The sequence below is a fragment of the Penicillium canescens genome (genome assembly GCF_028828765.1).
Source record: "Penicillium canescens strain IBT 15451 chromosome Unknown utg000010l_segment0_segment0, whole genome shotgun sequence".
In the NCBI taxonomy this organism is placed as follows: domain Eukaryota; kingdom Fungi; phylum Ascomycota; class Eurotiomycetes; order Eurotiales; family Aspergillaceae; genus Penicillium; species Penicillium canescens.
In genome coordinates this window covers 2,899,404-2,971,492 of record NW_026703972.1, presented here as the reverse complement: position 1 = coordinate 2,971,492, position 72,089 = coordinate 2,899,404, and the positions used below count along the sequence as shown (strand labels likewise).

Here is a 72,089-nt window from a genome sequence, read left to right as displayed (position 1 = left end):
ATACCAGTGTTGTACAAGCCCTTCTAGAGAATGGGGCTTTGCCAGACGTGGCCGATGCCCGATCTAGAAGACCCTTGGTTTTGGCGACAAACGGTCGTAGCGACGTGGTGATCACCAAGTTGCTCCTAGAGTACGGCGCCATAGCCAATTCCGTTGCGTTTGACAAAAATGCTCCATTACGGGAGGCTGTCCGTTCAAACCAGGAGTCCAAAGTGGCATTGCTTTTGAAGCATGGGGCTGATACACATAACTTGGACCGCCGAACTGGGATGAGCCTCGTGCACCTCGCGGCTTCCAAGAACGCTACCCCCGGAATTATCAACATCCTCATAGGCTCCGGTGTCCAATTGGAGTCTCAAGACAACATGGGCAGAACACCACTTCAAGTAGCAGTTGACCATTCATGCACCCGCGCTGGGCGCCTGCTATTAAACCTTGGCGCCAATCCAAACTTCAAAAACAATAATCAGTATTGGAAAGGGTGGAGCGCACTTTTCTACGCTGCAAGAAATCCAAGCATTCCAGGGAATGGCAGAAAAAGCACCATTCGAGCGTTATTTCTACATGGGGCTGAGCTCGATGCTAGAAATCACGCTCAGAAGACGCCTCTACTCCATGCAATCTCTAAGAGCGCCATAAAACAGGCGCAAGCTCTTGTCGAATGTGGTGCCAGTATTATGGCTACAGACGCCAGTGGAGAAACGGTCCTCCATGTGGCTGCTTCCTCATCGAGCTGGTGTCCCAGTATGGTGGGCTGGCTTGTTGAAAACGGCGCTGATATAAATTGGGTCGGGGGTACACATAGTGAAACCCCAATTTTCTACGCTATCCGGAACGCTTTTAACCGACAAGGCATGGAATGTGTTCGGACGCTTCTGTTGCTTGGAGCTGATGTTCAATTTCAAAACAACAATGGGCTGACGCCTCTTTCCCTTGCTGTGCGCATGGGATCTATTGAGTCAACAAAGATTCTGCTCGAACATGGAAGCTGTGCTAATGCGAGAGACAAATGTGGCAAATCCCCTCTGCATTATGCTGCCGAAGCACGGAATGTTCACAAGATTGCCAAACTTCTCATTCAATACGGGGCTCATGTGAACTCTCGGGATATGCTTAGATTCACGCCATTGCATCGAATTGTCGCCAAAGAAGAGACGTGGGAAGCAGCGGGGGAGTTGTTGAAGGCCAGGGCTGATCGATACGCCATAGCAGATGATGGAAAGTTTCCTCATGACATGGTTCCTGATGGCCCCTGGGCAGAAACGAAACGTTCTTTGATTCGTTTTTACATGTCGTGACTGGCGTCACCGCGCTCAGTCACCTCCGATATAATTCTTAAGTACTATTCATGTACCCCTTGCAGGAGGGCTGTTGAAATTGAGAATACTTAAAAGACTACAACTGTAATAGAAATACGCTATCGCTAGTCATGGCAAAGATGCGCTTGTTGCCTGAAAAATAAATTTCGGGGACCGCACATGCACGGGAATTACATGATTTGTTGGAGCCCAGATGCTGAAAGATGAATCCAACAAAGTAATCACAGCCTACCTTTAGTTTAAGGCCAGGTGCGAAAGTTGCCCTCCACATCCAAGTGACCTTCAAGGTAGAGCGCAATTCTACAGTTCGAAGCTGCTTCAATGGCCCTTTTCACATCACTAGCACATTTTGCACGAGTGTCCCTGTAGAGACGCTTGACAACCTGCTCGTGTCCATTCCGAGCTGCTTTGCATAACGCCGTGTCCCCGAATTTGTCAGTAGCGGTAACATCCAGCCCATTTTCCTCCAGCAAAAGATTTATAATAGCCAAATTACCATCGTAAGCGGCCAAGGAAAGTGCAGTGTCTCCCATATAAGTTTTGAGATTGATGTCGGGGGGTGTGTTGTGTTCAAGGAGTAACCTTACAACTTCCGGGTGGCCCATCTCGGAGGCAACACAGAGAGGTGTGCTGTTCCAAAATTGCTGATTGATGTCGATGGTATCAAATTGAAGTAATCGGCGTACAACTTCCACATGACCCTTTTTGGCGGCATGGAACAGTGGAGGGGCCTGTTGCACGTTCACTTGTATGTCTCCCCTTGCGAGGAAGAGTTCCACCATGCGTAAATTACCATTAAAAGCAGCGTAGGTCAGGGGGGCCGTCCCTGGTCGTCGCGAACGTTGGGATCTAGATCCTCCTTGGCGGGAAGGACACATGCGATCGGTACGTTTCCTGTGCTCGCCGCATTGTGAAGAGCTGTCCTGCCAGTTTTACCGGCCACGTTGACGTCTACATGGTCTTCTGCGAGGATCTGTAGGGCTATAGCTGTGTGCTTTGCATCTGCAGCTAAGCAGAGTGCTGTTGCCCCATTAACATCTCGGGCGTTGATATCCACAGCACCATAGGCTAAAAGAAGCCCTGTGATCGACTTATTGCCATACTCTGCTGCGATGTGGAATGCGGTGCGACTGTAACTGTCTCTTGCGTTGGAATCTATACCGCATTTGGCTAGCAAACACTTGGCTACCGACGTGCATCCATACTCTGCTGCGACGTGGAGAGCAGTGCAGGACTGTCTGTCCGTTGCATTGATGGAAACCTCTTCATAGGCGAGCAATTGTCGGACTACCTCCCTGTCACCCTTTTTCGTGGCTTGATGCAACAATCTCTGACCATCTCTATTTCTAGAATTGGGATCTGCGCCATGGGCAACGAGTAGGGCGATGACATCATGAAGGCTTGCCTGTACAGCCTGACGGAGCAGACGGTTTCTGATAGTGACATCCTCCAGTAGGGTCTTTCTTGAATTGGAATCTGAATGAAGGAGTAACAGCCGGGCAATTCTCGGGTTCTTCCGGGCAATGGCAAGGCTGAATGGTGAAAATTGTTTGTAATCTGGCGTTCGTATATCGCTGCCCCGTTCCAGAAGGACTTGCACCAGATTCTCATCGCAGGACGCGACAGCGTACCAAATAGCAGACCGGTCCTTGACGTCCGTTATATTCAGACATGGATTAAAATCCAGTAAAAGTGATGCAGTAGACAGAAGATTCCTTTCAATGGCATATACCAGTGGGCTCTGCCTGCGCTGATCTTGCCAATTGATATCCACTCTCTTGTCGACAAGAAGCGTGCGAATAATGGTCTCGTTCTTAGTGCGCATTGCATGAAAAATTGGTGTGCGAGATTTATCGTCCGTAGTGTTGGCGTCCGCTCCGTAGTCGTCCAACATCATTTTTACAAATTTCGATTTGCCTCGGCGAACTCCCCAAAATAAGGCAGAGCTGCGTTGGTGTCGGACGTTGAACGTGTACAGATAGTTGAGGAAAAGGTCATTCGCTGCATGATTGAGACAAGCCAGCGCAAACAAATCTCTGGCTTGATCCAGGCTCTCCGCTATGCAAAGAAGCATTTCAACGGGAAGATCGAGGAGAAACATCTATCCGTTACGTTAGTATTAACTCATACACCAAGTCGTGTAGTAAATAGTGGAGGCGGGCATACTCACATTGAAATGTTGGGTTGAGAGGAGCTGATTACGGCTTGGTTCGTGTGGAATTAGCCTGGTGGGTGACTTGGATAGAAAGCTGAGAGATGGAAGAGAATGCTTGACTGTTTTGTATGTGTCATAAGATATATCTTGTGGCAATCTGTCTGAGCTCGGAATGCAGGATGACTTGTTGTACGCTTTAGGAAATTGATAGGTGGGAATCAGGAACGATTTAAGCTCCCGGGAGGCAGGATCTACCATATAAGTATTCTTCTCACAATCAAATGTGGTGGATCTCGGGTGGAAAGAAAGATTCTTAGTTGTCAATAGATGGCAATGCTCTAGACTTCCCGCCGTACGGCCTGGTCATTAATGCGAGGAGTTGCTACCTCCTGGAGCAGCCGATCGGGCTCCCAGGAGGAATGGTCTTGTATGTGATGGTCTCACGGATACAGAGGTTGATAGGGTCGCGGATCAGCAATCAACATCAAGGACAACTATATCTGACGCTAGACAAGTCGTGGCTCAAGGAAGCAATAGAGAGAAGCTTCCTCGCGTTTAGGGAGACACATATGTGGAACAAAACTGGGGGCGCACCGAGTCATAGCCACGGTTAGCAGCAATGTGAGGAGGACTATTCAGGTGTCCCACCAACATCGTATGCACCCATGTGGGTCCCGCGCAGACCACATCTCCGTCCGTATGCTTCGTAGGGCAAGGGGCTCCTTGAGAGCTGCTTCTTGGCTCCCACAAAACGTTTCAGAGGCTCCCAGGAGCAAGAGAACTCCCAGGGCCCAGATATTAGTTCCTAGTACGGATGGAACCGTCTGCAGAGCGTGAACAGTTCCTTAATAGTGATGATGATGTGCATCTTTGTATCTGGATACTGCGATGAGTATCTATTTGCTATTCATACGGACAGCGACAGAAAATACGCATAAAACTGATATCACCAATCAGGCGTAACAAGTATGGTTTCCCGCTTACGTCTGGAGGCAGTAATGGGACTGCCTCTGTCTGGGCACGATTTGGAGGCGAGCGACCGAGATAAAAAGCACTTGCTGGGCCTATCCATAGCGAACGACCGAGCACGTGAAAGCAAAAAAGTCTTGACACGGAATGCTTTTTTAATGGAAGAAATGGTATCTCCTACTAATTCATGTCAGCATAATAGTGAATCAATACAGCATTTGTGGGCTACAGGAAGCGTTATCGGGGCCGCGTCTCGTTCCCCGAAAATCGGCAAGTCGTGTTTGATTTCGGGTAATAGTTTTGCCGGGGCGGGATCAGCTGACATCAGCGAAGTGGAGACAGCCCATCGATTACCTCAGTTACCTCAGCCGCCCCCAAAAAGGCGGTGAATTTGGCCATCCACCGCCTGCTGTTTCCAGCGATGCTGACACACCTTTTTTGGGGAACGTCTGAGCTGGGAATTTGGTGGTACCATACAAGTTTCCGGGGTTTTTGCCCGTGTTTATATGGCGAAGTTTCCAGGCGCGTCTTTCAATATTTCCAAGTTTCTCGCGCACCCACGCGAATATTAAGAATCGGGCGACGATGTCTTCTGCATCTTTCTGAGCTGAACCCATTGACACCAAAATTGTATGTATAACTGGAAAGGTGGGTGAGAAATATGTCCTTAAAATACCCGAAGGAACCCTTTCTTAAGCTGTCAAAGCCATTATATGCCCCAAGTATTCCGCCAAAACCTCCATGAAGCATATATTGACATATTTTAATGTATAGTGGCTACATCTGATCCACAATATTAACTCTATCGCGTGAGAATTGACTCCAAACCCGCCTCACGATGCCAGATCGACGCCCATCACGACGGAAGCCTCCTCGGAAATATAACGCGAAACTGAACGACCCCGGAAATGGACAGACACAGTTGGATAACTGGTTGGCCTCTGAGAATAATCGACCTTCTTCAAAGGCTGGAGAGCCTATTGAATTGGGAGTGGAGTACGAGAATGAGGGCGCAACTGTCTTGCTGGAGAAACAACAAGTTGAGAAGAATTCAGTTCTTCAAGCGCAGAAACTGATTCGCGATGCGTCTGAGAAGCGTAAGGATGAACAGGACCAAGCCATCAGACAAGCAATTCGAGAGCTGTATCCCTATTATCCACGTGCGGGTCAGTTGCAAGCATTGAGACAATTGATCTACCTGAGAAAGGACCTTATCCTGATTGCGAAGACGTCATTTGGGAAGAGTATGATATTGCAAGCAGTGTCACTCTTGCTTGATAAGTCTATCACCCTTGTTGTGCTTCCATTGAATCAAATTGGCGTTGAGCAGACCAATTACATCGAGAACATTGGAGGGCGACCTTGTTTCCTAAACAGGGAAACATTCTCATCCGAACTTCTTGACAGGGTACAAGCGGGCAAGTTCACACATGTCCTCGTGAGTCCAGAGCTTGCAATCAGTGACAAGTTCCGTTCAACTGCTATGCATCCAGGTTTCCGAGACCGGCTGGCTCTGGTTGTTGTAGACGAAGCTCATCTTGTGGCTCAATGGGGCAAAGATTTTCGAACGGACTATGCGCGATTGCATCAATTGCGAAGTCTATTCGGCAGTGGCGTCCCCTGGTTTGCATGCTCTGCTACGCTTGATATGAATACATTGCGCGTTGTTATTGAGGGACTTGGGTTTCCAAAGGATGTTGAAATCTTGCGGACATCCGTCAATCGTCCAGAGTTGCTCATTCAAACAGCTTGGATCCCACAAGGCGCGCATAAGAAGGCAACGGCCTTGCGTTTCCTGTTTGACAATGGTCCTTGTCAGCCCATTTTACGACCGTCACGAATCCCAAAGACATTGGTATTCTTTGACTCGAAGAATGATGCATATACTGCCATGGAAAATTGTCGGTATTGGCTGCAGCATAACAAGCAACCAGATGGGGCAAGTGTTCAACATTGCAACTATACCCTCAAAGAGGCAATGGATACGGTGAAGGTCTACCATAGCGACACCGCAAAGGGAGACAAGGAAGCAATGATCAAAGAGCTTCAGAAACCCGGACCGCAATCCAAGCTTCGTGTCCTCATGACCACCGAGGCACTAGCGCTCGGAGTGGACCTCCAGGATATTGATCAAGTTGTCATGTATCGGTTCCCCAAAAACCTACAACCAGCAACGCTCTGGCAACGCGGTGGTCGGGCATCTCGCCTTGGACAGGATGGAAAGATCGTTATTCTCGTTGATCAGTGGATACAGGGGCGTATCAAGAAACGTGCCGTGAAACGCAAGATTCATACAGAAAATGATGATCTAGCGGAAGACAACCCACTGGCCGATTCAGATGATGAAGTCAAAGAAGCAAACCCTGAGAGACCACAGAAAGGTGGACGCTTAAGTCATGAAGAGCGACGTGCTGTGTTGCCTGAATTTTGGTATCTCCTTGCCAATGAGCCTACAGAATGCCTCCGGAAACGGTTCCTGGACTACTTCAATGAACCTGAAGAGTTCAGATGTAATCCTCGGCGTGACCGGTGCTGCAGCAACTGCAATCCTGAGTATCAGCTCAATGATCCAACTCGTTATCTGTATACTGAGCACGGTCCGAGGTCAGGACAGATGGACGAGATAATCATCAACCAGTTAAAATATTGGTCCAAGGAGGTCCTTTCAAGCGCTTTGAACGGAGTGAAGTTCATACCTGATTGCTCAAGCATACTGGCAGAAGAACAATATGTCCATCTTGCGATATATATTGAAAATGCCACCTATTCGGAGCGGGAATATTTCCAGGCAAAGGATCTTCAGACAATATTGGGAATATGGGCTTTGTCGAATCAGCTTGCTGAGGGTCTTGTGGATGTCTTGAAGAATGCATATCAAGCAGCCTTTATGGCCACTATTCAAACCCCTGCAAAGAGGAAGCGTGTGTCGAATGACTCTAGTCAAATGAGTGAATGCAGCAACCTCACATGGTCTTCTGCAGTCACGCCAGAAAGCACCAGTCAACCAACTCCATCTCGGAATATCTCTCCGTGGGTTGATATTAACACGCCATCCCAAGCTTTTATGGACATGCCTCCTCCTTCGGCAACTCCAGTTCCCAAACGCAAGGCCCTCGGTGTGGTATCAGGAAATGGGCGTCGCGTGATGAAGGGTGGAGAAGACCTAGGTTCTAAGGTCTGGTAGAGAATGATGAACAATCCATCTGATGCATTCCATCAATGTGTGTCAGTCACCTTATAATATAGCGTGGGAGTATTATCAATGGAATGAAGAGAAGTATAGCTAAAGCTGTCCCGGCAGCAACCTGCTATTCAGTGTCATGTGTCATTCTCTTCAATCTCATCTAGAACAGCAATAGGAGTCGATGTCATCTTGCTAAAATCAACTTCTTGTGCCCACTGTCCGTTGACGACGAGGCTATTGAAGTTCTGTACGGCTTTGAAGAGCTTTTCGCCAATTGTTTCTGTGAGTATATCACATGGTTGAAAGCCTCTTGTCCGACCATTTGGTTGCTTTTGGATGCACTTCGAGATCTGATAAGCTAGATGACGAACATCCTGGCTAGCATCCTTATTTTGGTGTCGCCCATTGCTATATTCTCCAAAGGTAGCCTCCAGAAGCTCCTTTAGATCAGTACAGTAGCTGGCTGTGAGAGCAGTTCGACGGAACATGGTAGTGATGTCCAGATTTGAGGTCCGTCGAGTCGACATGAGTGTCTTCATATGAAGATTGAAGAACTCATTCAGTCGATCAATTTCGAACCAACCGTCCTCCGCACCCCGTAGATTCACAAGTCCGTTGGCAAGAATGGCAGTCTGCAGCTCGGGATCAGCTGCTTTGGTTTGAGTGAGCCATGTCATATACAAGGAGAGGAAAGAATATCGGGTTTTCTTTGTGCCAGGGAAGAGGAGACAACATTGTGCAAAGATCCGCTGGATAATTCCAATGTCACCAAGTTTGATGGCAAGCTTCAAGGACTTGTAAGTCTCCATCTGCTGAAGGAATTTCGCATGTGCTGAGAACTCATAGTCGACTGGTTCTCCTTCTCGTTCACGAACCTTAGACTGCTGCTCTTTAAAATGGAACAGAGACTGGCGTATCTGATCCACAACGTCCAGGAATTGACCCCTTCCGAGGCTTTGAATCCAATCATCCACATCTTTAGCATCCGCGAAATTGACTGTTAATGGGACAAACTGATAGAACATGGCCGTGACGCGAGCGTCAAATGAGCGAGTAGCCACCTCTTCTTTATGGTGGAATGGACTTTTGTGTCCCTGTACGCAACCGAGACAGACCTTATTATGATGGATCGTCGATTCAACGGTAGGGTGGTCTGTCCCAGCATAGAGCTCAAAGATCATATCCAAGTAGTTCATACGCCAGTGGAACAGTCCGGGGATTGGCAATATCCAGCTGAAACGATCGAAAAGACGAGAAGCCTCCGCACGTTCTTTTTTGACGGCACGAAGGAGTGACACTGTTTTCTGATCTCCATAAACCAGTTGTAAAAGCCCATCAAGGTCTGTATCATCATCATCCCCCAGTTGCTCCAGAAAGACATTCTGAATGACCTTGTATGTCCCCTCTGTCGTGCCTTCGTTGTATAACATTGGCCCAAGGCTGTAGTGAATTGTCTTCTGCGCTTGCAGTCGTTTAACTGCTGGGAATTCAGGCCAGTCAATAAGATGGGCTCGCGGTTTCATCTGGCCTGGTTTGACGCACGCTTCCGCAGTAAATAGTTTCTCTACTGCCTCCCGATGAGTATAGCGAATGGCCTCTGCAATCCAATGGCGCTGACATTGATGGAAGATCTCATCATCCTGATTGCCTGGTGCCATGTAGATATCATGAGGACTCAGTGTAACCTCTGGATGGAACATAGATCGGAGAAGCCCTCCTGCAGGGATGGACTGACCGATACAAAGCTTGCCAGTGGTGGCGGAGATATGCTCTGATGGATCACGAATAGTTTGATGTCGAACAGTCTGGCTGTAGTCAAAGTTATCCCATGCCACAATGAGATTCCTGCGAGAAGCCTGGGCATTCTGTTTCAATTGTTTCTGTACACATCTTGGGGTAAGAAGTCAGCCAGAACATGTTATTCTCCGGTAAATGCGGTTATAGTACCTGTCCTAGTTCTGCAAGTTCCTTCCGTCTGTCCATGATAGTCTGGTATGCTGAGTTTATCCCCAGGCCAGCCAGAAAGCTAATCACACGTCGCTTGACACCCATTGCATGTAAATACAAGCCGATCAACATCGGGAAGTTGTTGCTTTTCCGTGGTGCAAAAGCGCAAGCCAGAATTGAACAGACCATCACAATGCTGCCCTGGTGGATCTTGGGTGTATCGCGATGGTTTCCTGGAGGTGTCATGATGCTAACGAGCAGTCCACAGAGCTCTGGAGCTTTCCTCTGCATCTGCGTAGCCAAGCTAGAGATGTCCATATCTTTAGGGTCCACATTGGACTGGAACTCGCCGAGTATATCTCCGTTAATCAGCCCTCGAATCTCGGTCTGTATCCGAGACACGAGATCGGATGCACCAGTGGCATATATGTCTTTTGAGACACTACCTAGCCGCTCAATAATTTCAGGTTGCCCATATATAGCGTCAGACAATTTCTGTGCTCGATACGATGTCGAATATCCATTTTTTTTGACTGGTTGTGCATGCACCATGTGGTAAAGAAGATCCTTGATTGTCCACCGGTGCTTATCATTAAGCTCAGCCAGTACCATATCGACACGTTCGCGTGGCTGCAATCCTGAGATATAACGAGATCGCTGAGTAGACGCAGGTGGTTCTTGTAATGGTGAACTGGAAGAAGGCCACTCGAGGGAGGATTGTCGAGCACGCTTTCGCGATCTAGAGATCATATTGGGCAAATCCGGTGATGCCATTCTTTCTAACAATGTCAGAAATACTCTCAGAGAGCTTGAGAAAACACACCTTGACCAAATGGTGGGGTTGCTGGCGAGAACCGGAAACTTGTATGTACGGAAGGGGTTCCCGGCTCAGACCACGGGCTGATGAAGCAACCCAATCGGGTTAGCGTGGCAGAATCGGCAGAATTCTGTCTCATCATTGGCTGTGGTCTGAGGGAACTGAGGTAACCCATCGACGCCTGTCGCATGATATCACTCTCTTCTTTACTACACATCAATGGCTGACCCCAGCTTCCCAGATTACAGAACTCTTTATCTGCAGGCGGAAGAGAGACGGTGTCAGGAAGTAGAAAGAAGGCGGCAGGCGGAAGAGCGCGAGAGGCAAGAAGCAGAAGGGAGGCGACAGGAAGCAGAAAGAAGGAGGCAGGCGGAAGAGCGCGAGAAGCAAGAAGCAGAAGGGAGGCGGCAGGCAGAAGAACACAATCGACCGACCACTTTCACGGAGCTCATTCAGCACTGCCATGTCCTTCTCTCCCGATCGCTGAGAATCGATTCACCATCCCGCTCAACAACTGGGAAAATACCTCTTCCCACCGGAAAACACTGCCCGACTCGATTGGAACATTGGACCGACTGCCCAGAACAGCTCTCAGAGGTCTACAGGTCCGTCTGTCAATATCTTCAGCCCAAGCCGGGAGAGGCACCACGTCTATTTTCGTCTGTGGCTGAAATAGAAGGGCTCGGTCGTCGATTTGCTCGCAAACCACTTAGTAGCGAGCAAGAACTTGAGGCCTACGAGCGGTTTGGCGTGGAGGAACATGTCCACGATATAATCATCGAGCTGTGCAAACTGCCAGCTGCTCGTGAGGAATTCGGGCTCGGTGATGGAATCCAGTTCAGCAATCATACGAATTCCTTGAACGAGAACGACCCCGTTGAAGCTGACGCAAGCCAATTGCCGAGCACAAGTCACCCACGACCTGACCAGTTTTGCATAAATCGTGTCGACGGTAACTCCACCACCGTCCTGACGACGGTCGAGTACAAGCCACCTCACAAGTTGTCTGTTGCAACCTTTCGCAAGGGACTGCGACCAATGGACCTATGGAATGATATGGTCAGATCCAATAAAATACCTACCGACCAGGAAGCAAAGTTGAAGCACAGTGCAGAGCGCCTCGTCTGCTCCGCCATTGTGCAAGAATACCATGTGATGATTCAGGAAGGACTCGAATATTCATATGTGACAAATGGGCTTACCCGTGTTCTCCTCCGTATTCCGCGTGACCAGCCTAGCACGGTCTATTACTTTTTCTGTGATCCTCACAGCGAAGTAAACCCGGAAAGCGATACGGTTGTCCAGCTATGGAAGTCCTCTGTTGCGAGGGTGTTGTGTCTTTGTTTGATGGCATTTCGCTCCCCCATCCGTGAGCAAGAATGGAGAAATCGAGTGCGCCCAAATCTTCACAAATGGAAGACAAACTTCGATCACACGCGTTCGCAGATTCCGAGAAGCGAGCTACAGCAAATCTCCCACTCCGATAGCACGAACCCTGATTTTCCAAGTCCGGAGTCTGGTACATCCTATGGACTACCATCGTCGTCTCCGCTGCCGTCTCCCTCGGAGGGCCGTCGAGTGCATACACGATCTCAAACCACTTGTGCACCCTCAGAGATTCGACCGCGCTCGCAATCACCGGACTCGTCCGGCTCTGACGCCGATCAAGCAGCTGGCCATAAGCGGAGGATCAGCCAAGTCACGCCTTCACCGTCCGCTCGACGATCAAGTCGCCAGCAAACGACTGGGCCTAACCAAGACGACCATCATCGACGCCGTGCCGCGCAATTCTGCACGCAACGATGTCTGCTCGGTTTGCAAAACGGGGATGTTCTTGATGAGTCGTGTCCCAATGTAGGCCATCATCGCCGGGGCAGGAACCTCTCGGCTCAGCATTTAATCTCGGCCAGGGACATGATACTTTTACTGAAAAATGAATTGGACGAGAATATAGATCGTTGCATCCCCCTGGGGGTTGCGGCTCGTACGGTGCCCCGTTTAAACTTACCTGCATGGAATATGGTTACACGGTCATCGGTAAAGGCACCACGTCAGGATTATGGGAAGAAGTTTCCCGCGAAGCGCAGGTTTATCGAGTGCTGCGCAAGGCCCAAGGATCCGCTGTACCTGTATTCTTGGGTACGATTGACTTGGCAAAAATCTATTTTCTTCATGGCGCTGGAGAAATCTGCCACATGCTCGTAATGGGCTGGGGAGGCGAATGCACAGCGACGATGGAGCTCACGCAGTGGCTTCGCCGCGAGATACACAAATCGAACAAGGAAATTAGAGCCCTTGGTATAACACATGACGACCTGCGGCGAGACAATGTCCTTTGGAGCGAAGAGCTTGGCCGTGCTTTGATCATTGACTTCCATCGCTCTACTTTGAAATGTCGACCTGTTTTACAACGGTCGGGGGCAGCCAAACGACGACGACTATGTCATACCGAGGCAGGAGATGCAAAACGTTCTCGTATCTCTTGACAACGGGATTTTCTTCTGATCTGTTGAATTAGCGATCTTATATATGATACCCAGATTTTCAATCTCATCCAGTCATTCTAAGTACTGTACAATAGAGCGAATCACAAATTTTAAACCTCGGACTGAATTCTTTCAAATTAGAATAAGAGAAACAACGACACTGAAGTTCTCACTGAATTTGATTAGGCATCTGCCATGGTCTTCTTTTGATTTTACGTCAGCCTATACATATGCGCCCTGAGTGCTCGATACGTATCATCTATAGTCCTAATTACGGCGAAGAGCACGACAAGAGGAGACCGAAGTTGGAATGCGGGCAAGAGCGGTAGACGTGGTAGACGAAACAGCCTCTCCAAGCACACCCTTGGTAAGATCAGGAATAGTTGACTTGATGGCTGCCAAGGCACTGAATGTAGGTGTTCCGGTGCATGGTGGCTCACCTTCACGAAGAAGATGATCCTTTTCGCCATTGTGCTCCACAATGCTTCCCGGCTGAGGAAACCGAATGTCCACGTTCTCTTTGGTGACGCAGCCATTTATGTTGGCGATGAACATGGGTGGAAAATTAGGCGTTTGCTTTTGTATGCTCTTGTGGCATTGTTGCGACGAGGCACCAGACACGGTGACTGGGGCACAGTTCATATACATCTCACGATTCCCAATACGATTGAACCACGTCCAGGCCAACGTATATTTTCCGGGGTTAATGCCCTCGGGGATTGCGAAATCGAGGTGAAGGGCATTGTCGGCAGTGGCGCCTCCGGCGAGTTTCTCTGCCTTCGTGGGGCAGCCTCCTTCATAGGACTTGATGACCTTCCATTCAGAATTTTTGGTTGGCTCACGGTCGGTCAGGCTCAGTTGGCATGAGCCGCCACCGTGTGTCGCGCTTCCCTTGAACTTGATTATGTTTTCAATGCCGATCTGGTAGACAGACTCTGTTGAAGGAGCCAAGAATGCATCTGTGCGTAGTTTACAGGGAAAATCGCTACCATGTTCAGCGAGAGGAGAGTTGTTGAGGGTTTCCTTGCTGTAGGGCTCAGGGGACATCATGATCAGATGTCCACTGACCGCCCGTAAGACGATCGCCTCCAACAGTAGAATATATCTAATGAGCATCATAATGGTGGAAGGCTCGGTTGATCTTCGCTATATTGGAGCACCACTTGACAAATTGAATCCCTCGTAGAGGTCTAAGAATTTGGAAGCCGGGGAGACAATTGATTTATAAAAGATATAGAGCAAAACAAAAAACCAACACTGGTGTTTCATCAGAATTAGTGTGAAATAAAGCTGATGTGAGTTAATCAAATGTTTGCTCAGAATAGTGATGCCACATATAAGTGCTTGTCCGAAGCTCATGAGTCCGACAGATGAGTGGGTTGAAAGCGAAAACTCATCACATATCTGACACTTTAGTCAATATTTGCAAGTAGATGTGTTAACCGGGTGGTGCGGCTTTGTTCCTAGTCTGCCTCAGATTCATATCACAGCATGATGAAATGAGCACATTAGGAATGCAGATTCCAATTTGGCGCCGGCCCTTTTCGCTCCTATGAGGTGGACTGACAGTGTACTGGTGAGTCAATTAACGATATTGGAGGGCTCAATTGTAATTCACCGGAGTTAACGAAGCTAGAGGGAAACGTGAAAAGACCACACAGTAGTATAATGATCACAGAGTTCGAATCTACTGCGTATCGGACTCTAGAAATCTGGGAATCAACGCTTGTTGTAGGAATATCTGAGATGCTGTTGACAGCGTTTGCGTTAGAGGCATCATAAAGTGTCAGGAAAATGGTGATCAGCATCGTATTGACCCAAACGGTACCTCTGGGATTCTAGAGGATTCGATACCAGGTATTCTCGAGGCTATTTTAACCCCCTCGATCCCAGTAGATAGGAGACAGGAATCAACACTCTTTTGATCTCATCATTTTGGGTAGTTCCCCTTTTTGATTCCGTTGCGCCAATCGCCTAGTACATCCATTGTATTTCCCTAGCTATACAGGATATTCCTGTTAGAGCTATATTTATTTATCTTTATTATGAGCCGGTTTCATTTTCATTTGTGGTTTACACAGGTGGGGTACCATTTACAGAGGATTTCGAAAACAGATTACCCCCCAGACACGCACGCACGCTTTCTTTCCCGGCGCCCCACTAAGTCTGCGCTAAGCTGATTCTGGCTAGATGAAGCCCCTTCCCCGAGGGCTGACGCCATATCATTGGCTGCGGGAGAATCTGGAACCCGGGCGATCCGGACAAGGCGCCAAAGTGGGTCTCTGGGAGAGTAAACGTGCGTGTCTGGGGGTAAACTGTTTTCGAAATCCACTGTAGTCTTGGAGGTAGACGACGGAAGGGGCGCTCAGAGAACAACGAGAAGCAGAAAGGAATTCTACTGTACCCCCAAGGTCGACATAAGCTGCAGCGTTGTGTGCCGAACGGGAGCTAACCCCTGACCGATGGCGGACCCACCCGCGGGAGGGCCCGAAACCCGTCCCACAAACACACAAGAAGCCACTGCCAGCTTCACGGACGACGATCTCGAGACCAGTACCAGCGTTGGAACCCGGAGAAGAACCCGGAAGAATGACGCATTTACCCCATCGGACCCCGCCGGTCGAATCACCACCAAGGAAGTGTGGAAACTGATCGGCACGCCGAAGGACATCATCCGACACCAAACTACCGCCATCACAGCCGCCCAAAACGAACTCCAGGAGATTAAACACAACCAGAACGTGCTCCAGGAACAGAACGAGAAGCTCCACGAGGAAGTGCGAGCATTACGAGCACAAGTCGAAAGTGCCCCGGCAGGGACTGCGACCAAAACATGGGCAGCAGTCGCAACCAGCAGCGGTGGGACTACCATCCCCTCGCTGAACCAGCAGCAACCCGAGAAAGAGCAAAACTGCATCCGAATTAGTACCCAGAGAAACGCTGTCGATCCAAGGGACAACGAAGACAACACCGAACATGCATTCGGACGATACCTCCCCACCGATGCCGCTAACGCCCACATCCGCGCAGCATTACAGAGCGAAGCTGCAACCCAAGACGCCCAGGTGGCTGGTATCGGTACCACCAAAACCGGTTACCTTATTCGATTCAAAAATTCGGAGTCGGCCGAAGCGGCGCGCAATAACACGGAATGGCTACAAGGCTTGGGAAACAACACCAAACTGGTCAAACCACGGTTCGGGGTGGTGGTACACCGCACCCCCACCGAGGAATTTGACCTGGACACAGGGGCCATGCAGGCAGCAGAGAAGATCATCAGCGATAACGATCTGGCGGAACACGGTTTCCATATTGAAGAGCTCGCTTGGATGAAAGCGAAGGACAAGGCCTTGGGGAAATTCGCATCGCTGGGGATCTGGTTCGACTCCGCCGAGGGGGCAGAACATATGCTACGCAGTGGTTTCATTGTCAGCCAGCACTACATTCCCCACGTGGAACGCCGCGAGATCAAGAAAAAGAGATGTTTCAGATGCCAACGGTTTGGGCACCTGGCATGGACGTGCAAGGAAACGCCACGATGCGGACACTGTGCAGGGCAGCACGAACGGGAGCGCTGCCCTCCGGGAGTGAGAGCGCGGTGCGTGGACTGTAGTGGCGAACACCCAACTGGCAACCGACAGTGCTTAATGCCGGCGACATCGAACCCCTCCAGATGCTAGAGAGAAACCTTCGCATCCTACAATTGAACATGATGAAATCGGGACCGAGAATGGAGGCACTCATCAACGACTCTCAAACCCAAGACCTGGATGTACTTCTGATCCAGGAGCCTTCTATTACTATGTACCGTACACATGTCAACCACAGCGCCTGGAGATTATATCGACCTACTGCACAGTCCGACGCCGTCCGGTTTCGCAGCCTGATCTACGTCAACAGACGAATCTCCACATCGTCCCATCGCCAAATACCCTGTGACCACCCAGACGTTGCAGCCATCAAGATCTGGACAGCCAACTCCCAAATGCTTGTCTTTTCTATCTACATACCGCCCGTCCCGCTCTTCATCGGCAATGACGCATCGGCAATACCAACCCTCGCTGCAATTCAACGCTCCATCTCGGCTGCCACACAAACCGAACCACGGTCAACCGCCATCGTCGTGTCTGGGGATTTCAACCGACACCACCCGATGTGGGGTGGCAATCACATCGCGCCCAGGTTCATCGAAGACGCTAGCGACCTAATCGACTTCTTCCAGGCCCACGGTCTCCAAAGTTGCCTCCACCGAGGCACAGCAACCTATTGGGCCTTCAACAACCCGGGGCAGAACTCGACCATCGATCAAACAGCAACAGACCGGCCGGACCTGCTCATCAAATGCCACCTATACCACGAGAACTACGGATCGGATCACCGCGCGACATACTCGGAATGGAACCTGCAGCCGCAGACCAACCTCAACACTAGGGCAAGGAAAGCGTACGAGCGAGCGGACTGGACCAAAATCGGCGAGGAAATAACTCGGCAGATGGGCCCATGGAGGGACATTAAGACCCGGCCAGCACTCGACAGGATCGTGAAGGAACTCACGTCTGCCACGGCCCAGGCAGTCGACCGATTCACACCCGACACACGCCCAACGCCATACTCCAAAAGATGGTTCACCCCGGATCTCAAAGTGCAACAAGTAGAAGTCAACCAGCTACGCAGGAGATGGCAAGCGAACTGCGCAGAGCTCGGACGAGAGCACGCTAGAACCATGGCTGCCTTCCGGGCCATGCAACAGAAGCGACGAGCATGGACTCGGACAATCGAAAAAGTGAAAGCAGCACACTGGAAACAGTTTCTGGACGAGGCAGGCGAGGGAAAGCTCTGGAAAGCCGCGACTTACATGAAGCCCCGGGAGACATGGGGCTGCATCCCGACACTGCAAGCGGGCTCGGAGGAGATCATCCGGAATAAGGACAAAGTGAAAGCGTTCCTCGACGCGTTCTTCCCTGCTATGAATACACCCGAGCTCAGTCCATCAGTCTCACCACACCCGGAGCTCCCGTGGCACCCGATCACGGAACTAGAGATTGAGCGGTCACTGAGAACCTCAAAAGGAACGACAGCACCAGGGGAGGACAATCTCCCGATGTTGGTTTGGAAGAATCTGTGGGTGCACCTGAAAACTGTGATCGTCCGCATCTTCACGGCATGTGTAGATTTAGGACACCACCCCAAACAATGGCGAAATGCGAAAATCGTGGTTTTACGAAAACCTGGGAAACCGGATTACTCAGTGCCGGGGGCGTATCGCCCGATATCACTTCTGAACACACTCGGCAAGGTCCTCGAGGCAGTGATGGCCCGACGGCTGTCTTATCTCGCAGAGAAACACGGCCTGCTCCCGAATGGCCAGTTCGGCGGGCGTCCGGGCAGAACCACGGAGCAAGCCTTACTGGTGCTATCTAATGCGATCGACAAAGCATGGTACAGACACAACGTGGTGACACTGATCTCATTCGACCTCAAAGGCGCCTTCAACGGGGTGAATTGGGTAAGTCTGGATGCCTCGCTACAGGCAAGAGGGATCCCAATGGCAGCAAGGAAATGGATTGCCAGCTTCATGAGCGATCGGCACGCCAACATTGGATTTGACGACTTCCGAACCGAGACAGAGCCCCTCGCGAACGCAGGCCTAGCGCAAGGATCACCACTCTCTCCTATCTTGTTCGCCTTTTTCAACGCAGACCTGGTTGACCAGCCTGTTGATTCCCACGGAGGCGCATCAGCCTTCATAGACGACTACTTCCGATGGCGAGTGGGCTACTCAGCGGAGGATAACCTAACCAAGATTCAGTCCGAGGATCTTCCCCGCATCGAGGAATGGGCGCGACGAACTGGATCCTGCTTTGCAGCAGAGAAAACCGAGCTCATCCACCTGACCAGAAGAAAGGGAGAACACTCGGTGGGAAAGGTCACCTTCAATAGAGCCGACATCAAGCCGTCACCGACGGCCAAACTATTGGGAGTGGTATTCGACCACGGACTCCGCTGGAAAGAACACGTCCAGCAGGCCATCAAACGCGCCACCAAGACAGCCATCGCCTTGAACGGGCTACGGCACCTGCGGCCGGAACAAATGCGACAGCTCTACCAAGCATGCGTCACACCCACCATAGACTATGCATCAACGGTCTGGCATGACCCGCTCCGGGACAAGACACATCTCCGTCACTTGAACACAGTCCAGAGAACCGTACTGATCCGAGTCCTGTCGGCATTTCGAACGGTGGCGACAGCAACGCTGGAAGTGGAAGCCCACGTACTCCCCACTCATCTCCGACTCCGACACCGAGCGCAGCGCACTATCGCGAGACTACACACTCTGCCGCGGGACCACCCAATCTGGGCCGCGCTCTCACGCGCCCAGAACCGTAGGAACAATGTGGGGTCATATGCGCGCTTCCCCCTAGCGGAGGCGATGAAGACCATGGACGTCGACAGGCTCAACGAACTAGAAACGATCGATCCTCGCCCACTGCCACCATGGCGAGCGAACGCCTTCGCTGAAATCGAACATGATCGTGATCGAGAGACAGCGAGAGAAAGGGCGGAGTCCGCAAGAGACTCGTCCGATGTCATCGTCTACTCGGACGCGTCCGGGCGTGAGGGTCATCTGGGCGCAGCTATTCTCACGCTCAACAGCAATGAAGAGGTGACGGAATCTCATCAGGTGCAGGTGGGCCCGATGGACCGCTGGTCGGTCCACGCAGCAGAGCTCATTGGTATCTTCTACGCGGTGGACATGGTTTTCAAGCTGGTCCATCAGGGCACCAATCTGGAGGATGGACAACGATCAACAGCAACAATCCTATGCGACAGCAGATCAGCGCTACAAGAATCCAGAATCCACGTAACAGATCCGGACAACGCATCGTTCACGCAATCACACAAGCGGCCTCCGAGGTCCAGGCAGCGAATGTCAAACTCCGCCTCCAGTGGGTGCCAGGACATTGTGAGAACGCCGGAAACGATGCAGCGGATCGACTCGCGAAGGAAGCTGCACAGCCGGGTAAAACCCATCCCTTCCGACCGCTACTATCGAGAGAGAACGCGTTGGTCCGTAACAAAACTTACGCCCAGTGGGAGCAAGAGTGGAAGACAGGCACCAAAGGTGCCTACCTGCGAAAGATAGACAGCGGCCTACCAGCGCGGTATACGAGGAAGCTCTACGGAAACTTACCAAGGAATCGCGCCTATCTGCTGACGCAGCTACGCACGGGCCACAACTGGCTATCCACCTACGCGAAGAAGTTCGGCTTCCGCGATGACGAACTATGTGAATGCGGAACACGGGAGACAGTCGCCCACGTATTGATGGAATGCCCGAGGCTCCGAGAGCTGAGAATAGAATTGAAAAGGAAAGTTGGAGATGCGCTGAGCGGCGTGTCGAGCCTGCTGGGAGGCTCAAACGTAGGTGAGAAAGGTAAACCAGACATCGTCTCGAGGGTGAAGACGGTTCAAGCCGTATTGGACTTTGCCAAGGCGTCACAGCGGTTCCGCAGTCGTGCGCCATGAGGGCAGCCTAACAACGGGAGCGGCAATGGGCCACGAGAGGCCGTGACGAGGCTCAAAGATTCTGTCAGGAAGTGGATCATTCTATGTGTATATACCCGGATATATAGTTGTCGTATACTGCATATCGCTTTGGCGAGGGGTCAGTGTAAATGATATCACACACACACACACACACACTGTACGGAGTATGTACCGTTGCAGAGAGAGAACTCAGGAGATGTCCGAAAGAGATGTTCCGATGGGACCTTACAGATCTTGGCTTTATCAGCGTACCAGTACTTTTTGGACCAGGCGGCGACGGGAGCCAATCGGACGTGGCGCTAGGCGTTCAGACTTAAAGGGGTGGGAGCAATATCGGGCGTGCATAAGCAAGCCATGCCCAAGATTTGCTGCGGCAGGCAACCGTTTTCTCAGCTTTGTGCATCGCCCGCTTGTGGATCCAGAAAACGTTGTTGTTTGAAACCTCACCTACTTCGGGTCTTGACTTGCCGTAGATAATGAAAGCTTAATTAAACTTCGTCTCTGGAGAGCTGTGCACACGGGATGATGCTCAATTGGAGCCCTAGGCAATAGCCCACACTCCAGAAGTGCGCGATAAGTTGTACAGAGATAACAACAATTGCCATTATCGTGTGTTAAAGTGATAGAAGAAGCTACTCCAACCGCGATTGAATATGATGAAACGACGCAGAATGAGTTTAATGGAGTGTAGGGTCCGTCGTTGACTACCATGAGATAACGGTATTGAGATAAAAATGTAGAATTTCTCTCGCTGCGAATGCGAAAACGAATATATTCGTTATTCAAAAAAAAAAAAAAAAAAAAAAGGTTTGGATTCTAAACCATAACCCACTAGGCTGAGAGCGGATTCGTATTTTAGTCTAGTTGGGAAATCAACGGAATATTTTCACTCCGGCCCGAAATAAGCTATTGACATAGAGCGGTGAGTCACCACTACGAAGTCTAAATTTCGATGGACCCACGTTTCTTTGTGTTTTGTATAGTAAATTGGGATTTTTGGAAACTCAAGTCACGTGGCGTGCCTTGGGCGGCGAGGTCATGAGATTCTTCGAGGCTGATACAGTACACAGCTGATCTTTCCTCGATGTTTCAGTCCCATAAAAGCTTAGAGAAAGCTTTTCAACTTGTACTAGGGAGGGAAAGGTCCATTGCCGGCATAGGTTGTGGTAGTTTAGCTCATACGTCGATGTGGCCAATTACTGTCTCTTATGACCCGAGTGTGATGAACTTGACGTTGCGGCGAAGACTACGGAGGACATGAGAATAGCCTCTGGTGCTGCCGTTCATCGCTTGTCGAAATCTGCCCCCGTCCAACACCATAGGCTCACGGCTGTCTGTTCGCCCGGCCGGATCGCATACAGGTACCCCCTGAGAGCGAAGGTGGCCGATAGCGTATCCCCATTTAGAACTCCCTATAGCAACATATAGCACGAATTTAGTGAATTTAGCGTGAAAAGGGCTTCTGACATCACCTTTGTACCCTTTACTCTACCTAACCTGTTACTTATGCACCATTTGAACAACGCCACATCTCTACCCTGACAAGCTTTTGAGCAACCCACTTTACTCCACTGCCCCATGGGAGATTTTAGCGGTCTTCATAACAGATTCGATACAATTTGATGTCTATATCACGGGTATCTCCAATTAGAGCCTCCTGCGTCGATCCCAGTCAAGTTGCTATTCTTGTTCCGATGATGGTCGCAGCCCAGCCGGGTTAAAGGGCGATTGTTGGAGACTTAATCCAAAAACGGAAGTAATAGAGAGTTCGGAAACCACGAAGCTTATTGGAGGCTAGTTCTTACACTACTGGCTGAACTAGGGAACTGCAGGAGGAAGAAAATTTAGTAGGGGCCAGTTAAACCGTACTAATATCTCGGTATATTCCTGTCCCGTCGCGAAGGAGTAATATCGGACAAATAAAATGGCAAAATTGTCCCTTGGCATGCCACAAAGGTCGCACATAGGGAGTCAAACGTCGTCCTACGCGGCATGACTTGCAATGCTGGTTTATACGGCCTGTGGACTGAGACATGCATTAACACAGTATAAGTCCGTATAACCCACAGCCGTTAGAATTTAGATCCTATTCTTCCACTGCGCTACCCACTACTTCTATAATCGGGGTGTAAATCATTTATTTCCAGAAGTAACCCTCCTTACTCCTTGCATTTACCTAAACACTGACGATATAGTGCAACTCTTTTATCTATTATTTATCCCAGCTTTAGCGGTTGGAAAAACAAATGGCCATTCCAAATGGCTCGACTATTCTGGCCAGTGCGATAATCCTAAGGACACAACTGCATGTACCTTACATAATGTCACCGAGAAGCTAAGATCACAATGTTCAGCTACGGGAGGTCAACTCTATCCTACCAGTACTGAGCAAAGTCCTTCTGTATTCTCGTCATCTAAGTTTCTATTTGTCTGTGGATGTGTCCACGGTGACAGAAAGGATTTCACGTACGCAGATGGAACTTTCGCTGCGTCTACTACTGTTGGGGATGATTGCAAACTAGGGTTGCGTGACCAATTGAGAGAGAATATTCTACCACTAAGGTCAGGCTGATTCAGCGTCATCCAATCTCCCATATGTTTTTGTATGGCAAATCGGGTCAATTCGGAATACCTGTGTCGTAACATGCCAATGTTAGTCCCTGAAGCGCTCTCAACAGCGACTTTCTGGATAGCTTTCTTCAATTAATCATGTCAACTGGTTTCCACAGTACTAGTGCGTAAGGGTATCCTGCATTCCATATTATACTATTCGGCCGGAGGCGCTTTTCGGTGACCGGAAAGTGGGCCAATTAACCCTTAGGGAAACCTCAGCGGCACATTTTCTACTATTTTTCTTTTTTTTGGAACATATGCCATCAGTATCTTCGGAAATATTTTACTCGCCCTGTCCGGTGATTATTAGTAGCGCATTGGTTGCTTCAAGAACACTTTCGGAACCATAGACGGTCGTAGCCGCAGAACGACTACCGTCTGTCGTCGGATGGGCGAGAAAAAGGAAAACCACTGCTCCTGGGGGTACAGGGTCTGCATGCAACTTAAAGAGATTTGAAGGAATCTTCTCAAAATTTAGAAACGAAGAAATTTCTTCAGCTGGGAGAGGCCTCGCCCGAGGGTATAGGAAAGTTTGAAGTCATCTACATCGACGCGAGTATTATATAGCCATACTTACTAAGACATGTAGCTGCAACAATCTGACGTTCGGGAAGATCTAGTCACTGTTGGCATAGAGGGAACCCTCTGTCACCGGCCACGTGAAGAATTGTGGTATATTAATAAGTTTCGAAATATAATGAGAATTACTACGTGTGGTGAACTTACCAAAAACGAGTACACCCTTTGATATGGGCCGGGAGAAGGGAAACATAGCCGATAGGATTCACCGGAGGCGGCATGGCAGACCGACGATGCGATCACACCAGCCAAAGCAGACGGCCTTCTAATGCAGCCAAGAGAAATATCGTGGACTAAACTGTACCTTTTCAACGAGGGTATCAAGACTGAAGAGGAAAAAAAGAAGGCAATGAAGACACGCCAGAAAGAAAGTGCTTTAAATACTCAGTAAATGGACAAACCTTCCAACTTCCAAAGCAAGCAAACCGACACCTGACGCAGACAACGCGTGAACGGCAACGCCCGAGGTTAATCCCATGTCTTCCGGTCTCCTTCGTCTACGCCACAACGTCACACTCCTCACATCGTGTGTGACAGGCCTCAATGTTAGCGATCCGAGTCCAAAGACTGCAGATCTTCGTGGAAGGCTATGGACAGAGCAGACTCGCAAAGTTTTGGTCTTTACCGGACGGAATGAACCATCCTCGAGGTGGATAATGCGCATTTGCGTATTGAAGGTAGACTTTCCAGATTCTCTAGCACCAGACGAAGGGGTTAATGTTGTGGACTACCAATTTCCGTCTGCAGATATAGCACACCCAGTAGCACGATATTGATGGTCCCGTCGATCGTCTTCTTGTCACCCTTGATCGTCCGTTGTATACGGGCATTACGCTGAATGGATCCCTTTCGCTCATCAGCTTGTTTAGACTTCACGAGGCGCATGGCGTTGCTAGTTGTGGACGATAAAAATACGTAGCAGAGGGGATGGTTAGCATCGCTGGTATAAGATTTTGTTGTCCACTTGCTATGATAGAAGTTATGAACACACGGCGCTATGGCAAACACGAGGAGACCGTGAGTTTGCTTTACATGGTCGGTTCTCGCAAAAGACGAAAGAAGAAAAAGATAGGGGGATGGAGGAATTGGCGGACGAAACTTGGTTTTATTGGTTTTCAGCACAGGACCTCTGGAAAATTAATGTAATAATGTCGATCCTCAACAAAACGGGCCGTTCCAGCGAACTGGGGCTGAATCTGAGTCTACTGCAAATTACTCGCACTCGCAACCGGACGAATGCCTCCCTACCTCACTAGGAAAACGCAGTACATTAGGGATAGACTCGTTCTTGCGTCAACACTGAAAATTTGCAGTTCACTCTAGAAGAGTATCACTTTAGAGAAAGCGAAACACCCGCTGGGCCACGGGTAATAATTGTCTTTAGCCTCAGGCGGTGTGGAACTCTATCCTACTGTTGAAGTTGGAAGTCCTAATTATCCGTTATAGCCTGGATCTACTTAGCCTATTGTATTGCGCTTCTCGATAGGCAATATCGCTACTAAGCAAGCGGGAGCTTCGAAAAATTGAAGTCGCTTGTTCAGGCATCCAGAGCAAGTCTGCGTGGTTAGACGCCGGTGGGAAAGATTTAACAGAATCTGCCATTGCGCCGAGGGTTTTGAGCCATTCCATTGACAGATGCTGACTCGGTAGTAACGGCGGTGCGCTGTAGCCGGAAGTCTCGGCTGCGTTTCACTTCCGAATCCCGAATGATTTCCTCTGCGTCATTAACGGGGCCTTACGAACCAAAGTTTATATTTCACCGAAGGAACGCAGTTAGCGTAGCATTTCTGGAACAATAACTTATTTTGCTATTGTCTTTATATGCACGTTAGCTTGACCGGCTGGTCAGTTCCACTCATAAATTCCGTGTTTTCTGCAGACAGCAGGGCGCAGTACTGGAAACTCTATGCAAGAGCTCCACATGGCTTGATCCCACCGAATGTGGCGGGAATGTTTGAATACCAGCATTTTAATTTAACTAAAGCAACCTGTCAGCTCCAATCAAAACTGCAACTCCACATGTGCATTTATATAAGTTTCACATTGATCTGGAATAGGGGGGTAGATAAATACCGCGTTGCTCTCGGTTAACTTGGTCAGGAATTATCCCTCCCTCACTCAATGTCATTGTCTCTCAAACTTGTGCGAATAATTCAGTCCAAAAAATTATAAAGGCCTACTTTGCGGCTCTGGTTATCTCTCCCGCCTTTTTTGCCCCCCCCCCCCGGGAAATTTGTTTTGCACGGCCTAGCAGGTACCCAATTCTGATGGATTATGAAACCAACGAGCAACTTATAGCCCGGATACTCGGGACGCTTTCTCCATCTCTTATTGTCAACTCGCCGGTGAGTATGGCACCCTCATTGTGTTATTTCCTAAATCTGAGCGGCGTTATAAGGGTCTACTTGGGTGCTTTCGCGGCTTTGTGTTCCGATGCACAGAAATCGAACGACGGATCCTCTTCAGCTCGCCATCATATCAGGAAGGGGCAGCTACCATGGCCTTGGAAATAGAAAGGTCTATGGAATCTTGTCAACAAAGTTTTTCGCTTGATATCACCCCCTTCATACCTGAAGCTGCATCAAACCCTGTTGTAGCTGGTCTGGAACAAATGACTTGTTTCCCTTTCACTCCGGAGGGATTAGAGACAACCAGCTTGTCGCTGGTTGCTTCTGAATTGCCTTCATCCGTTTCCTCCCAGCCAGACGGGGTGATTGAGACTGGCTCTACTGATGCGGCCTATGCTCCTCTGGAGAAACATACGAATGCGGCCGCTTTCTTCAGGGCCAGATTGGGATGTCGAAACTCAAGGGCAACCTATCTAGCCAGAGCGCTCCAGGGTTTAATCAATGCCATGGAACCCGATGGAGCAGGGTACGCGAACCTTTGGTCCACTCGGGAAAGGATTTTTTCTGGCGTTGGTACAGGTCCAGTCGCTCGCTTTCAGCGACTGTTCCATGGTTTTCTTCGGGTAAAGCGTAACCGCGATGATTATGACTGTGCCAGTCGCCTCTGTCACATATTCTTGGAACATGATCTTGAACAGTTGGCGACCTCTGACCTCCTCCGCTTATCCCGTGGCCGTGGCAGAAAGTCTGCAGCTCTGTCTTTGCAGGCAGCGAGCATATCAGCCTCCATAGACGCTGTGAAAGCCGATCGTAAGGCTGGCCAACGATACATGCAAATTCTGATGGATGCTGGCCCTGGGCTATTGCTCATGCTTGGTAGCCAGGTAAACACAGTGTAAGTGTGTTACTATGCCTTCCATACGTTGCAAGCAACTGACTAGATGGAAACAGGTGGGAAAGAAAACTAAGTAAGGGAGATGTCTCCCTTCTACTGGAGTACCTCAGGTTGCAGCTGCCTGGAATTCTGGAGAAAGCTTGCTCACTAGATAAGGTGGCCACAGCATTGATTCTTCAGGGTTTCATAGCATATGGCTGGACATATAAGGAACTTTCGGAACGCCCGTCCAGAGTGATAAACCGACTGCGCTCGTACATCGATGTTACAGACCTAGCATTACGACATGATATAGATGCAATCACTCCTCATTACCCCCTCGGTTGCACATTACTCACGCCCACCAGCTATGATGGGGATAAGCTGACTCCGGATATCGCGCGGCTAAATTGCTTCGACCCTTCATCCTGTGAGACTCACGGAACACACCTGTGCCTATTTTAGCTAAACGTAACTGACGCTCCATCGCAGATAGACACAATGATATCACGAAGATGATGGCTAATAATTCACGAGAGGTGATGCCTCACTGGTGCGACGCGACTTAGGAGACCATACCTTCCCCTGCTACTGACGACACGGACGATCGGAGTTTACGCGCATAGATGCACAACCCTGCCATGGTATGCTGCTCTGCGTGATGTCGAGAAGTTCGAAAAAGTACTACAATACCTCACATGACGCCCAAACAGCTGGTATACACCACGTGATCGTGACTCTGGATCTACTCCACGGGAGTATATCTGGGAGTATACAGTGGCTCCAGTATCTGCCCCTCAGGGATATACCAAGGAGAAGGAAGTGAAGGATATATAAGGACACCCATTCATGTACTTGGTTTATTTCTTCGTCTTCAAACTTTGTTACTTGTGTTTACTTTTCGGACTACTGTGACTCTATTCCACGGGGGCAGCTGCAGTCAGGCAGACTGCCGGCTAGGGCTTTTCCTTAACTATTGGACAAAAGCGAGTCGTATGCCAAACTGTAGGTGAACTTCATCGGCAGGCTACAAAGATGTATAGTCATCAGATAGGCCCCAAATTTTGGCAAGTTGTATTAAATAACCCATATTTGCTTCGGAATATGCCCAACGTTCTAGTTTTCCAGAAAATGGCGATTAGGAATTGGAGATGTCTAGGACAGGGTGCGGGAACTGGGCCAATTAGGGTTGCGACTAGGTATTAGCCGAACTTCAGGACATACGACGAGTCAAAACACTTCAGTTTTATCAGCCCATAATGAACAAGTGGGGTGGCAAGTAATTCGTGGGGTTTGCACGATATCAGCTATTATGAATTGGAAAGCTGACAACGTGCCAAAGGGCTGAAGCTATTCGGACCTCTGACTACGCGCAATAATGCGATGAATAACAGACTCCAACCGTGGTCAATCACTTAACTCCCAATTTGCCAGATTACTTCCATTTCGCCGAAATTCTGCCATCTGAAAAAAGAACAACGGTTAGAGCTCTGTTGATGGGTGTCCCGGCTTAGCAGGCTGCCAAGAATAGACCTCCGCAAAGCCCATAAATGGGCCCGACCTTTAGGCCCATAGCCCAACCAGCAGTGGGCTGTTGGCCTAACCTCTATAGCCCGCCCCAACCCATAGCCCATGAGTGGGGGCCCATGAGGCCCCCAATATAGCCCATTTCTATGCATAACTACGATCTTGGCGCTCATAAAACCGCTGATTAATGCCTGTTTTTTACGCATGTTCCAGTCTGTAAGCCTTTACAAGGCATACATCGGCCCGACGTTTTACCAGGCCTGATCTAGTATTTCAACTCCCAATCCGGGGGTTCAACTCCCCCAAGAATCAAGATCTCAAGATCCAACGGCGACGACATAGTAATTAAGGTCGTAGATGAAGCCAGCTACAGTAGGCACTATAGTTTACCGGCGTCATCCAAAAAACAATCCAATTTCACCAAGTTTTCGTAGTATTCTGGTACTTAGAGAGTTCCAAAGTGTCAACATGTAGAGATATATATCTCATATAATTAGAAGTAGGTGCATGTTTCTGTTGAACTGTAGATTCAAGGGTCAAATCTATGAATTATAGGTTTATAGAGTTGAAATTTATACCAAAAGATAGCCAATCTCTCAGACTTAACGTCTGTCTTTCACAGAAACGTAATATTCTGGGGATTACAGAGATGAGAGAGGTTTGAAGATATCTCATGAGCCATGGGGTGAAATGTTTTGGGCGAACAAATTGTAAAATGGGCGGGGAGATGGGTTATCCATGGACTTTTCTTGGGCTTTGGATGGGCTGGATTCACTGCATATGCATGATCTAGCCAATCAGATGCTAGAATCAAGATATTCCGTTTTAATGTCGACTGCTACGGTGATCTCTGTTTACAATATCTGTTTGCTACGGCGTCGATACGTCGACAGTTCTCTCACTAAGAAGGTATGTCGATTTCTTCCTCCTGAAGCTATTCCCCTGAAGCCCTTCATCCAATTTTGAACCTACTATCAAGTTGTCATCCTGATCATGTCGCAAAGCCAGGAGTTTAGATCCTCCCAGTTGGGCCTGTTCGACACTGAGCCCGACAATTCGTCAATTGCTACGCCTTCTCTTTGCCCAGCTACTCCGTCCACCTCTCGGCAGGTTGATAGCTTCTCGTTCGTTGAGCCGTCTGTTCCTTCGTCTATCGCCCTAGATCCCCTTGAACGCTTCCAACGTGTCGGTCCTGGTAGGAGAGGAGGCCAGTTTTTCCTTTACGACGCGATGAATCACACTGATTGGGTCAACTGGTGGTTGGAGACTGACTATGGATCTAAAAACAAGATCGCTTGGGAGTCACAGCATGGCTCCGCTTCGGAGACCTGGAAACAGTTTGAGCAAGTGGCCCATACGGCGACTGGAAACCCAAAGGTCTTGTGTAAGCGTTGCGATGCAATTCTTGAGCACCCTTATACTACTAAGAAGGATGCCAATGGGAGGGTTGGTCGTCATGGCACGACAACAATTACCCGTCATCTTCAGACCTCAGCCTGCCAAAAGGCTACAAGTGGACGCCGGCAGAGGGCTGAATTGACGAGGTTCCTTCAAACGGTATACTATCATACCTAGCTCTACTAGACCCTACTAACTAGCATCATGATCAGGGTAGTCATAGCCAGACATTCTCGCAAGAAGGTTTTGAGAGTAAAATCTTGGAGTTTATTACTACTAACCGGCTTCCATTCCAAATCGTTGAAAATCCAGCATTTCGTGAGCTCATCGCAGAGGTAAGTCCGTCAGACGCCAGTCCGTAGGCGTCAAATCGCCCAAATCCTCCAAATCCGCCGTCTTTACCAATCAGCCTCTATTTGCCTCGTCACCTAACTAAATCTTAAGTCTTGAATCTAGGCACAATCCGCCCTAAGCCCTCCGATCGTGCCCTCCGCTGATACAATTCGACGTCGCCTGTCTGGCCGTGTTAAAGAACGACAGCATGATACACTCAGAATGCTTCCAGAACATGCAAAGATCTCGATTGCGTTAGACTGTTGGACATCTCCATTTCAGCAGGCATTTATGGCTATTACTGGCTATTTCATCGATGCCGAATGGGTCTACCGTGAGGTGCTACTCGGCTTTAAACCCCTTCACAGTTCGCATACAGGTGCAAACCTAAGTGCTATTCTGATGGAGACGCTTACCGAACATGGCATTAAGGACCGAGTCTTTGGAATAACCACCGATAACGCATCGAATAATGAGACTCTGGTTAAGGCACTACAACAGTCTTTACAACAAGAGCCTTCGGCTTCGGCTACTGGTTTTAACGTCATCCGGGTCCCCTGTCTCGCTCATGTCATCCAATTAAGTCTGAACCAACTACTTCACCGACTTAAAGCACGCCCAAAGAATGAACAAGCCGAGACTGTCTGGACAGAGGAACAACAGATTAGCCTTGCTAAGGCGAATGCGGAGGCCAGGTCTAAGAAACGGGACATTGCGCATACCTTAAAGAGGATACGATCTCTTGCTGTTTATATCCGCGGGAGCCCTCGGCGTCGAGATCACTTCCTCAAAGTCCAACACGACCTCGACAAAGGCCAAGGCAAAGTTCCAGGGCAAGGACTTATGCCGATCCAGGACGTCAAAACTCGATGGAATTCAACGTTTCTGATGCTACGCCGGGCGAAGAGGCTCCGTACTGCTATCAATGAATACTGTCGTCAGTTCAACTGTACAGAATTCGAACTTGATGATGAACAATGGCGCCAAATTGACTATCTGATCTATCTCACAAAGCCATTCTTTGACTTTACGCTCGCCCTTTCGAAGACACGAGAGGCGACGTCGTTTCTTGTCTTCAGGATCTATAACCAGCTCTTTGAACACCTTGAGAAGTGCAAGTCGCAGCTACAACGAAAACGTGTTCCATGGAAACAGCAGATGCTTACCTCCCTCGGAGCAAGCCATTCAAAACTGTCGGAGTACTATAAGAAGACGGATCATATGCGCGGGCATATCTATGCGGTTTGTACGATGCTATCGCCGGAGAGTAGATTCCAGTTCTTTTTATCTGATAACTGGGAGGATGCCAAAGAGATCCGTGAGCAGTATCGAGTGGCTTTCCGTGAGGCACTTACTCCTATCCAGGAGCGTCTTACTACTTTAAATAGCCCGCAAGTGTCTTCCTCTGGATCGATGCCAAGATCCTTCCTTCTTGGCCTGATGGCTCCCCCGAAGTCTCTCTCCAAACGCAAAGGCAAAGCTGGTAAAGCAACGCTAGGCCCGACTAAAGATGATGAGATGACGCAGTATCTCGACGGCAGTAAGTTAATCTCTATGTTTATTCTTTCTTGAGAGATGGTTTTTCGGCCGAAAACCCATCCCTATCTTCATGATACTAATTTCTTACAGGTTTAACTATATCTGATGAGCCGCTCTCCTTTTGGAGAGAGAATCAATATCGCTTCCCTGCTATTGCCGCACTTGCAAGAGATTACCTTGCAATTCCAGCCACAGGTGCTGGAGTTGAACGTCTGTTTAACACTGCACGCGATATCTGCCACTATCGCCGGGGCTCTTTGAAGGCGCAAACTATCGAAGAGCTGATGTTGTACCTCTGTACGTCAAGGTTTGATCTTGAAGTGCAAGAGGCGAAGGAATTTGAGCAGTTCTTTGGCTCTGATGAGATTCAGATCCTGGTGGAGGAGGCTCAGGCGGCTCAAAAGCCAGGTGATGATGCCGAGGAGCCAGCTGAGGTGCTAGCTGTCGTCGACGTTGATGCGATCAGTGATGCTGAAGAGCAGGGTGATAGATCCGGTGATCTGATAGATGTTGACGATGACGATGACGATGCTACTATCGCTGCGGCACCGTCTCATGCGGCACCGTCTCATGCGGCACCGTCTCATGCGGCACCGTCTCATGCGGCACCGTCTCATGCGGCACCGTCTCATGCGGCACCGTCTCATGCGGCACCGTCTCATGCGGCACCGTCTCAAGTGCGGACATCAGGGAGGAAGAGGAGGCATGTTGAGGATGATTTGTATGAGCATTATTAGCATGTAGATAGTTTTACCTCTTGGGATCTAATCAATCGATCTCATCAGTTGATCTCATCAGTTAATCTCATCAATCTCATAAATCAGTGAATTGCGTCGATTTCCATGAGATCTCAGTCAATTAGGGGCCTCAGGTGGTAATTGTAATACTCAAAATTACTAGGAAGGTCTACATAACTTATGCAAATGCCAAGAATTGGCATGTTTGCAATGTTTGGGGCCCATTTGGGGGCCCATTAAACCATATTGGGCTTCTACCTTAGGCCCATAGCCTACCAGTGGGCCTAATGCCAGGCCCAAAACCCGCCCCATTTATGGGCTGGGGTGGGTTGGGCTATGGGCTTTGTGGGCCGGTGCGGAGGTCTACTCATAGTATCGTGAATCCTTATACGCTGTCCGCAGTACTTACTGGGCCATATAACACTCCGATGAAATCCTCCTGGTTTTGCATGGCAAGAATGAAAATGTGTAGGCAGGCCTGTTCCAAGGGCACCACCGTGGTGCTCGATTCCTTAACTTTGACTTTGGGACACCCTCTATATTGTTGTCATTCCTAAGAAGGGCGATTGCTACTTTCTCTACGGAATACATGGAACGATATACAACTACGCTTATATTCCTCATGCTGAGGCTTCATTGCTGATCACAGCCTTTGATGTAGTAACATTTACTTGGACAAGTGTATAGGGGTAGTTGGCCACTGTTCCTTGGACATAGCTATGTAGCGATCCAGCCGATGAATGCTGCTAAAGTGCATGCTCTGTTCTCCGGTATCTCAGCTTCCTAGCAGCACAGACACGATGCACTTAGTCCCACCTGCAGGATGACGACCGTGTTTTTTTAGGCCGGCACGGAAGCGGTGCTGGCGTCAAGCGGTCTGTGACAAAGGGTCAGCATGTAGTATGAGACGACTAAGGGTTTCGTACCTGAAATTAAGTTCGTTTGAGTTGGCTTTTTGCTGTCATCAGGCTGGTTAGGGTCGGCCGCTAGAATTGTTTGGAACCATTTGTCGATGTTCCTTTGGGCAGGGGTCTTGGCTGAAAGACTCGACTGTGAAGCGCTATCGACCACCGAGCGTCGTACGGGAACGGCTCGCTTTGGTTTGCCTGGCTTTTGGGAAGCTTTGGCGCCAGTGCGACTCTGCTTCCGCAGAATATGGTACTTTTTCCCTCGTAAAGATTCAACGCTTCGATGCACCTGGTATTTTTCATAATATGCGTCGGAGAGAGCTTTCCACGACAGCTCCGGATGGGCATCCGACCATGGAAGAAGGTTTTTCTCCTCCCATTCTGGCCAGCCGCATGCGTTACGTGGGGACATGGTTATGCTTGGGTAGTTGGCAGAAGTGGTCAGAACAGGTGAAGAAAACTGCAGAAAGTGAACTTGAAGATGTAGGTTGTTGAGTTTAAAAGATTGAAGTGTGGCAGATAAAACCGACTTTTATGTGTTTATGAGACCCAAACGAGCCCTCATTTTTGATGCAACGTACATCGTTGAGAATCAAGAACGTTGAACGCGGCCACAAGAGTCCGTTCTTGTTGACAATTTCCCGTTGTTTCACCCATTGTTTCACCCATTGTTTCACCCATTATTGAATTCTATTGTCTGATCCGCCTTTTAGTGAGTCATTGTTAAAAAGTGTGCAGATTCAGAAATAGATATCTACGGGCAGAAAGTAGGAATGAAAAATGTGTGCACTTGCGAACCCCTCCTCAATTGCGAGCAAGCAAACAGTCAATTCTGATCCCGCGATACAACATGCTATAAAGACCGAGCGTCTCCTATCACAGAAAACCAGAACTAGGACCACTCCTCACCCCGGCGTAAGTCAGACCCAAGTATGGGCGGAATTCGAAAAGTCTCGCACGCTCCTCGACGACACAACTTTCGAAGCCGATTGCAACGTGCATTGTCCTTGTCGTCTTCTGAGTCTGACGATACTGCTAGTCCATCCAGATCCGCTACAGGCGATACCACAGAGGACGATTCATCCTTTCAGGAGGAACACGACTCTGTCGACCAGGACAATAGCACCTCGGCAGATGAGAGTGAGCAAGAAGCTGTACGACAGCGAAAGACTGTGTTTGGACACCAAAGGGACTTGGAACTACGCGGGCAGACTCAGCTTTCTGGAGATGGCAATTCGGTTGCTCTGGAATGCCTGACGGAGTAAGTAAAATCCCATCAAGCACATAATCATGATTGGCCTGCTAACAACATCTAGACTAGATAACCGGATGCGGTCAGTTGTGGTCCATCTTGAGTGACAATGTAAAGCGCTAACTGTCTCCGCAGGTCTATTGAGCGCTCATCGCAGGGCCAAGCAACCTGGAATGAAACCATTCGCAACGATCTGGCCGACATTTTTGGTCGATTGGCAATCGTCGAAAGTGAGATCCAGAAGGGGACCAGGCAGGGCTCAAACAAAGCTACAGAGGGCCAGAAGATTGGCCGACCCCTACGTCGGCAGCAGTGATGCGACTGGAGGTTTACTTGGATGCCGAACCATGTATATCAGACCAAGATCAGTCTGTATTGGTCTTGAGGTATGATCACCAGTTCAACCAACAGAATATGAACACGCTCATCATCGATGCTGGATAGGACGGTCACTGGACAAGGTCGATAGACTCACTGCCAAGCTGATGCCATGGCGAGCGACGTATCGTTTGTTGTTTCATTTGGGTCTTCGTATTTTACCTATGCTTCCCTTAGCTGTGCGGACGGAAAACTATGACTGGTATATGAACTGTGCCGAGATGGCTCTCTTGAACCGACGGGCTATAGTCACGAGCCACTATATGTTGCCGAATAGAATAAGTATTTGATTAGTTCCATTATTGCAGATGATTTGTATTGCCTGGCTCACTATGCTTGTACTTGGTCTGTATAAGTGACGAAATTCCCAAGAAGGCTAATCCTACAGTAGTGTTCTAGAATCATACGCCATATAGCAAGGTGCGATCCTTAGCAGTTGATACTCGCACAGTAGTGCCACATCTATCGACTTGCGATATCCCACTGAACGAGCAATTGTTATTTGTGATTGGGCTGGACCAGGATACTACGGCAAGGTTTGGCTGAACGCTGAGAAGAAATAGTGATCATAATGGGCAAGAGAAGCGCGGGCTTCTCCACGAAACCCATAGCACAGATATTAGCAACATTTCGATCGGACCATTGAAAATGCGTTTCCTTTACGGCATGGGAGCCCACGTGTGTAAGGAATCCACAGACCAGCGTGGCAGGGCCTTTTCTCTCATCCAGCGCGTATCCGGGCGTCTCGGCCTGGAGCGGTGTGATGTCAAATACTCTACGGCTGTCTCGCCAGAAGTAAGAGTCCAATCTACGCTTATATTTATTTATGGTATAATAAATCGACCGTGGAGGTTGTGGCGGACTCTGCCGCTAATCTGCACCGAATACTGCCTCGAGCCGCCCGTGCTCGGATCTATTAGACAAAAGCACATAGCCGTCCCCTTCAGGGCAATTAACAGAGCTGACAATACACACAGTTTGGCACGGTACATGTATAATAAGAATGTGGCGAAATGCTTCTTCATGAACTATCTGCGCGTCGGCTACATTAAAAAGCCAGTCGTCTGCAGGAAAGACATGACTCGTAAGAGTTTCGGTCCTTTCCATACATAGAAGCTAGCTCACTCCATCAGTAGGACCTTGCCCAATCAACACACCCCAATTGTGAGACGAAGGGCTCATCTCAGTTGGTGGTAGGTAGTTCATGTTGCGTACCAAGCGGGACATTGTCATTGTTCGATTGGGAGATGCTGGGGAGCATATCGTGGCCAAGCGTACCCGCGCCGCCCTGATCAGGCCATTCTGCCTGGATCATTCCGGAGCCTGGCAAATAGGATGCCAATCGTCTGTTCTGAAAGGCGTCGATCGTACTCCAGAATCGAGTGGTCGCGGAAACCAGCTCTGCGTGTGCCTGATCCAACACCAGCTGTATATCATTCCACGGGACCTGATCTTGCAAAGCGGTGTTCGTGGATTCCACCTGCTGCTGCAATTGGCAAATCTCACGCTGGAGCTTCTGCTGCTCGGCTAATGCGGTATCCCTCGCCGTAACTGCGATTTGCAATTCCGAACTCTTTTGCGCTTTCTCAGCCTTGAGCTGGTCCAGCAACTGAGAAAGATCGTGGTTCTCTCCATCTCTCTCCTCAAGCACCTCTTGAAATTCCTCCTCAATATTGCTCATCACCCGGAGACACTTTCTATGCGTCGCTTTGTCGTTTTCCCTTTTGGGCTTCTTCGTAATGGAGGATGTCTAGCATGGTCAGTAAAGAGTACATTGAAATAAAAGGGATGCCGCCGGGGCTGTTCTGGCCATAGCGTAGTACGATCCAAACAGGTGAGCATTGGCGTACCGAATCTCTGTGTGATTTCGTCTCTGGTTTGCGTGGCTTTCGTCTATCCTTGGTCTCAGGACCAGTAGAACGAAGGGAATAAGACGGTGCAGCACGCCGCCGTACGCCGTCAGACCTGAGGTCTGCGTCATCCTGAGGATGCTTGGGATTCTTTGCCATGTTCGAACTTTTGTTTTTCTCAATCAACAGTGAATCAACCAGGCACAGAAGGGATGAGAACAGTATCAGCAGTGACCTGCCGAGAATCGAGCATTATATAGGAATAAGGAGAGGCCTAAGCGTAAGATCGGAAACAGAGCAGGGCTCCTGCCAAGCAAGTGCGTCGGGATGAGAATCACGAACTCAAAAGATTGAGGACTACTTTAAATGCTGTAGTTCGTGGAGCGTTAGCACGACGCACTAAATATCTGCCCTTCGATTGTACTGTCGGGGATGCGAGTAATTAGCGCACAGAAAGATACATGTGGATGCACACTACCTTTCCACAGCATGAACTGGCCAGCCTCATATTATTACAAGTAATATCACGCATGAGTTACGTCGTACTCTAGTAAAAGTTCTCAGTTCAAGCGACAGGCTCAACAAGAACCAAGAGTACACGGAATCTCAACAATGAATAAGCAATGTGTCGTCCAAATTGTGTGATCACCAGACCAGTTTATATGGTTTAATGAGGGTCCGGACGATAGGCTGTGAAGTCGATGTTTTACGTCTGGAGTAATCACTACGATTGATACATTCCAGTGATTTTTTGGAACAAGACTTAGATTCAGGACGAAACAACTCAGGTTTTCAACTGGTATAGGCCGATTCCTAATACGCCTGTGTATTTTAAATGCTATCATAACCATAATTCCTAGTTTACGTGGGTCGCGCCTTCTTTGGACTGTTATGCTTCGCTTTTAGTGCGTGTGTCCATGTATGGGACCCAGCCCATCTAGTGCAGAAGAAAGAGTCACTTTGAAGTTGCAACGCAGCAAATTCACCCTCCAGAAATATTATTTGCAGGAATTCTTAGTAGTAATTTGATACACTATGTTTCTCAACCACCCTGCTCAAGCTCTTTGTACCCACTTTGCTAGTATTTCTAGCTCCGAACCTTTTCATACATGTGCATTGCTAGAAGTTTTGCGCCAGCTTCAATCTGGAAATCTGGCTATCAATTATTGGCGCATATCACGGGCCGTATACACCCTTTGCGATCCGCAACATGAGAACTTGAATATTCGGTGGGCTCTCAGCGTACTTCAGCTGCTTCAACCTTGTGTTTTCTGCCAATTTTAGATCTTGCTTAATACTGCATGGCTGTCAATGGCTGATGATTGGCTGTCGTTCGTGTCATCAAGTGTGGTTTCCATTCCCTCTGATTGCAATGAGCTCAGTGTCTGCATTGCTCCTGCGATGCCCCTTCTCGTCTCTATCAGCTTATCACGCAGCATCTCGTTTTTCGACTCAAGAATCTGCATATCGTGCGGAGGTGGTTGGCTTCAGCCCGGAGCGTATGACTTTCACGAAGACAATCATCTAGCCGAGAACGAGTGCGTTCCAATTCCACTTCTATTCGGCCTTTGACAGCCTTAAGCTCGCAGATCTCTACGGTGAAAGAACCATCCACCATTCCTTCGCTGAAAAGTTGTGTCTTTATGCTCCGTCAGCAAGGCCATATTAATGAGGACATCCGGCAAGGGACTCACCTCCTTTGGAAAGCCGCCAGTATTGGACTGCGAGGTTTCTAGGAACTGCGGGCTGACAGCTTCGAGTGATGGACCGAGTTCCTTCAATATTTTCCGGTAAAGGTTTATCGTGCCGCTACTTAGGTTTGATTTGAGCAAAGCAGCATTCGTTCTCGTCACCGACCAAGCGTATCCATCTTCAGGTCGCGGTTGGAGACGGACTCGTTCGGGAGCGACGACGAGGTGAAGTCGGTTAACTAGGCATATCAGCTTGTGTGTGGGCAGCAGAAGGGGTCGGTAAATACATATATGAGCCGCTAAGGCTTCTCGACATTATTTTCCCAGTTGTGGAAGCGCTTTTGGTTGCTGCTTTTAGACACTGTAGTATACTTTGGTCATTCAAGGAATTCCGGGAAAAATTTCCGTGGGATTTTTTAACAATGAAACAGAATAACACTTGCAGTAGATACCAAGTTAATGTAGGATCGATGATTCGTTCTTTGCTCAAGTAGAAAGTGGTGCTCATGGGTAGGGGTGGCCCACTTTCGGAGTGTGGGTTTTCATTGGATGAGATACATCTTGTGATGATTTCAGCGTTGAGAATCAGTTGAAAGTCCCGGAAAACTTCCACTCCCCGAGCCCTCATGTATAGTGCTGGATGCGTGAGTCGCGCACAAATACCGCGACCCTCAATTTATGCGTGAAATACCTTCAATTATAACATCTTCTTGGCAAAACACAGGAATCTGTTTTTGGTAGCGCTCACGATGCTGCGCATTTCTGCCCTTCGATATGGGCTGTAAAAGCCGGAATGGCTTGATAGAGGGTCAAAAAATGATGAATTTAGCAAAGAGTCGGGCTTGATCGCATATTCCACGGAGATTTCATTTCGTCTAGAAAACATATAAAAAGGGTCAAGTCAAGCCACCAGAATGTCCCGTTCGGCACGCGATCGTCCTGATAGAAATGGCCCCAACAACTCGCCGGTCACTCTGTCCAAGACTAGCGACCTATCGCGACATGGTGCAACTACAGTGTGACTCCAAGCGTCCACTCACAAAGATGACCACTCGCCATGGTACAGGACTCCTGGTCAGCTATCGAATACATGACAATCTATGACATATACGAGCAGGTCATACAAGCTGGCCCAGGCTGCACAATAATCAAGAGAGACATCAAGGACGCCTTCCGAATCGTCCCCGTTGCCGAGGATAACCAGCACCTCCTTGCCTTCCAGTGGACCGATTCCACCTATGTCGGATGCTGCCTCCCCTTTGGCCTCGCACGGCCCCGTTTCTCTTCAACCTCTTCGCCGAGGCACTCCATTGGATACTCCAATGCCTCCTCCCTGCATTCCATATCAATCATTACCAAGACGACTTCATCACAATTACTCAGTCTCCCTCAGTGTCCGACCCCACGGGTCTTTTTGATAAGGTTTACAACAGAGTCACCGACTATCTACGTATTCCTCGCAATACCAAAAAGGACCAGCAAGGGACCTGTGTTACAGTCCTAGGTATCCAGATCGACTCTATTGCAATGGAAGCTCGTCTGCCGCCAGAAAAGTTGTGCCGCGCCACATTGGACGCCGCAGCTGCCCTGAACGTAGCGAGTCTCTCCCTCAAGCAAGCAGAGCGTCTCACAGGCTTATTAGCCTTCTATTCAGGAGTTGTCCGGCTTGGGAGAACAAGGCTACAGTCTCTATACACCTTCCAAGCCGCCTTCCCACATGGGAGGAGCGCGCGCCGCCGCATCCCTTACGAGGTACGTGACGATTTGGAATGGTGGAGGGACTCTTTGTCTCTCTTCAACGGCGTACTCCTAATTGACCCCTGCCGCCGCCCCATCACGCATCTCTACACAGATGCCTCTAGTATAGGCCAGACGCTCTTCTTCTTCTCATCCCAGTCTACATTAGACTGCTGGCTGGCCCATTGTCACCACTTCATCCAAGCAATGCTGCCACATTGGCCCTTGCTCAAGACGCACATGCGCACATCAATACCAACGAAGTAGACGCTATTCTACAAGGCTTCCTACTCTTCAGCCACCATTGGCTCCATCATACTCTCGTTATCCACACGGATAGCTCCACAGCGCACACGGGACTCAAGACAGGCTTTCTTCATGGTCCGCCTAACGCACCTCTGAAGAGCCTGCTTATCCTAGCGGCAGCGAGAGACATCCACATCGTGCCACACTGGCTCCCCTCCGGGGAAAATACATTAGCAGACGCGCTCTCACGTAACAAACTTGAAGACATTGCTAACATTTGTCCCCATTGGCAGGACCTCTCGGCATTGAACCGCCCGCGTGGTTCTCTTCACGAGCTCCTCAGCTCAACGCGAGCCATCTAAAACTGCTCTGGAACGGACTCAGCGCCAACAAACGTTCCGTTTACCTCTCTGTTCAGCGTAGCTACGAAAAGCACTGCGCGCTGCAAAATTTATCCGCATGGCCAGCTTCAAGACAGTCATTGACCTCATGGCTAATCTCACGACTCCTTGGTAACGCTAGCCAAAAGGCCGTTAAGCCTGACACCGCACTCGCCGACCTAGCCGCTCTCCGAGCCTACCATATCGATAATTTCCTTGACGATAAACTCTTCGACAACAAGCATTTTCGGCGTCTCATAGACGGCGCGAGAAGACTTAACCCAGTCACAAAAGTACGGGTTAAAAAAGCTATTTCGCGTGACACTATTACGAAACTATCTGCGAGCCTCGCCGCACTCCCACCACGGCCCTTGGAGATGTCTGCGAAGCTCCTAGACGAGTTGAACTTTGCAACCGCGTGCCGTGTAGCATTTGCGGGATTCCTTCGCCTCGGAGAATTCACCTACAAGACTGACGATCTCAGCACACATTCTATCTTCTCAGCCACAAAGTTAACGCGCTCCGACGTCAGATTCTCGTCCTCGTTAGACCACGCACAACTCACACTCAAGCGCAGTAAGACAGACCGCCGCCACGAAGGGGTGCAAATTATTCTCGCAAAGACGGGAGACGGCGCTTGCCCTGTTGATGCCCTTCAGAAGCTGCTACTTCTCGATCCTAGAGGGCCCGACGCCCCATTGTTCTCCTTCCACAGAAGACCATTCAGTCGCAACAACTTCCTCTCGACCTTATCTACTAAGCTACGAGCGCTTGGACTACGGACAGAGGGCTACTCGGGTCACAGTTTTCGGAAGGGCGCAGCTCAGCATGCGCACGATAGTGGGATACTCGGCCACCAGATTCAGATGCTAGGGAGATGGACCTCAGAGTCTTTCCGGGTGTATTTTACGGCGAACGCGTCAGTTTTGTACAAGCTCAATCACCAGTTCCAGACAGGCTCGCCGGCCCCGCTGTCTCTGCTGCTTCCACCACCGTCCCCTCCACCATCCTAGTTTGGCCGGGTCATTTGGGCCCTATCTGACGCTACGGTCTACGACCGCAGCGACAGGTGACCCGGTATGGCCAAACCACACTCTTCTTGCTCCTCTTGACTGCGTGAGGTCACCAAAAGGTGGTGTTTCTCGGCACACCGGATATGTGACTTCTGTCGAATGAGGCTAGAGATTTGGGGCGGAACTCTATTCCAATATTAAGCGTCAATCAATTTAACATTTATTATACAGACTATACAGAGTAATCCCTGCCCCGACCCCTTTAAGCCAGCTCCTATTTGTAAATAGAATGCCCTCTCAAGCAGGTTCTCTTCAAGCACTACGGTACTAAGTCAACGTGCTTAAAACAACATCAAATTTGACGATTTGGCGCTGCCGAATGGAGCTGCGTGTCAAAATTTTGCTCTGTAATATTACAAGGAAACGACTACCGGCGTTGGTAAGCCAAAGTTAAGTTGTGGTGTTTTATGTGAAGCCGGATTTTAGAGGGCAAAAATCCCTCCAAATGAGGACGTCCAAGGTTGGAACAACTCTTTCTTGGCAAAAAGGTTTGCTTGAAATATCTCGCCAATTAGAGGTCCGATTGCCTCGAGAAATAGTTCATCTTAATCGCAACTTCGAGCGCTAAGTTAGGTCCAAGAGTTCTTCAAAGCAGTCAATGTGATGGAAGTCTGTTAAGGTCTTCGGTTTCAGCCCAATCATCATGCCAAATCAGGATACTTACCTTAAGATTTGCTCCAATAATATTGATCCCCAGGATCCATGGCAATACGACAATTATCACGGAACACATGATTAGCGATTTTGATTAGCTGTTACACGACGCCATTTTCCAGGACGTTTTCAGAGAGCGCGCCTTTCTGAGGCGTAATCCGGAATACCTAGGAAGCCAATACTGTTTAGGTTCCAGGCAACAACGTGTTTTTATATCTATTGCAGTTATTTATATGCAGGCCTCCTCCCGAGAAAAGTTCTCAAGTAGGACAAAGTGTTTCTTACTTTTTCATTCCTTGTCATCATGAAGTGCGTGCTCGCGTTATTGTCGATTCTTCCCATGGCCCTTGCTAAGGATTGGTGTAATTACGGCTGGAGTGCGCCATCAAACCCGAACTCTTTACTCGACTCAGCATGCAAGGCATCAGGCATGCACTACTATTGCGTATGTTGTCAAGCTGGTCTGACTAATTGTTATTGCTATTTGACAGCTAACTAAAGATTTGTTACTCTACTCAAGTGTACCGAACCAGGTACCCTAGGCGAAAATCCCAATCCTAAGGATTTTCCTATTTCGAGAGGGAACTGTGTCTTTGCTGATCGACAAGGTTTCTCGCCATGTTTAGATGGAGGGGTAAGAGACCAACCTGCCTTGATTATTGACTACCAACTAATGCGTGGAATACCCTTAGTCTATTTATTGCGTAAGATGATCGGACGAAGGTCAATAAGATTCCGCAGCTAACCCTTAAACAGTGTACCTAAGCTTATTGTCTATTATGCCTCACAAGGGAAGTTGATACACAGCACAATCTGTGAATTTTGCCGGTTTGGTTAGGGTTAGAAAGGCTCAGCCTCAACATGGTTATGTGACCATGCTTGTGCCTACATCATAGCGACTACGAGAGTGAGAGTTTCGTTCTCTCGAGGTTAACATGTCATTGGTAGCTTTCGCTCGGGAATATCTGACCCGCTCCTTCTACATGTAGGAGCCGTCGCAACTTTGTGAATAATATCCCGCCAGTAAATCCAACCAATCTCTCGTAGAAGTCCACTACAGCGACGAAGAAACGGTCGTTACTTTCCGTGAGGCATATTCCCCACTACATACAATAAATCATGCTCCGCTGGCTGATATATCATTATTGATTTCTGATCGGGGCCCAACGAGCCATCTGAAATCAGAACTGGTAAGACACTCTCCCCAATCAGCGCTCGGGACCTGGTGATTTGTACAGGGGTGTTCTCATCCGCCTGTGACCCTAGCAGGCATCCGCTCAAATCCTCCCCAAGCAAACGTAACATGAGCGCTTATTGGGGTAGATAATTCAGTTAGGCTGTACGGGACATTCAGAGGTCCTACAACCCGAGGGCTCTTGTGGTGCTGTTACAGACATCAAACCCACCTTCACGGTGAATTGCTCAACAGTGATATGCCAGATATCGTCTTGGGCGCGGAGAAATACATCATAGATGGTCAAAGCACAGTGAGCTCAGAGACGTAGAGGAATCGGTGATTTGGTGGCAAGGCGTGCTTGCGCCTCCAATTGCGATATGTTAGACGATGGTCTCAATGGATGAAGGATACTGCATAACTTGACTGACATCCAGCTGCTGTGACATTCAAGGTGTATGGGCTTTGCACGTAGTGCTCGGGCTTGGATAGAAAAACACAGGCGTAGGAATGAAATCGCCAACCTTCTGTCTAACAGGGAAAAGCAAACAATCCTGATAGCATGCAGCTCCGTGTATGTCTGAGTGGTTCCCGCTCGCCCGTACATGTCGATAAGCTCAGCAACCGGAGAGGAAGAGGAATCAAGATGACTCTATCAGACGTAGTTCTTGGGTCATGGGTCCTCTCAATCGTTTGGCCATCCGCGGTCTTGTCCATCGATTCGAAGCTGACATGGCTATTGTTAGTTGATTTGGCTAGAAATGACGGGATTTTTGCCTCACCTTCTCCATGCAAGCAGTCTCGACTAACAACCTCGCCCGTACGAAAATATGGCTCTAGCCAGACAAAGCATTGGCTGCGTTGGCTTCTCCCGGTTTCTTAGCGGTTTTAGGCTCAAAAGGCGCTAGACGCCATCCAAGAACAACGATGGCCACCCACTGGACGTCGGGGAGCCAAGCCGCAAGTAGGCTATCCCATATCAATGTTCAAATGCCGAGATACAGACACTGCTATGCGCTCCATTGAGTCTTGCATTAGGTAGACATACCGACACATGATCTGATGAACCAAATCGACTGGGCCAAGTTCGAGGTAGCGACGCGTCGATACCACCGGTAGTCATGTGGAAGAAACAGAGCATGCGATGGTGTTGGTGCAGCGGAGGTTGAGCAGACAAGACATTTGCTCGCTTCGCATCCGTGTGTGAGAATATGAGGGTGTCTTCCTGTGGTGAGATCCGAGTCAGCAAGTGTTGATCCAGTTGGACGAGGTGTCGTGCTTTACGTTGTTCATGAAGAATCCCCCGAGTGTACGGTTGAGACAGATGGTCAATCAGGATCGTCATCATACCAGCTTACCCACTAGATCAGTGCCAATTCTGTTCTGCAATGCAGTCGCCAATATGCCATGTTGTATCCAGGCTCGTCGCACTCTCCGGCTGTCGCTTCGAGAAGTTGCGCTGGATGCACCGGGCAAGTTCACAGGACGGCAAAGGCGCGTGACGAGCCCACTTGTGACAAGAAATTGCAGAGTCCCCTATTGGGAGACTGCTCCGTGTAGAGGCACTCTGTTGTTGAGGATGTGAAGGCGGTGAGGTGGAGGGCGTAAGACGCGATGGAGCGCGTCGGCCCCTTGGTCTTATCTGACTCGGCGGGAATAGGTTACTCGCCACAGCAGTTTTCGAGGTTGATGATGGGCTGCTCCTACAACAGCATGAAGATGTCAGTGGGGTTCGTGTCTGGGGCACAGACTTGGCGCAAAATCAAAACCGGCGCAGCAGGATGCGCGATATTCCACTCACCTCATCGTGCACAACGAACGTCTGGGGCTTATGCGTCCTGTCGTTGACCCACAGCCCTGGTTTGCGGAATTTCAGGACATGCTGCATGATTTGAAGTGACAGGGCCAGAAACGGTGTGTAAGCCATGACTGCGTGGAGCACTGACGGAGTGCTGGTTCGGGCTCACTTTGGCGCGCTGTCAACGGTTTCCTGTCCATCGTTAGCTTGTCGATCGGCAAGGCAATGCATGACTCACATGTTCTGAAAGACGACACGGGAAAGGGCACCGTGGCTGGTGTATATTGGATGGAATGCATGGATCTTTGTTTCGCATCGTCTTTGAAGTCAGTCTAGTCTCGGATAGGGTCGCGCTGAGACAGACTTACCTCGACCGCTCTTTTGCACCGATATATTCAGGAGCGGACAGTGGTCGGCTGCTATGGTGGACAGATGTTCGCATAGATACTTTGACTAGCTAACCCAAATCTGCTTCTTGATCGGCTGGCATGAGTGACATAATGGACCTGGTGGTCGTCGCGTCTCACAAGCACTTTCTAGCTTGTCGGTCCACGATGTAACTGTAGATGTCAATACAGTGAAATTCCAGTAGGTCAAAGGGAAGAACTTATCAGGAATCGAAGACCTGCTCGACTCTGCATAGCCAAGTGATGGTAATGGAGAACAAATTGCTGGGAAAAGAGGACGTATTTATAGGTTTCTCGGCTCCTGTGGCACGCGGGCTCTACTAGAGAGCAAACGTTGAACACGATGTCTATCCTAAGTGAGGCCTGTCGCAACCCATGCCTTCATTCTACCGCAACTATTAGCAGCGAAATTCGTGGTGCGATCTTAGATGCTCATCGAGAAAACATGCTAAAGTCATGTTGAAAATGAGTCAAAGTGAGTCGGTTAAGAAACGTTGGGTCACTGTTGAATCTACGGTCTTAATATTGAGGCAATGAAGCTGTTCATTCTTTGATTTTACCAAGAGCGCTCACATTTTCATCTAAGGAACATGGAAATTTGCTGGCCTCGCTCGAGTGTTGATTGTCTGAGCTGTGTGGTTCTGTCCGTCTAGGCTGCAGGAAGCGTCAGGCCGCGGTCGCGCGGGCGCGGGTACTCAACCCGTCAACCCGTTGAAGCTTGGCCGTCCTTGTTGACAGGAGTCAACTTTTGAACTCGTGATCATGGTTAAGATAGATACCTTGTTTTTTCGATTTTCTTTTTCGGTCCTCTAGATTGTACTCTATTTACTTTTGGGATTTCTGAGCTCTCAACCGAATGTGGAAAATGCGTTGTGATTGAATATATATCTCCTAGACTGTTCATCACCAGTTAGCCAATAATATGAGGCACATTCACCAACCATCAACACCACGAGATTCACACCAGCACCATCATTGAACGGTCTCAAACAGAGCCCCGAAAAATCTTTGGGTTCTAGGCAAAGTCAGACTGTGTCAATTGACTTTCATGGTGAAAGTGAGAATGAGTAACCACCTACGTCTGCTAGTCTATAAAATCCTCCAAGGATTGATGGACATGCTACTGCCCAGACACTCGACTATTCCCTACGATCAAGATGGTTGCCTCTAACAGCACGCCAGACCAGGAAGCAGAAGGAGAACATCAGTCTAGTGCATTGCCAATCGTCTGTGAAAAAGACAATTCGCAGGAAACTTCCGATGATGTAGCAGTGGTAAGTTGAAAGGATTAGCTTTGAATGCTCTTGCTGACCATTACAGCCCTCTACATCGGAATAGGAAGCAGAAATAAGACATGCCTTGGCGACTGAGCCCTTTTAGCCTGTTCTGAATGTGCTAGAAGACCTCGAACGCGACGATCCCAAATTCGCCGTTCCCGCGACTCGACTTGTCGGGCTCTATCGACGCCTATGGGATTCGTGCGTGTCCAAACACATCGATGGCCAGAAGCTAGACCAGAGCAATCGTATCTTGGAGGAGGCTAGCAGACACCTGACTAAAGAGAGGGACGGACTTCAGCTTCGCCACGACAAGCAGCTGTCTTGGCTGCGCTTTTTCGAGCAGGCACTGGAATCATCTCGGGTTCGACTGACTCGCGTACTTGATGACTGGAACCACCCTTCCAGACTCAGTCTACCAGGGTTTCTTGGACAACGCAAGAGAAGAGTGAAGCATTGCATGTTCATATTTGTCTTGTCTTTTACAACGTGGAAATAACCAACAATTTCACAATGAAGAGGATTAGCGCATGCCAGCTTATGTCTTTCTAGTTGTTCACATTAAGAAGGCATATGATAGCCTTTGCGGAGTGTGTCAGCGGATAGTCCGGCCTGTTCTAGGTCACTTCTATTAATTCAATATATTATAGACAAAATACGGATCCAGTGACAATGTGGGCAGTATAGCTAGCGGAGGAAGGGTCGAATGAATCGGCCGTCTCGCATTGCATCGAAAGAGCTACTTGGGGTAGACGTCGTCAGCCCAAACAGACCACCCAACCTTCCCCTTGGAGACCGCTTCAACAATCTTTGTGGAGTGACGTCTTCCATTCTGCTTCGAATGGCCCTCAGGATGCAATCGTTCCTTGCTAGATCCAGCGATCTCTTCAGGCTGAAGTAATTCAGTCCGGGATTGACCACAAGTGCATCAACGATCGGGAAATGTCCACCCTTGACTGCCAACATCAATGGATCCTCAGAATATCGATTTCTGACGCTTACATCAATTCGATCATGGCGTAGCAGCGCCTGGACCATCTCCAAGTCACCGCCACGGGCAGCCATGCAGAGAGCAGTGTCGTGAGTTGCGATCGTGCTTTCATTGATGTTCAGACGTGCGTCTTGTTGCACTAAAAGTCGTACCACATCGAGATGGCCATGTGCAACCGCTCGACAAATAGGCGGATCTATTAAATCCATTCCATTAATCTCCACGCCCGCCATACTCAGTAGACATGCAACGGTGTCCACACTTCCGTGCAATGCGGCAGCAGACATTGGAGAGTGGCCTGCAACACAGTGATTGAGATCTATTCCTGGCACCGCAAGCAGCTGCCGTAAAACTGCAGTGTCCAATCTGGCTGCCGCGTGATGGAGCGATGTAGAAGGCCCCTCGTGCCTCCCGTAGCCTCCGACGAAGTTAACATCGATGCCGTTCTCGGCCAGTAGCCTTTCGGTTATCTCATCGTATGACAAGTACGTTGACAGCCAAAGAGGCGTATTGCCTTCTTTGTCTTTGCAGTCCACATTGGCACGAGGGTAACTCAGGAGCATATTGACCACTTCGAGGCGTCTGCTATGGACGGCGAGATGGAGGGGCGTATCACCATTTGGGTCGTGGGCGTCCAAGTTCAGACCCTTTTGTCCAAGAAGCCGCTTGACAGCATCTACCGACCCATAGGATACCGCATGGTGAAGAGGTAGCTCAGCCTCCTGTGATGATTGGGTACCAAGAAACACCTCGGCCATCGGATCGTTTGAAAAAATCATTTCCATCACGGGCCTATTGAAGCGACGTGCCCGGTCCCATGGCGAGTGGCCCGAATCATCCTGTAGATCAGGGTCACTGCCTCTAGAAAGTAGGAGATGCACGAGCCCTATTCGGCCTGCGAAGACTGCTAGGTGGAGCGCCGTTCGGCTGTGTTTGTGCTTGATGTCCACCTGAACGTTGGGTCGATTTAAGACGCTCTTGACGGCGGAAAGATTTCCGTAGTGGATAGCATACCACAGCGCGCTCTCCCGCGCTTGATTTTGAATGTTGATGTCTAGGTTTCCACGACTGAGCAAGAGGTCCCGCACAGCAGCGGAAGAGTATTTGAGCGCCCTCATTAAAGGAGTTTTGCCTCGGTAAAATGCATTGACGTTGGCGTTATGCTGGAGCAAAGCCTCTGCAAGACCAACGTTGTCGTATTTGACGGCCAAGTGCAACAGATTGCTGTTCTGAAATTTGACGTTGTATTTCCAGATGCTGGGCTGCAGTTTAAAATCAAAGTCTTTGCATGATTTTGCGAGGGCAAATAATGCACTACCGTCCAAATACGACACAATCAACAGCAAAAGCTCGTTGGGCAGGTCTCTGATGTTTGGCTGTAATGTATTAGCTCATCGGTAAACTCCGTAAGAACGAATTGAACAGACCATGGTGGGACAGCGGATTGAGCTAACGAAATGTAGATGGGGGTGAGGTGAGAGTTGTGAAAGTAGGATATGGGAGGCCTTTATATACTCACCTCAGCCAAATTCCATGGTCAGCTATGAGTGTAGTCTGTCAGTCCGCTGAGAGGTGCGTAGCAATCACAAAGGGTTAACAACAATGCTCAGGCGGAGTTGTAGAATCTCTGGAGTCTAGCTCCTGGGAACGCCAAAACTGTTCCTGGTAGTGTGTCGATGGCCTGGGAACCGAATCTATCTCTACGTATCCACATCTTGCACCTAGCGCTATAAGAACAAATCACAACCTATCACGCACTTCGAAATTCATAGGCAACCCAGAATCTAACGCAGCATTTGTCGACTTCGCTGCCTACCGCAGTAGCCAATCTGTTCGCCAATGTATGGTCCCCGCGATGGATAGTCAAATGTGCAGCTGATTGCAGCAGTGGTCTGGAATGATATCCCTTCATGCAGGCCACTGATCGGCTGTATACGGCGCATACTGCGTGTGAATGCATTCTTTCACGTACCGACTGTTTCAAGGAAGTGTTCCATGCCAGCCATGCAGCCATGTTGGTAAGGAGCCCACGCGATGGCATATAAAGCTGGCGAGGGAACGCTGCGGTGATTGACCAACACCACCACAATCCGAAGCATTTTCTGCCTTTGACGACCACCTCAATAACTACCATGCTCCCTTGGAATCCGTTTCTTGTTTGTGAGATAGAGGTCAGCCCCAATGGCGGTCCTGGCTCTTGTTGCGGGACGACGAAAAAAGACGAGCCGTGCAAAAACTCGATCAAAGTTGAAGACACCAAGGTCGGCCATCAAAAGTTGACCACTCTCGCCAGAGAGCCGTTTGACTTGTTATCGTTGCAGTCGAAGCTCTGTGATATCGCCAGAGACTTCCTCTGCGCGAGATGGCACCGGCAACGGCAGGCCGACCAAGTTGGCCAGCAGTGGTATGAAGCCGCCGTCCGCAACCAGGCGCGAGTACCACATGGCTCCAGAATGGCTTCTCCATCAGTTGTTGTACATCCAGGCCAGCGTCAGACATCGTCAGCCTCCAGGCGACGCCCTGCATCAGACAACACTGGCCCGTCACCTCCTCACAGGCTCAGACAAAACCCGCCGGTGCGGCTTTCAACCAACCCCGAGCCAGTGCAGCCATTCAATCCATTTGTGACTTCTGCAATGCTGCGGACGAACAGTGTTCCATGGCGCGTTTCGCCGACCCGACCAGCCATCCTCTCATCGGCAACTAATATCCGGGTGGGTGTCCAAGACTTGACGCTGCAGAGTCTCAGGCCGAGCCAAACGGTCGACAGCATCCACGTCGACAGCATCTACTGTGTGTTCTGCCAGACTGAGGATGAAGACCATGCGGACGAGAGCGTGATCTTGCACTGCGGTCAGTGCACATCGCTCTGTCATCTGTCATGCGCCGAAGAATGGTTGGAAAAGCGAGATACAGGGTTTGGCACGTCATGCTGTGTGTGGTAAGTGCGGATGACCTTATTTCTGAGACGATCAAGATACTGATGACCGCAGCCGAAACGAAGGAGCCCTAGATGCCATCATTCGCCCCTTACGAATCCCCTCGTCGGATGCCGAGACATATTCCGTCCACACGGCAAGCGATCCATCTCCCACTGGTGGGCCCCGTCGCTCAGCCAGACTAGCAGGAACTCATCTACCGCGACAACTTTCCACCGCTGCACCGCTTCGCCGATCGGCACGACTCAATTCCACTCAGCGTAGTTGATCACAGGTTACAGCCGAGTTTGACGGAAAATGCGAAAAGCGAGTGAATCACACGCGAGTACACGTGACCAGACACTCGGCATCGTGATCGGCAACAGAAGTTATACCCGTTATAGCCGTGATATACAATTTTGAAGCAAATTAGCAAGAAATGAAATACCGATGGTTAAACTCCGAAGTACAACGCGACCGTTTCATCTCGTAAGTGCTGGACACCAATACACCATAGCCAGTAGCTATTGACTGCTTCGCTGATTCCGAAAATGTCTGAGCTCGAAACTGTAGTGGTAGATAAAAGTTCTGTTTTCATGATACCTAACGGCGGTGACCAAAGAAACAGAGGATTCATGAAGGCGGGGAATGTTGGCAGAAAAGCCGCAGGCAAGAGACTGACAAACTCTCGTGCTTGTTAACTTACTCTGGGAACCAATATGTTGGCCCTGGGAACCTCAACAGCATTTCTAGGACCTTTTTATCCCCTAGGAAATGCTCTTTAGCTCCTGGGGCTATTTCTAATTCTAGGAAAATGAGATCTACCCCTGGGATCTTCACTTTACGTTCCTGAGTAAATACGAAACTGGCTCTGGGAATACATTGACCAGATCTGGGAGCTGTGGAACCCTGGGAGCTTACTTTAGGGTCCTAGAGTCACTATCTTGCCTTCCGAGATCGCCGAAAGCCCTCACAAAAAACCTTCACCGGATCTGCGCACAATTCTGCGTCGTTCGGTCACTCCTAGAAGGCCAAATTGTCGCCCCAGGAATCAACAAGTCGTCAACGGAAACGCGGTTTTGATTCCCCGAGGTGATGGTACTAGACCCCAGAAGCTACATCGGGTTTCCTGGGGGCTACGTGGCTCCTAGAGGCTGTTTTTTTGCTCCCAGAAACGTCTCAGAGGTTTCCGGGAGCAAGAGAACTCCCAGGGTCAAGAGATAAGTTCCTAGCACCAATGAAACCATCTACAGGGGCGTGACCTGTTTCTTAATGGCGATGAAGAAAATGTGCATGTTTGTATCTGGATACCGCTATGTATATCTAGTTGCTGGTTATACGGACAGAGACAGAAAGTGTGCATAAAACAAGGAAAGTTTTATCTAAGTTCCGGAGTTGAAGGCCATATAAAAATGATTTCAGACCAAAGTACCCCTAGAGAGAATAATTTTTCGCTTGATTCGGGAGGCAGCACTCCAATGGGACGACGCCTGTTTGAGCACCACTTTACGTGCGGGTGAGAAGTCGAACACCACTGCAGGGAGTTGCATACAACCAACCCCCAACTTGCAATCTCAAGCACGGTTGCTACATCGACATAGCTTCTTACTCCCAAATACCAACAAGGCGATCCGTTGTATGAGATTTCTCCGTCCAAATGATAACAAAGAATATCGAAAGACAAAAAAATGCGCTAGGACAAGCAGGCAGACACTCGGAGCAAATTATCCGAATTCGGAACTGATTCTGGCAGATTCCTAGGGTAATAAAATACCCCTTGAGCCTGCCATTGGTATTTGCATTACACGTGCTCCCGTGATCGGCTAGCTGTTTGTCGTCGAGCTCGAAGACCGTCGGAAACTCAAGAAGTGTCATATTATTTGTATATTCAATCCCTGGAACGACAATATAACGCACAAACCAACTCGCAACAACAAAGGGCGTATTCAATCACCATGGCCCAGTCTTCCGAATATAGGAGTTTCCTTACTTACTTTTCCTCAGATTGGGACAAGGTCTCGAATACTATCATATCGATGGAAGTCTTCAAGAGAAGCGCCCAAATTGGAAAATAAAGCATAGCTACAACACAGGCTATTACTACTCCCTGACTGAAATCATAGAACATTATGCAAAATCGAACACAAATTACGAATCAGCATGAGTCCATCAGAACACCCGTTCAACTTGACTCAATTGCATTTCTGTCCTCTTCTTTTCCTGATGTGGCGTCAATACATATAATGTTCAAAAAGGAAATAAACCAGACATTGAAAACATAACTAAGAGAAAGCCAAAAATTCCATGTAGCTGCAAAGTAGTGAAGGGTATGTTTGGTACATCCCGAGAGTTACATTCCGAGAGTTGCACTTGTTCTTCATATTTCCTCAATCCGCGGAACAATCAGAAGAAGGTGTGGTCTGGGAGGTAGTCGAAGATGACTCCGACACTGATGATGAAGACCTCGGTGTCGTCAAAGCGGAGGACGCCTTGGTGGAGGATATTGTGTCAGTAGCAATACATCGGCTGCCATGCTTGAGTCCGTTGTCTAATGTACATGACGACGTTTCTCCCTGGTGATTGGAGAAGGTGACCACCCCCGCATCCTTCACTTGAATCCATGCAGCTGACGACTTGTCTTCCGTGCCACAAGCCTCTACCCCGTGCACAGGGTAGCGATGGGTGCGGTCTCCGACTTCGTTCACCGCTGCGAGTTTGTTAATAACTCTTTCTGCTGACTCTTATGCCAGAAGTCCACTTACTTGAACACTTTCCTCCCTCAAGGTGGCCAAAGAATGCTGAAGATCCGGTGCAGCCATGGTTGTCATAAGACCATATCGCGCACTGACCATCAACATCAATGATCTCCAGGGTGCCGCCGAGAGATCCGCCTGCATAGGCACTAGCGAGGACCATGGTGATGGAGAAACGCATTTTCCTTGTCTCTGAGGGATTATAGGAGCTTAAAATTCGAAAATATCCTGTGTGCTGCGTCTCGTGTCCTGTATTTCTTACCCGATTGATTTGGTGTTGTGTGTAGTTAAGCAAAACGAGGACGGATAACAAAGACTTTTATAGAATTATCTTGAGATTTCCGAGAGGCTTCAGGTTGCCTGTAAGTGGCAACTATTGAATTAAAAATGTCAGTCTTCTGGCCAAAACTGAGGTGCATCGGAGATCATTACTTTAGTACAGTTGCTTATTGAGGCCGATTATGCAGTCAAGAGGGGATTATATTAGTTTAGGCCAACTAAGGCAAGGTCAGCTTCACCAATATTCCTCGGCATATTATGGCTAGAACATGCGGGCAACCTTCCAAACTGACGAGCTCCTGAATTCTGAAGTAATTTCTTCAACGTCTCACCAGCTCACACCACATAGGGCCTCTGAAGACCAACGGATGCTTGTAAAGTCTTATTCCGTCCCGTCGTGGGCGGAGAAGTGGTGGGTTGAGTATACATGGTGGACTCCTGCGGCGTAGGAGGCTGTTATCGACGTGACGTGCCGCGTCTACGATAACGCGGGGCGCGAAATGCACAACCATAGATTTTGACCTTGGTCTTTGTCCATTCTGATAGAGTTATGCTATTCATATCCGAGGACGCATGTATTCAATTACAGTACGAGGGGTATCAGGCCGCATGTGTGGTCGGCGGTCTTGTTCCGGAAGTAGGCCGACCCAGCCTTGCTCCCAACAGCATTATGTGTTGAACGATCCAATTCATGTTTGTGAGGCACTACAACACGGTGCGGGTGAGTTTCCTCTGGCTTTTTGTTAGCCTTCTCGTCTCTTCAACCCAACAGTCGGCTGCATACTGTATGTTGTGGCCGGCAGCCGCAGTTTGCCGAGGCCATGAAACACGTACTGATACAACAGAATGCCCTTCAACTTTACTCCTGTGCTTCCAAGTAGCACCACCTGCATCACTAAAATGAAATGAGTGCCGCCAGAAAGCACATGGATGGCAGAAAGCATATTCATATTTTATACTTTGGGAGATATGGGACATCCTCTCCCACGATTACTATATAGCCTATGATCCCCCAGCTTGGTCATTGGCTCTGAAAGTTTCTTTCTCGCGAACCTGACCTTTGGCTTTTTCGAAGTGTCTAAAAACCATGTCCTCTCAATCCACCACAACCATGGATGGAGAATTTAAACGCCTCAAAAGTATCCAGATGAATAAGGTGGACAAGAACATTATGGCTTTCCTCGAAGCAGCTCAGAAGTCGGTCCAATCCCATGGCATATGCAACTCAAGGGGCCCTTTCAAGAGGTCTCTAATCCATTACGCCGCTATGGGGGACTGTACTGAGCTTCTCTTACGACTTGTGGAGATTGGTGCGCCAATTGACGACCACGATCAAAACAAACGTACCCCTCTCTCCTGGGCTGCTCAATACGGCTCTTACAATGCGACGAAAATTCTGGTGGAAAACGGAGCCCAAGCCAATGCTCTCGACGATATGTACGGGACACCACTGTCGTGGTTGAAATCATTTTATCTACGACCAATCAATTCATCCTGTCTTAGTTGGTTCCGCCGATCCTCATTCGCCAGAGGGCATACTAGCAGATACGAGATTACCTCGCTCTGATAGTTTATGAGCCCGACTGTCGCCTCGCGCTTGCTGGTACCACAAGGTCTCAGGTTCGAATCCAGGAGAGGAAAAGAAGAGAACCAAGCCATCAAATAATATTGAAGCCGTGCGAACCATAGACCGGAAGTCATGTTGAATCCGTGGAACTATAGATTGATGGGGCTTGTTGCATCCGCCTCTTCCTAGGCAGAAGAATATGGCCTAGTATAAGCCACAATATCCGTCCAGGATCCCTCTCATACTAGCACTTGACCACATATTCGCTGGATCCTGAGGGGGTGTGTCGAAGCAATAAATGACTGTATAAACTAAGAATGTCGCCCATGGAGCATTTTTAGTCTAGCGGTATTATGCCCCACAATTTGTGCGACAATTTGCCTCCCGTCTCCGATCATTCACTCCTTTTTCTTGGAGCAATTGCAACAGAAATAACAAAGCGCCACAGTCTGCATGGTCCACTCTACACAAAGGGATTCCTCCGTTCCACCGCACTCGCAAGAATAAAACCTCCAAGCTCCTCACCTCCGCACCCGCGGCAAAATCAACCTCCCATGCGAAAAAATGACATTATCCCCCGCAAACCGCTCCGCAGTCCGATCCCCACCCTCATGCCTCATCGGCGGAATCGTAGCTGGCGTATTCACATGCCCAATCTCCAGACTCAAAGATTGACCCTTATCAAACAAGAATGCAGCCGGGTACAAGGGAACTAGCACCCTGTATACCTTTCCCTGGGTAACCTCTGATCGAGGGACATTAGGCTGATCGATGACCCCCTTTTCCAAGAAATTCCGTGCAACTTCGTCCCGGTGCGAGAGGCGGAAGTACCCCCGCGCAAAACTGTCCATGGGTTCGCCGTGGTTGCCGGAGAGGATGATGGGTTCACCGTTGGCGTCGATGGCGCGGAGGTAGATGAAGAGGTCGAGGTCTTGGGCCGCTGTGCTTACTTCGAGGTTGAGGTAGGGGGAGCCGAGGAGTTCGAAGGGTTCCGGGAAGGGGGATCCGAGGGTGAACTGAAGATTCGTGGACTCGGGGTCGTAGCCTTTTGTTTTGAATGTGGTGCGGTTCTCACCAACCGGGTTTGTTGGTAAAAGGTTCCGGTCTGGCGTTAGGTAGAAGACGGCATCTTCTGCGTCTGGTGGAGGAAACGCGGTTTCAGTCTCTCGGTAGAGTGTATCTTTGCCGTGTTGCTGAAGGAGACGGAGACGAGGCACATCGAGCATCCCGTTATCCTTCTTATCAAAGAGAAAGTAGTCGAGGAACCTCCTCTGCATCTCAATGTGTTCCGGTTCGTAGAAGGCCCCGAGGTGGTTCCCCGTATGCATCTCCAGCCACTTATACTCCGACGAAATACCATTGAATGCGCGAATGTTTCCCGCAAGGTGCAGTTCAGGATCCGTCCAGTTCCCAGATAGGTAGAAGGGGACTTCAATATCCTCGAGTTTCCGCACGCGGCCAAACACAGCCCAAACGCATTGATCAGGATACTCGGTCGTAGCAAGCAACTTGGGGAAATCAACCCTGTTAGCCACCAGCTCTTCATCAGTCCGCGACCCATCCTGCTTCCCCGCCTGATACGGAAGAACAATATTATTGAACCAATGCGACTGGAAATTGTTACTGTAGATGCCCCCCTTCCGCGCCGCGTGGTACATGTTGCATTGGGACTCGTAGGACAGGACGCAGGTGAGATGTGGGGGCTTTTGCATGGCTGCCCAATAGCCGACCATCCCGTAGTAGCTGATTCCGCTGAAGGCGACTTTGCCAGTGCACCAGGGTTGCGTGCCGGCCCATTCGGTTATGTCGTAGAGGTCTGGCCGTGATATGGTCAGCTCACTCATGGACTGTATTAAGTGGGTGAGCATCCTGCTTTACCTTGTCCTTCTGCATCCGCATCAAGAATGACAGATCGCTCAAGACCGAACGGGTCAAGTCTTCCTTCACTCCCTCCGATACCGCGCGTGTCGACGCGAAGAAGAGCGTAGCCGTAGTCTCGGCACTATCTCGCATACACTATATCAGTCTCAAGGCACAGCATTTCAACAGAAATATGGAAGAAATATACCCAGATCGTAGGCTCACATAACTCAAACACAGCATCCGGACCCAACGGGCTGATATGTTTATATATCTCCGCATAGATCGGGGTCTTGGGCAACCCAAACGTAGAGGCATGGATATCTTTTCCGTACGGTCCCATGCTGCAGATTACGGGGACTTTCTGGCCATCCTTCGATGCAGAAAATGGAAGGATTAAATCCGCGCATAGCTTGATGCCATCGCGCATGGGGATGTAGATGTGCTTGATGCGCGTGTAGCCTGCGACATCGACCGTTGAGGTCTGAAACCTGGACTGGCCGGACGACATGGTAGACGGGATAAGAGAAAAGGATGATTTCGGAGATTACTTCTTGATGTATATATCATATTTATTATTTAAAATATGGAAGAGGGTGTGAGGGTGGGGATGAGATGGTTGGTGGGGATGAGATGGTTGGTGGGGATGAGATGGTTGGTGGGAATGAGATGGTTGGTGGGGATGAGGTGGTTGGTGGGGATGAGATGGTTGGTGGGGATGAGATGGTTGGTAGGGATGAGATGGGGAGCAGTTGAGTTGAGGAGAGTGCTGGATCCATGGATGATGTGGGTCGGTACACAAGTGGACACTCGGAATCTATCCACACGGTTCAGTTCCGTCCATGATTCTTCCCTCGACTTCAGAATGCCGCTGACAAAGCGCCAAACATACAAATGAATGGGCTCGGATAACAGGTTCGGCAGATCAGCTTGTCGTATAAAACCATACGAATGATATTTTTCTGCGTAAACTATCAATGACTGCGTGTATCTGGAAAAAAAAAAGACAAAGCTTAAGCTAAATAAACTAACTACAAGCTGACGTTCTGTCGATATAATATGAACGTACTGAATTATACAAACCAATATATATTAGGATTCGAAAGATACACAGTAGTAATACTTAGCTTTAACTATAGTTACCTTAACTGCTTAGTTATGTTGGCTGATGGGCAATCTACACCACGGTGGGGTGTTTCGCGGGGTGCGCCACCGTTCACGGGCGAGCCAATGCACGCTATTGTTAGGAAATCTACTTGGCTAGGTTTGCCTTACTACACCTGAAAGTATGGATATTTCCCATACTGACAAGTACGGTATTAAGTACTATTAGTAGCTGTAGTTACCACTCATATTTTGCGCAACTACAGGATGTTCCAAAAATCGCCCGCTGTGGTGGGTCTAGTCCTGAGATGGACAGAAAGCTATCTTCGTTGTTGGCAGGACATCCAAGGATACATACTTCCAATGCCACGGATGTATCCGCCCTCGTTAAAGTATGTTTTGGAGATGCCGGCAAATGCATTGACTTAAATTGTTTCTTTGCTGCGTACGTGCTTCTTCTATCGAGCTGGTACGCTCGAATAGCGGATAAATGGCTGACCTGAGTCAGTAAGTTGTGGAATATTAAATACGCGAACGATCCCCAGAGGTATCGTATGTTGAACAGAGAGATACTACACCTGCCAAGTACTTCTTCGCTAGATGGATAGACACGATAGTGTATAATACAAACAAGCCTTTCAACAACTGCTCCGGTTTCCCACTCGAACCCGAAAAAAAAAAATCCACTTATAGTTTGCAAGGAATAACCTCGAACCCATACGGCTTAACAAACCAGTGATTCTGCCCAGCCAGCGCATCCTGTCGACTCACAAGCTCAAAGTCGAAATTCCGCACCAGCTGCGGGACCAGCTTGCCAATCTCCAGCAGACTGATATTCTTGCCAATACACGTCCTGGAGCCCAGGCCGAATGGAAGGAAATATTGATCCATGCTGCTTGTCTGCGAGCTCTCGGTTTTATCCTTGTCCTTATCTTGGCCCTGGCCTAGCCACCGTTCAGGTCGGAAGACGTGCGCATCCGTGCCGAAGATGGATTTGTTGTAGTGCGCTACCCACGGGTTTATTCCGACTACTGTCTAGAATGAGATGAGATGGATTAGTTTTAACAATGGTATGAAACATCGACGCGGTATAGGTAAGGGATTCGGTACTAAGTACTCACCCCTTCCCGGAAAAACTCGCCACAAAGCATGGCCCCGCCTGCAGGCACCACACGGACAAGAGGCAGCCCCACAGCCGGGTTTATGCGCAGGGCCTCCTTGATCACAGCCTGCAGGTAAGGCAGACTCTGGCTTTGTGCAAAAGTAACGGGGTCGGAAATGGTGCCATCGGCCGCCGCGGCGTTGATTTCCTCCCGCAGCTTCGCCAGGCAGGATGGGTTGCGCGTGAGGTGGAAGATGATTGAGGAAAGAGCAATGGCGGTGGTGTCGCTTCCCGCAAAGATGTTCTGCACGCATCCGAAGAGAAGGTGTGTTGAGGTAAAGGTCAAAGGGTCCCGGTCATGGGCCGTTAGGAATTTGCGGAGGAAGGCTTCTGTTCGTGCGGGGTTATTGTCGTCGTTGTTTTTGTTTTCTTGGATCGGCTTATCGTCTTTTACGGCCTTTGGTTTTGCCTTTTCCTGGGAGATTAAATCCTTTATATAGTCGATCATGACTTGCGCCGGGGACTCAGCGACGCGGACGATGAGGGCATGGGCAGAGGGGAAGAGACCCATTAGGGCGCTGTACAGATTGCTCTGGTCCAGCTTTGCAATCATGTTGTTGATGTCTTCTGCCCTGTCAAGGTACCCGAATGCTTTGCCAAACTAGATATTTCCCGAAAGGACGAACCTGGACGTTAGCCAGATAGTAACGAAAAACCCGGGCAGTCCAATTCTTCTTGTTTCACATACCGTAATGTTGCCAATCACGTCAAAAGCATAATACTGCAACCAAGCACCCATATCCAGCGCCCGCCGCGCCCCGAAAACGCCTCGAGCTGCCTGTAGAAAACCCGGATACTGTCATCAACATACCCCTCGTAATGCACCATCGACGTCATGGAGTAATACTTGGCAAACTGCCGCCGAACAACCCCATGCGCCTTGGCATCCTGCATGGCAAAGAGATTGACGCTCCAGACTGCCGGCGCCGTCCACGAGGAGTACCAGTCCGCCTTGAGAAACTTGGTTCCGTGCCCATAGATGGTCTTTGCGGCGTCTATATCGTCGATGCTATACATGTTTGGCGCGATGCGGACGATTTTCCCTGTGCAGGGGTGAAAAATTGGATAATTAGCCCATTAGTTTGGGTGGACTTGATATGAGTAGAGTAGGGAATCTTGCTTGCAGCCCGAGTTCCATTCGAGAAGCTCTGATTTCAAGCTAGACCGAGTGCAAGAAATACTAGGGATAAGGGAAGAAAAAAAACACACCGTGCTTCTCGTGTAGCCGGATACTTTCATGATGGAACTCTCCTTTATATATCTTGCGGAGATACCACAGCGCCGTGTATCGTGTTACAGTGGGGCCTGGAATGCTTCGGAGAGGATCCCGGATGAGGCCTATGACCCAGGAGACGGTACAGATTATGGTGCCGAGTAGAGACAAGAGCAATATGGTTCGCGGTTGGGCAATAAGAGCGAGAACATTATCTTCGGTCAGGGCCATCTTGCTCGCAAAAGGGGTCAACGTAGCGTTTCAGCTGTAGGAGGAGGGCAAGGGCACGGCAGTGAGTCTCAGTTATACTGGGGGAGGTTTGGGTTGGTTGTTGGGGGGGGGGGGGGGGGGCGGAAGAGAAGAGAGGATGGGGGATGGTTCATAGATAAAGTGCAAAGTGGAATTAGGGGACGGATTAGGCTATTGAAGCTTTTAAATAAACCATTGTGCCCAGAAGATATTACTCCTTTCCAAAGTGCGGGGTGCTCTGGTGCGGAGACGGCCTGGGATGGATTTGTTGGGGGCGTGAATGATCTCTCCCTGCCTTCTCGACTAGGCTTAACAACGTCTACTCAATAGTAACCCTGATAATTTTGCCGCCGTCCACGGGTCCATCTTGATACTGCCAGGCGAATGATCGGCAGTTGGATCATTATCTAAGCGGAACTCTGTAACTAAGTTCAAGCCAACAAGGCCGTTCACCCCATATGGACCCCACATTATGACGCATTACAGTATCCCCAACCCCGCACTTTGACGATAGCCAGAGAGCGGTACATGTGGGGTGAATTTCCAACTACCGCGGCAGGTTGAGTCGCGTGACGGAATCCATATTGCTTACTGGATCTAACCGGTCTTTCACCGCCTCTCACATGTGTGAGTGAGCCTGGTAGACAACCTTCCCAACGGCGGCTGCTGGCTGGTGAGAGCGTCGGCTAAATCTGTAGGCAAACCTTGAAGTAATCCAGTATCATCTATGGTCAGCGGGCATTTGAAAAGTTGTCGGCTTGCTCTCCGCACACCCCACAGCTCCTCAGGGACTAGGTACAGATAATGTATGTATATATTGCACAACTATAAAGACTGCAGTAGGCTGATTCGATTTCCGTGCCCATTTCCCTCCTTTGATCCACAACAACCTGTCCAACACATCTCGCCATGGCGTCCACTTTCCTGCAAAAAGTCACATCTCTCCCCAAGGTAGTCACAGTCACCGGAGCAGCATCCGGAATCGGTCTGGCCGCAGCCAAGAGCCTTGCCCAACTTGGCTGCGCCATATCTCTCGCAGACATCAATCTCGACAAGCTAGAGGAAGCAGCGGCAGCAATCAAAGCCGAAACGCCCGAGGCCAGGGTCCTAATTACTGCACTTGACATTCGTGACTAGACCTCGCCACGACCCGCGGGTCACCCTGACGACCCGGACCACGACCCGGACCTCGGAGGGTCCTGGGTAGTGAGTCCCGACCCTGACCCTCCATGAGGGGGGGGTCGTTGAAAGTGCCCCCCGACTCTCAGGGCCACGACCCGACCCTCAGGGCCGTAAAACAATGCAAACACCAGCATGTCGCGCGGTGCACAAATTATGTAGGTTTTAGCTGTATTTTTGAGTATCTCACTTACAGCAGTTCTAGGCTTACTTTGCTACCTTTGATCACTTTGAATGCATTAAACAGATAGATTGAAAGGATGAACTGAATAGATGAATTGAACGCATTAACTATATATCCAATATTTCATATCCATCAAGCAACCTTGAACGCTTGCGAACTCTACCAGATACTCGGTGCTGTATCTCTGGCAGGCATGTCACTTCACTATCATCTTCCTGGTCACCTCCTGTATCCTTGGCTATACTGCTTAAGCGTCTTTTGCCAAGTGCGTTTGTAGATAGGCCTTGTGAAGCTGCTTGGCCAGGCGAAGTTGCTTGAAACTCTGTAGAAGGCCCCTCATCCTCTTCATCATCACTGATTGGATCAACGGTGATATGTTGCTGTGTTCTCTCTTCCTTTGCAGCCTGTATCTCCTGGGCTGAAAGATATTCAGACAGCATTATTCGCTCCTCTTCAAGAATCTCGAAACGCGACGTGCACATATACATCATAAGATCCGAGATTGTTTGAGGCTGTAGAGAGCCCCGCCGATAATGACAAATATCTCGCGCAGAGTTGAAAAGCCGTTCTACTCCTGCACCACTAGCTGGAATCGAAAGAATATCCCGTGCAAGCCTCGCCATTCTCGGGAATTCATCTTGGTGATATTTCCACCAAGTTCGAGGCTGAGCATTTGGTACTGTGTCTGAAAGAGAAATAAGTAATAAATTCTGTCGAAATTAAGAGAAACTTACTACTATCAAGATACCTTGTCAGCTCGTCAGATTGAACTCGCTGTGGAATCTGCGATTGCTGCGACTCGTCTCGAACACATGCTAAATCAAATTCATCCGTTTCTGGAATCATTAGAGGAGCACCTAATGTCAGCTGCTCCCGCGCAAGGTTCTCAGAGTACTTTTCGAGAGAGGACTCAAGGCTCTGGCGATAGGTTGCTCGGTAATCAATTCCGCCTTCCTCTGGGTCCCAGTCGGCGGTTGAGAAAAACTGAAGTTTATCCTGCGGAGAAAGGATTGTGCCAATGGCATAGAGATCGCCATCCATATTATCAGTGTCTTTATAGTAGACTGAGAGCTTGCTTTTTGCCGCTTCGAGTGACATAAGCATTCCTTGCTTCCAAGCGACCCTCTTCCGTCTAAGCCGTCTAATCGACTTTTCTATGTGATCAAATAGCTTATTGTAGACCTTAAAGACCCGGTGGATAGTGACGTCCTTCGACTTTGAAAGAAGAGTTGTGAATCGGTGAAAAGGCTGAAGGATGCAGATAAGATAGTCCACTTGTCGCCACTGCTCCTGACTTAGGGCAAAATGTTCTTGGTCGTACTGTGTACAGAAAGCATCGAAGGTTTGCTGGAGTTTCTTTGCGCGGACAAGCATTAAGAACGTGGAGTTCCATCGAGTAGCAACATCCTGAATTGGCACGAGCTTTGGCTCCTTAGTTTGTAAGTTGTAGAATGACTCTCGGCGCTGCGGACTCGCGTTGATATAGATCGCAAGGCTTCGAACCTAAGAGACAGATTAGGATAATGAATGGTAGAAAAGTTACGATATCTCACCTTATTTAGAGTGTCCACGATCTCGCGTTTCTGCTGTCTTGCACGAAGACTATCCACCCGGTCATCAGACCATGCCTGTTCAGCTACATCATTCTTTGGAGCAGCGTTCATCTTCCCAAGGAGGTCTTTAAGGCTTAACTGGATCACATGGGCAATACACGGTATCCGAATAATAACGACATCGTTGGCGGATTGTAGTGACTCAATCGCGTCGTGGACACTTGCCATAAGGGTAACGTTATTTGAAGCGTTGTCGGTGGTTACCGTAAGCACTCTATCTGTGATCTGATACTCCTGTAGCAGCTTGAAGAGCACTTCACTCAGATTTGCACCTGAATGAGATCCATGTAAGTGTTCGAATCTGAGTAGTATCTCATTGTACTCCCAGTCTTCGTCAAGAAAGTATCCCGTAATCGCTATAAATGCCTGCTTAAATGGCGATGTCCAGCAATCTAGAGCAAGTGATAGCTTCGCACCAGAAGGGAGTCTCTGAAGGATACTCTTTTGGTTCTCACGGACTAGGTCTCGAAGCTGCCGGCGCATAACCTTAGCAGAAGGAATTTCCGGCATTGACGGTGCAAGCCGGGCGTAGGAGATAAGATCACGGAACTCGGTGTGCTCGAGAAACAGAAAGGGGAGATGCGATACAGCAAGAAGCTTAGCAAGCTTCTGCTGCCAAACTCGCTCATCGAATCTTCGTACCGTCGCATTCTGCGCCTAAACGTCGAGGTCAGATTTAGGATCGTCACGGTTAGAGTTAGGTCTTATCTATACCGCATGCTCTAATGCAAGCTTGATATTTGGTTTCTTCCCTGCAGCTGAGGCAGCTTTTCGGCAATTTACCCCATTATAGTGCTTATTCATTGAGGTCGTCCCTGAATGAGCCCAGCCAGGGTGATCAAGCACCTTCCGACATTGATGGCACATAACCCCAGGCTTTCCATCTTTTTCAAACGCGACTTGGTCAAAGTTTTTCCAGCACTGGGCAGCTCGTTTTGTATCCCAAGATATCTGTTTCTTTTGGCCAAAATCGGTATGAAGCCACCACTGCACGAATTCGCTACCCATTTCCGGTGAGTATAAGATGTACGATCTGATCCGATCGGGGCAAATCCGTGGAAGACAATCAGGTGCCGCTCGATGTAGAGACGAGGGAAGGGAGGTAGTTTGACTTCCAGATGGGATAGAGGAGTAAAGCTGATTTGAACTATCATTAGCAATATATTCAAGAAAATCCGAGGGAGGACCCCCATAAGCAGATGAAAAGTTATCAGAGAACTGGGACATTATGAAGATGGTTAGGAGAAGAAAAGTCTTACCTCGATCTCTTGTGCTATTCAGTAAAGAACTCAGGGGTAGTTGAGTCTTGTAGACAAGGGTCTACTTCGCAAACAAAGGAGAAAAGGTGATATATCATATTTGATACTACCGATACTAATTGGCTAGAACAAGGATTATGAGGGTCACCCTGAGGGTTATGAGGGTCACTTTGAGGGTCGTGAGGGTCACCCTGAGGGTCGTGAGGGTCGCCCTTAGGACCCTAGAACTCTGGAGTCACATAATTGAACTTAATCGACATATTCTGCTTAATTTTAGCGTAGCATAAGTGTTTAGAGAGTGAATACAATATATCAAATACAATGAAGTCAGGATTTCCAGTGGTTTTAGGTTATATCCAGAAAAATGTTAGCCGTCTCTGGATTGCGGTGCGACTACGTTCTGCACTCAAAATATATATTTCCACATCGTGATTTGCCAATCTCTCCAATTCTTTACAATACATACCACAACGGTCTCCCTTAGACCTGAGAATCTGTCAATTGAGTATTACCAAGCAAGAAGACCTGAAGACATATTTCATAAAAATACACAGGGGTCGGATAGAAAAAGATGAATTAAGTGTGTGACAGACGAAACAGGTATAAGAAACAGTAATTTATTGCTATCTGTCAGCAAATTTATCCATCCTAATCAGGGAAGGTGTGAAGAATTTATGCATATGCGGGTCGTGAGGGTAACTTGGCGGGTGACCCTCCAAAGATTTTATGACCCTCAGGTGCGGTGAGGGTCGTCAGCCTACGACCCTCCCCCCGGAGGGGGCGGGTCAAGGGTCGCGAGAAGGGACCCACGGTCCGGGTCATGGCGAGGTCTACTTTTCACCCTTCGAAGGGATTGCTCCTCCGCACCGTGACGTGTGTCTTTTGTAAGAAGGAGCCGTAGCTTGTCGATGCCTGTTGTCATTTTGAAGAAGACGTTGCAAACGGCTTTTTCGAAGCTGCGGGGGCGTTTGTTTACCTTAAACACGGCTGGCGTGACACCACCACTGTGCACAGATGTTGCAGCTGGGCTTCGGATTTATGGATAACGTATTTCACATGCGAGTGGCCACCCCAAGCGAGTGGCCACCCCACCTAAAAACGCGTCAATTAATTAGACCTTCCTTCTTTAACCACCTACCATGCCACCAATTCGCACTCAATCTTCTCAAAATTCAATTGAGCAAGAGGGTAGGATCTTATTAGCTATCCAGGCTATTAAGAATCAAGAAATCAGCAATATTGCTCGCGCTGCTTATACTTTTAATGTGCCGCGTTCAACTCTCCGTCGCCGCCTACAAGGGGTTAAAAACCGCGTCGAATCTCGCGCAAATTCACATAAATTGACTGAAATTGAGGAGGAATCGCTTCAAAAATGGATTCTCTCTATGGACTCTCGCGGAGCAGCCCCTCGGCCTTCTGCCGTACGAGAAATGGCTGATCTATTACTCGCGGCGCGTGGATCTACCCCCTTCTTTCGGTCGGTAATAATTGGGTTACAAACTTCGTGAAAAGGCATCCCGACCTCTCGACCCGATTCTCAAAAGGCTATAATTACGCGCGTGCAAAATGTGAAGATCCTCAAATTATTTCCGAATGGTTTTGTCTCGTTCAAAAAACGATCCTTTCGTACGGTATCGATCCTGACGATATCTATAACTTTGATGAGACCGGTTTCGCAATGGGCTTAATCGCGACCGCGAAGGTTATTACGAGGAAGGAATACTACGGTCGGCGATCGCTTTTACAACCCGGAAACCGCGCGTGGGTGACTACAATCGAGTGTATAAACGCGTCGGGGTGGGCGCTTCCTCCGTGCGTGATTTTTAAAGGCAAAGTCTTTATCGAATCTTGGTTCGATAGCCTTCCGGGCGATTGGAGACTCGAGGTTAGCTCTAACGGGTGGACTTCCGATCAAATTGGACTTCGGTGGCTTGAAAAGCTCTTTATTCCGTCTACTTCTTCGCGTATGAAAGGGAAGTATAGACTTTTGATACTCGACGGCCACGGGAGTCATTTAACTCCGAAGTTTGACGAAATTTGCGAAAAAAACGATATTATCGCAATTTGTATGCCTCCGCATTCGTCTCACCTTTTACAGCCTCTCGATATTAGCTGTTTTGCGGTGTTAAAGCGCGCGTACGGTCGGCTAGTCGAATCGAAAATACGTGCTAGAATCAACCACATTGATAAGCTAGACTTCCTCGAAGCCTACCCGTCCGCGCGAATCGAGGCATTTAAACCGGAGACTATTAAGAATAGCTTCGCTACCGCCGGTTTAATACCTTATAACCCCGATCGAGTGATCTCAAAGCTCGATATTCGCCTTCGAACCCCGACACCCCCCTCGAGCCGGGGAAGCGAGTGGGAGCCAAAAACGCCGTCGAACTACGTCCAATTACAAAAACAAGCTTCCTCAATTAAAGCTTTGCTAAAAGCGCGCTCAAAAAGCCCACCGAGCCCGCTTAATTCCGCGATAAATCAGGTTTTAAAAGCCTGCCAAATCACAATGCAATCGGCAGCTATTCTCGAGAAAGAAGTGAGCGATTTACGCGCGGAGAACGAGAAGAAGAAGCGTAAAAAAGCTCGGTCTACAAGGCAGATAGCTCGAGAGGAAGGCCTATCAGTTTCAGAGGCTCTCGAGCTTATTCAGGTAGAAGAACCAGCAACTAAAGCGCCGATACCCCGTGAGGTACGACCGGCCCCGGCACCTTCTCAGCCACGTACGAGAGCCTTACCGAAGTGTAGCGTTTGTGGAATTCAGGGTCATAAATTGACTACATGTCCTAATAGAACTCGTTTTTAGCTTATCGAATTTAATGGCGTTTTGGTTGAGATAATTGTATTTAAAGTGAATAGGTAGTGGTGGGGTGGCCACTCGCATGTGAAATACGTTAACGTTAATCCATTTTGCTTATATAATCAATTATCTGAAACTGGGAATTGATAACTATCCATAATTGGCATAAATGTTTACAAGCTGTCTGCTAGAGTTATTAGAAAGGCGTCCGAATTGGAGCAGATGCAGAGGAAGTTTTGGGCTCAAAGAGAGTACAGTCTCTACGTATACTCTACAGGGAAGGTTCATGCATGATAGAAGACACAGCTTCTAGAATGTTCTGCTCACCAGATAGACAAAGAGCAGCTTGCCACTTGACAGGGGACGTAAGCTCTTGTGACAGCAACCAGGAGAACACAACCACGGATCGGATCTTAGCCTTCCATTTTGTTACCAGAATCCGCGTGATATTCCAAATACTTCACCTGCCTCGACCGTTCGTCAGCCGTACCTCCTAAGCAACAAAGACCCGTTCCATCGGACACTGACGGCCATCAGATTTGGGCTTGTAACTTAGATCGTGTCTGGATCTTTACAAATCCTTCCAATTTCTTCTCCGGGCCATAAATAGACCCTCCTTGATCTACTGTCCCGTGGCTCGTCGCTGGGATCTGCATCGCAGAACCGTACCTGCGTCGGTCTAAATTCAGGCGTGGTGTTTGATTGGTCCGTCGGGCGCTATTCTTCTCCAGGGTCTCATCAGCGTGATAGGAGCGTTGCAATCTTGCGAGGGGGTGGCGATCACGAGAACCTAGCTCGTGGGCCTGGTTGCACATTTTACATGGTTGTCCTAGGCTCGGTTTCCTATGAAGGCTTTCCAATAAGCTCTGGACTTTTGGTTATGCCCTCCGAAAGAAGGACAATCCTCATCCTGAGCTTGAGAGTATGTCATTATCTGTGCGGTAAGGGAGTAGAGATTCTGGTAAAAGCAATATTAGCTGGCTGCGAGTAGACAGGGAAGAAACAACATTCAGCGGCGCGGGGCCAAGGATGAACAGGATTGATTCGAGCGAGACCAAAGGATCCTCCGGCCAACTGCAGGTACAGTCCAGCGTTTCTGTCAACCAGAAATTTTCCAACCTATTATTTTGGCATCTGTTGAAGCACATCAACCCTCATGAAACAGACGGTGACCGTGGCTAAACGGGCAGATGTAGGGTGCCACCGCGTTGAGCGATTTAATTGCAAACTCAACAATATGTAGGAATCACATTTTTGCGGCGTTGCTTTCTTTCAACAGGTGATGAAAGCGGTTCGCCATACTCAACGCAAGATTTGAGAGAAATGATCCCAGGTCGAAACTTGAGTCTATAGGCCACAAATCCTCCAAACACCATTTCAACGTCGTTCGACTTGCTTCAACGCCAACCAAAGGACAGTGATCTCTCTACCCTCGGCGCAATGGTTCCATGGTAGAGACTTGACCGAAAAATTATAAAAGGGGGCCGGATTCCCAGCCCAAAAAAACTCAGGACTTCGGTCCTCACACTTTGATCCTCACACTTTGATGCATCATAGTGTCCCTCTCTTGCCTGCGGGCTTGAGAGTTTCCGTGACCACGGCTGTCGCTGCCAAGAGCCCAGCGATGTAAGACTGTGCTCCCTCGCTGCCATGAGCCCCGCGAGCGTAAAATGGTGCTTCGCAGGATAGGTCTGCGTGAACAACAATCCTCGCAGGGAGGTGCTGCGAAAACAAGACTACCTCGCAGGATAGGTCTGTGTTAACAACAATCCTCGCAGGGGGGTGCTGTGATGACAAGTGAGACCCGCAGGAGACCGCTGCGTTAACAAGTTCTCTGCAGGAGACCGCTGCATTACCAAGTTCTCCGCAGCCTAGGTCCTGCGTCAACAAAGCGCCTCGCAGGGACATCTGCGACACCAAGAGTCTCCGCAGGATGGGCTCTGCGTGAACAAGTGTGCTTCGCAGGATGGGCTCTGCGTCAACAAGTGTGCCTCGCAGGATGGGCTCTGCGAAACCAAGTACTCCAGACCTTCCGTGACCACGGCTGTCGCTGCCACGAGCCCAGCGATGTAAGATTTGCGCTCCCTCACAGCCAATGAGCCCTGTGACTGTAAAAATGTGCTCCCTCACAGCCAATGAGCCCTGTGACTGTAAAAATGTGCTCCCTCGCTGCCCTGAGCCCCGCGAGTGTAAAAAGGTGCTTCGCAGGACGAGCTCTGCGTCAACAAACGTGCTCTGCAGGGGATTGCTGCGTTAACAAGGCCTCTAGCAATGTGCAGGCACCTCTTCGTGGTGTTAGAGACCAGTATTCGATATTCAACAGTATTCGAAGAAGCAAAGACCTGCCCAACCTCCTCATAGTCTGTTTCTTTTTCCGAAGGATCATCATTGGACAGATAGAATGAGCCCTAGACAGATCGTCCCAAATCCAATGGCCAAAATTATAAGATAACAACGAAAGTGTCATTTCTATCAAAGGGGAGGTTCCCAAATGTTCTGCACTGATAGTTTGCGGTCTGATAGTCCTTTCGCGTAGTGAAATTGACACCCTTCATTCAGGCGCAGAGCAAACATGTTGGTGAGAATTGGTGACAGTGTTGATGTGTTGGTGTTTTGATGTGTTGAGAGTTGAGAGTTGATGTGTTGATGTGTTGATGCGTTGATGCGTTGATGCGTTGATGTGTTGATGTGTTGATGTGTTGATGTGTTGATGTGTTGGTGTTTTGATGTGTTGAGAGTTGAGAGTTGAGAGTTGATGTGTTGATGTGTTGATGCGTTGATGCGTTGATGCGTTGATGCGTTGATGTGTTGATGTGTTGATGTGTTGATGTGTTGATGTGTTGATGTGTTGTTGTGTTGATGCGTTGATGTTGATGTTTGATGTTGATGTTTGATGTTGATGTTTGATGTTGATGTTTGATGTTGATGTTTGATGTTGATGTTTGATGTTGATGTTTGATGTTGATGTTTGATGTTTGATGTTGATGTTTGATGTTGATGTTTGATGTTGATGTTTGATGTTGATGTTTGATGTTGATGTTTGATGTTGATATTTGATGTTGATGTTTGATGTTGGTGTTTGATGTTGATGTTTGATGTTGATGTTTGATGTTGGTGTTTGATGTTGATGTGGTGAATGGTCGGGCGGTGAAGGGAGTGCTGGTCGTCGTCTCACAGAGGCAACGCGGTCTCTTGCCATGTCCCCCACATCAAAGAAACTTCAATTGCCTTTTTTTTTTGATCCTGCAAAGCAATTTTGATCCCTGTTGGTCACACCTTGACTATGGCCTCGAAATAATTGTGCAACTCTGATCACGCAATATACTGTACACTCAAGATCAGAACTAGGAAGTGTAGAGCCATGTGATGTATTTCGTAAATCCGAATCACGGATTCAATCCAAGATGATTATGCGATAGGCTCAGTTTCTTGCGTCGCGAAAAAAATTGCTTGAAATGACTATTGCTAGTCACTCGAACCTATTCTACACTAGAATGCCTACATCATAGAGCGACTACGAGAGTGAGAGTTTCGTTCTCTCGAGGTTAACATGTCATTGGTAGCTTTCGCTCGGGAATATCTGACCCGCTCCTTCTACATGTAGGAGCCGTCGCAACTTTGTGAATAATATCCCGCCAGTAAATCCAACCAATCTCTCGTAGAAGTCCACTACAGCGACGAAGAAACGGTCGTTACTTTCCGTGAGGCATATTCCCCACTACATACAATAAATCATGCTCCGCTGGCTGATATATCATTA

At 49.0% G+C, this 72,089-nt stretch overlaps 5 protein-coding genes across 5 annotated transcripts; 2 read left to right on the top strand and 3 right to left on the bottom strand.

The window, feature by feature from the left end:
* Positions 1–42,849: 42,849 nt before the first annotated feature.
* On the top strand, positions 42,850–43,310 carry N7446_012516 (uncharacterized protein; the record flags this gene model as incomplete). The annotated part of the gene is made up of 3 exons (XM_058521258.1): positions 42,850–42,990; positions 43,066–43,179; positions 43,302–43,310. 3 exons carry the CDS (start codon positions 42,850–42,852, stop codon positions 43,308–43,310), a joined length of 264 nt encoding a protein of 87 aa, XP_058366624.1.
* A 10,187-nt stretch (positions 43,311–53,497) lies between these two features.
* N7446_012515 (uncharacterized protein) lies at positions 53,498–54,044 on the bottom strand (the record flags this gene model as incomplete). Its single annotated transcript, XM_058521257.1, has 2 exons — positions 53,498–53,817; positions 53,873–54,044. The coding sequence occupies 2 exons, from the start codon at positions 54,042–54,044 to the stop codon at positions 53,498–53,500; spliced, it is 492 nt and encodes a 163-aa protein (XP_058366623.1).
* A 2,186-nt stretch (positions 54,045–56,230) lies between these two features.
* Positions 56,231–58,080, bottom strand: N7446_012514 (alpha/beta-hydrolase; the record flags this gene model as incomplete). Its single annotated transcript, XM_058521256.1, has 3 exons — positions 56,231–57,525; positions 57,588–57,711; positions 57,778–58,080. 3 exons carry the CDS (start codon positions 58,078–58,080, stop codon positions 56,231–56,233), a joined length of 1,722 nt encoding a protein of 573 aa, XP_058366622.1.
* Positions 58,081–59,360: 1,280 nt separating this feature from the next.
* On the bottom strand, positions 59,361–61,279 carry N7446_012513 (cytochrome P450; the record flags this gene model as incomplete). The annotated part of the gene is given in 5 exon segments (XM_058521255.1): positions 59,361–59,708; positions 59,795–60,436; positions 60,524–60,613; positions 60,625–60,878; positions 61,045–61,279. 5 exon segments carry the CDS (start codon positions 61,277–61,279, stop codon positions 59,361–59,363), a joined length of 1,569 nt encoding a protein of 522 aa, XP_058366621.1.
* A 927-nt stretch (positions 61,280–62,206) lies between these two features.
* On the top strand, positions 62,207–62,434 carry N7446_012512 (Short-chain dehydrogenase/reductase SDR; the record flags this gene model as incomplete). The annotated part of the gene is made up of 1 exon (XM_058521254.1): positions 62,207–62,434. The coding sequence occupies one exon, from the start codon at positions 62,207–62,209 to the stop codon at positions 62,432–62,434; it is 228 nt and encodes a 75-aa protein (XP_058366620.1).
* Between the last annotated feature and the right edge of the window lie 9,655 nt (positions 62,435–72,089).